Below are 71,387 nucleotides of genomic sequence, written 5' to 3'. Positions count from 1 at the left end.
GATCTGTTAGTAATTGTTTTATACATTTATGTGCTCCAACAGCCATTGATTTCATGCCCTGGGACTTAAGTTCCTCTATAAATTTATTCAATAAGGTTGTGGCTCCTTATGTGGGATTGTTTCTGAGGTCAGTGTTTGATCTTTGTTCTGACTCCCAGAGGGCACCTCTCAGTTGTCTTATTTCCTAGTTGGTACCTAAAAACTAGCCAGCCTAGAGTCTAGGCTGTATCTTCTTTAGATCCAAGAATTGCCTCCCAATTGCCTTTCACCACAACCTCTATTCTTCATGAGAGTGACATTCTGTAGTTGTTTTCAGGTACCAAAATGGCCAGGGACAGTGGAATAAAAATGAAATGTTTACTGACATTTATCATGTTCCAGGAATTGGTTAGCTGTTAACATGTAATTTGATCCCTTAATTTTAGAGAATTAGAAGAATTAGAAGCTCAAAAGAGTAAGCCATTGGACTAGGCTACATACAGATCAGGCCCCAGAATTCTGACCCCATGACAATAACCACTGATTTTTTCACCCTACAGTTCATGTATATTCACTAACTGAGCTCCAGAGTAACTCTGATCCAGGGCAATGTTGCTTTGTATTGGAGGAATATTAGAAGAGGAAATATTAAGTCAAAGTGTGTAAAATTCACAGAATGAAACTTCACACATTTTTTATTCCAGATACTCTTCTGATTTCAGAAAAACTAATATTTCATTTCCTGGGTTTTGGACTTGGGCAGAATTAGGTTTGGATACTGATAATTATGACCTTATATATTTTAAACTCACTAATTCTTCTTCTTCTTTTTTTTTCTTTTTAGGGCTGCACCCATGGCATATGGAAGTTCCCAGGTTAGGGGTCGAATCAGAGCTGCAGCTGCAGGCCTACACCACAGCCACAGCAACACCAGATCTGAGCCTGTCTTTGACCTATACCACAATGCCAGATCGTTAACCCACTGAGGGAGGCCAACCTGCATCCTCATGGATACTAGCCAGGTTCGTTACCACTGAGCCACAATGGGAACTCCTAAACTCACTAATTCCTAGTCTCCTATTCATTTATTAATTAATTGCCTAGCTGGTTATTGAGTGCTAAGAACTATTCTTGGTGCTGAAGAATCAGTGGTTAACAAAAAATGCAAGACAGTCATGGTGATTAATTGAGAAAGGATATAGCTGGAAGTGCTGCCTCTCTAGAGCAAAATCTAGAAAAATTTAGAGCAAAAAAATCTAGAGCAAAAGCATGTGATAACACAGCTTTCCCTCAGATTGTCCACTGACAATCAGCAGGTGGGCTTATGGACTTTTTCACAATTTCCATCACTTCCACCATAGGTACTCATGCATCAGTAGCAGGGAGAGTTCAGCGTCATAGCCATTTCCTTCTTTTCAGAAATTGAGCAGGGACTTCCCATAGATGCATGAAAAATATCAGCTTCCCTCTCTTTTTCCACCCAATGCTAAGTACTTAGATACCTTCTACTCTGCTTCACAACCACAGTGTGGTTTCTTGGCTCTCTAACACGGAATGTCATTTTTCTCCATGAAACTAGGCTGTCCTCTCACCACATATTGGTCCCCTGTCCTTTCTCCACCTTCTCCCCAAGACCTGGGATCAAGAGCAGACCTTCTTAAAAGATACATCTGCTTGGAGACGAGTGATGCTGCTTTGTTTCCTATCCCTATTGGTTGAAGAGAAAGGTCAAAGGAATGGGGATGTCCAGGAATGCTTTTCTTTTTTAAAATGCCTCAGTGTGAAAAGCTGGAATGCCTTCCTAAAGAGGAATTAATCTGGACCTGAATTGATGGATGAGGCAGATTCTTACTTTGATGGCTGAGCCTATAGGTGCTGCCTTTGAAAAGGGAGAAGATGTATTCCTTCTAAAAGGACCCATCCTTCCCTCTACATCAAATGATATTTCCTTACACATTATGAGAATATAAGTGCACAGTCAATTCAAGCCTTCCTTCCATTCTGTTACTTCGTAATCTTGTAACTGCCTTGGGATTACAGAAATGGCTTGGTTCAGTTCATTTCCCTTTCTATTTCGGCTATACACTTTTACTTATGGGGGTACTTTCTCTTTGTATATCCCTTTTTCTTCCTTAAGGAAGGGTTTTCTCTTACATCAGCCAGGGCACTTCTCCCTGCTTTCTGTTTTTAATCCTTTGTTTCCCCTGCATGTCATTCCATTCCATTTTATTTGCCCCTTCTTCTCCATAATTAATCTGAAACATACCCCCTTTCCTCTTTTCATGACTCTTACTATCTCACACAACAGAGAACTCCAATCTTAATGTTTATGGTTCTTATAGAATAGTACAACATTTTATCAATTTTTCCCACTTTTGAAAGCTCATGGCTCCACCATGTCATGCTCTCACCCTACATTATAAACAAATCTATTGCAGCTCTTGTTACAGTGTCTTACAGCAAGATTATGTAGGCTCTGAACTCCAAAGAAACAAGATCTACAGATCCCATTCATCCTGGCAATGTCAGCATGTTGAAGAATGCTTTGCACAATTTTCAGCAGTAATATGTTTTTTACCAAATTTATGGTCTCCAGAGAAAATGCTTTTTCTTTTTGAAGTCAGGATAGAATTCCTGTACTTCTATTCTCACCTCCAAAAATGGTATAAAATATTATCTGCAGTGTTGTAATAAAGATTAAATGAGATAATTGAAAAATGCTTCATCAGGACCTAGAACTATTGATTTCTTTTTCCACCATCATCCCTGCACTTTCTCATGATAACCAGCAGGTGGAGCGATGACCCTCAATACCTCTCAGTCTTCTCCACCATGGATATTAAATTTTTACTGGCAGTAAGATACTAGCATCATAGCAGTTTCCTTTCCATTTAATCCTGTCCAGGGAGTTTCCAAAGATGCTTGAAAAGGAATAAATGTCCTGATTACAGCACTCTATACCCATCTAAATCACACTTTAAACGAAAAGTGAAGACTTGGCAATCCACATAGCTATATCCTATTTCTTCTTGTTTCTTCTTGCAAATTCCAGGTATTAGAACTTCCTCTCACCACATAATGCATAACCTGTCCCTACTCCACTTTCTCACCAAGTTTTGAAACCAGACGAACCATAGGACCATGACAACAGCTTTATTTGGTGGAGACAAATGATGTTGCTATGCCCAGTGGTTATATAGGAAGGAAAGTGATAAGAAATGAGAATTTTCCAAAAGTATCTTTATTCAGCAGTTGATCTGCTTCATTGAACAAGAAAGAGCCTAGGACCTAGGCTGGAGAAGCCGCCTGAGCTTTAAGGACTGGATCTTTTGCTACTACTCCCGAGAGAAGAAGAGAGACCCTTCTAGATCTCTGCATTTACTTTCCCTGCTCATCCAATGGCAGCTGTGAGGACCCAAGACACTCAATAAGATCAGCCCTCCAGTCCCACGGCCACCTCTGTAGTCTTGAAGCTTTTCTTATGACCCATGTGCCACCTGGGTTACCAACAGTTGATTTTGCCGTTTTGCATTTGTACATCTCAGTCCATCACCTTCTGAAAGAAGTTACCACTCAGCTCAGCCTCTAAGGCCTTTCATACAGCAGGTCCTCTCTGCCCATCTGCTCTTCCTCCATGACCCTCTTAATCTCTGTAATGGGAACATTCACTCCCATCAATCAGGGCTTCTCCTTAGATTACTTCGCCCCCTCCCCCATCGACCCCCCACTTCCAACCCTAAGCGGTACTGTTCTTGCTCATGTGATTCATGATTGTTCCCCTTTCTCTGCTGTTCTTCTGAATCATATCTTCCTCTTTCTCTGATTCAAGGCTCACTTCTGGAAATGAACCGCGTTTTCAAGTGTCTTCTAAATACTCCAACCTGTATGAAGATACCCTTCTCTACTCTGTTTAAATTTGATTGCTTTAAAATTATACCCATGTGTATTTTCATTGTACTGATAAATGCTTGTACTTATTCTTTTTTTCCCTTTTTAAAATGGAAGTATGTTTGTGGTATATTATGATTTAAATTGCAGGTGTACAAAATAGCGCTTCACAATTTTAAAGGTTATACTACATTTATAATCATTATAAAATATTGGTGCTATATCCTCTGTGTTATATATCCTTACAGCTTATTTTATACCTAATACTTTGGACCTCTTAATTCCCTACCCTTATATTGTCTTCCCCCCTTCCCTGTATTTATTCTTTTTTTTTTTCATGGCTGTACCCATGGCATATGGAAGTTCCCAGGCCAGGGATTGACTCCAAGCTGCAGCTGCAAACTACGCCATCTGTAGCAATGTTGAATCCTTTAACTCACTGTTCTGGGCCGGTTTGGAACTCTTAATTCCCTACCCTTATATTGTCTTTCCCCCTTCCCTGTATTTATTCTTTTTTTTTTTTTTCATGGCTGTACCCATGGCATATGGAAGTTCCCAGGCCAGGGATTGACTCCAAGCTGCAGCTGCAAACTATGCCATCTGTAGCAATGCTGAATCCTTTAACTCACTGTTCCGTGCCTCTGCAGTTGGATTCTTAACCCACTGTGCCACAGCAGAAACTCCTCCTTGAGGTTATTCTTAGTGATTTGTTTATTAATTCAATAACTCAGTGACTAGCTACCCCGAACTAGTTATTTCTCCAGAAACTGAGAGAGAGTGGTGTACAAAGAAGAGAAAGTTTCTAACTCAAGGAGCTAATGTTCTATGTGTGTTTCTTTCTTTCCTGGTAGATATTGATCTGCCTGGCGTCTTTGGCTTGGTGTTGCTAGCCACTGGCACTCTCTTTTGGATGTAAGAGGCATCCAATATATGTTTGCTCTTTGAATTTCACCTGTTGTACTCCCTTCTGCGTCCACCTAGCACTTAGCATAGTGCTAGACATTCATATGTGGCAGGTAAAATCTGCTGTTTAATTGATATCATTGCATCAAGCAGAGCTTAAGATGGACACTAAGGAAGAATTTTTTTTTCTGACTTTGGAGGTGGTGATTAGGGAGGTAACTTCTGCCAGGTCACCCTTTCCACCTGTCTTTGCATTTTCACACTGTAGTTTATTACGGTTTCCCAGATTTAACTGCTGCTTTTCCTTTGGTGATTTCCAAAGTATCTGAGGATGTGTTCCCCTCTTATTCTTATTTCTTTTTTCCTAAGCAAATAATGGAGCCCAGATAATGAGCAGCTTCTAAAAACAGCATGATATTCTTGTTGAAGCTCATCAGGAGTTTTCCTAGTACCTCCCATGACACCTACTAGTTGTGCCCAATGATTTATTACTATCCCTGTTTAAATGGTACACCTTTTTATCCCCCCCTTTTTTTGGGCCGCACTGGCGACATACGGAATTTCCCAGGCTGGGGGGTTGAATTGGAGCTACAGTTGCTGGCCTATGCCATAGTCACAGCAATTCGGGATCTGAGCTGCGTCTGCAAACTACAGCTCAAGGCAACGCCAGATCTCCAACCTTGTGCCCTGTGAGCGAGGCCAGGGGTCAAACTCGCATCCTCATGGATACTAGTCAGATTCGTTTCCTCTGCGCCACAACAGGAACTCCTAAATGTTATACTTGTGACTGCCAGGTAATCTTTTTCTTTATGACTAGTGAAATTTGTGTCTTACTTTTAAAGCCTTTTTACACTTCAAGGTCATAAAGACATAGATATACAACTCAGCTGGAATTAATGTTATGTATAGTGTGAGATAGGTGTTGAATTTCATTCATTTTTTTTCCCCAGAAGGGTATCCAACTGACCAAGCAGATTTATTGACAAGACTTTCCTTTCCAGGCAGCTTAACTGAAAACAATCAGGTCACAAAAGAGGCACAAAAAGAGAACGTACTATATGATTCAATGCTACTAAGCATGTTTAGAGATAAATGTCAGGTTAGAAAGGTGCACTGAAGATCAAGGGAGTGATGGCTAGAGATGTCTGGATAATGAATTCTCCTGCTGGAGAGGGAGGAGTGTGGGTGGAAAGAGGCATATTATTCACTTACAGGGTGTTGGCCCCGTGTTCCCAATGTTCTATTTCTTTCCTGTTTTTCTTTCTTTCTTTTTCTTTCCTTCCGTCTCTCCCTCCCTCCTTCTTTCCTTCTCTCTCTCTTTCTCTCTCCCTCCCTCTCTTTCTCTCCGTCTTTCTGTCTTTCTATCTTTCTTGTCTTTTTAGGCCCTCACCTATAGCATTTGGAAGTTCCCAGCCTGGGGGTTGAATTGGAGCTGTCGCTGCTGGCCTACACCACGGCCACAGCAATGAGCCAAGTCTTCGACCTGCACTATAGCTCACCACAACATTGGATGCTCAACCCACTGATTGAGGCCAGGAATTGAACTCATGTCCTCATGGATACTAGTCGGGTTCATTACCACTGAGCCACGTTGGAAGCTCCCCTAGTGTTCTATTTCTTGATCTTGGCAGTGGTTCCATGAATGGTGGCGTTGTAATAATTAAGTTGTACATGTATATATTTTTCTATATGTGTTCTACTTCACTCTAAAGCATTAAAAATGCAAAATGTTTAGTTTCCTGATCAGATCCTAGTCATCAATATTATTGAGGACTACTAAGTGATCGGCATTTTTCAATGTGCTGGGGATGGAAGAGTTAACTGAAAATATAGTGTGATACAACACAGCCATTTCAAGGCTATGATGAGAACTAAATGAACTAAAGTGTCTGGAAGCACATAACTCAGTGTCCTGGAGAAAATAAACAATAATTCATTCTCTGATTTTTTTTTTTAAATTTGTCTGTGTAACCAAAGTTAAGAGAGTAGGTCTCATTCACAGTGCCCATCTCTTCTAGGTCAGGAATCTCAGGGAGATAGCAGCATCATAGATTTTTATCTGTGCTCTTTAATCATAAGCCATGTAGGCAGGAAAAATCAGGCATCATGTGTGTATCATTCTAAATGCCTATCTCCTCCAGACCTCATTCTGCGTTTGCTTTCACTTTGCAAATACTCTTTCTTTGATAACCACTCAGCCATGTCCTAGTTCATCCCACTAAAGGATGTTTTTAGCCTTTATTATCAACATCTAACTTAGCCTTTCTTCTCCTGATTTTCACTCAAGACTTCACAAGACCCTCTAGTCAGATGCATCTGCTGGAGATAAGTGATGTTTCTTCACTCTTTATTCTCATTGGTTATGGGGCGGGGGAAGTCGTCTGAGAAAGGATGTTGTGGTTTTCCCAGAAAATCTTCCTCTTTCTCTTTCTTATTTCTCCAAAGTATCTCACCCAGAAGGAAAGAACCAATACCCAGACTAATATGAGGAATGATCTTTTGGTTGCTATGTCCAAAAGGAAGGAAAAGATATTTCTTCTAAAAAAATCTTATGTCCCTCCATTTTCCATCGGATACAAATTTTTAATATATGTCTGGGAATCCAAAAATGCATAATATTCATCACACTAATCTCTATGCCCAGCCCTTCATAACTTATCTTGGATTACTAAGAGTTTTCCTAGTTAATACTTTTTCTAGTATCATCCCTATCTTTCTAAAAGATGTAATTTCTTTACATTTTTTTGAATAACTTACCTAGCATAGTTTAACTCTGCATTTCTACTCTGAGAAACTGACATTATTTGGGAAGGAATTTCAGGTCTGTCAAAAAGGACCCACTCACTGTTGTGCCTGCTCCCCAGATGTTTCTAAATAACCTGAAATATTACCTCTTCCTCTATGTTCTCTGTCTCACTTCTTCCCAAACTCACATCTACACAAATGCTTCCTTGTTGTTGTAAATTGTTTTTACTTAGTTTTAATTATTTTATGTTGAAAATTAATGTTACCAACTTGTGTTTGGAATGTTTTTTAATAAGTGTGACTAATGTAGGTCTTGCGACATTATTTTAGATTAATTTTATGTATCTATCTTTACTGTGCGTTCTAGTTTTCTTAAAAGTAGGATCTAAGTCATGTATATCTTTTTTTTTGTCTTTTTGTCTTTTTAGGGCCTCACCTGCGGCATATGGAGGTTCCCAGGCTAGGGGTCCAATTGGAACTGCAGCTGTAGGCCTACACTAGAGCCACAGTTGGATCTGAGCCACATCTTCAACCTACACCACAGCAACGACGGATCCTTAACCCACTGAGCAAGGCCAGGGATTGAACCCATGTCCTCACGGATGCTATTTGGGTTCACCAACCGCTGAGCCACAACGGGAACTCCTAAGTCATGTGTATCTTTTAATCCCTGGCATTAGAAGAATTTTATGCATATAGGAAGCACTTGATAAACTTCTTGTGAGTTGTTGCCCCCAACTAGATTGTATGTGGGTTCTCAGTTAAAATTTGCTGAATACTGGTGAAAGGTCAACTTCATGGTAGGAAAAGGATATGAGGGCTAGGCATCAAGAATATTTTTCTGACTTTGAGGGTATTAGCTTTGGAAATATGTGAAAGAGGGACAATCCCACAAAATTGTCTTATCACCAGACTACTACTCACTACTGCCAACCTGTGTGGCTCCAACAATTTCTCCTATGTAGAAATGAATAACTATTTCTTCCTAGAAAAAGAGAGGATGAAATGACTAGTGACCATGTCCCAGATGATATCCGTGCTCCTTAGTTCATAATTTACTCTTAATCACAAAAGATTTTTTGGATGCTAGATGCTTGGTCTTTTGGATGTCCTTTATTCTACTTTCCCTCATTCCTCAATATATACACATCTTTGATTTCTTTCATCAGCATCTCATAGTTTTCAGAATATAGGACTTTTGTATCTTTAGGTAGATTTACTCCTAGGCTTTTTATTCTTTTGGATGCAATGGTAAACGGGATAGCTTCCCTAATTTCTCTTTCTGCTCTTTCATTGTTAGTGTATAGAAATGCCATCAATTTCTGTGTATTGATTTTGTATCCTGCGACTTTGCCAAATTCATTGATGAGCTCTGTTTTCTGGTAGAGTCTTTAGGATTCTCTAGGTATAGTACCATGTCATCTGCAAATAGTGATAGTTTTACTTCTTCCTTTCCAATTTGGATTCCTTGTATCTCTTTTTCTTTTGTGATTGCTGTGGCTAGGACTTCCAAAACTGTTGAATAGTAGTGGCGAGAGCGGACATCTTTGTCTTGTTCCTGATCTCAGCGGGAATTCTTTCAGCTTTTCACGATTGCAAATGATGTTAGCTGTGGGTTTGTCATATATGGCCTTTATTATGTTGAGGTAGGTTCCCATTATGCCCACTTTCTGAAGGGTTTTTATCAGAAATGGGTGTTGGATTTTGTCAAAGGCTTTTTCTGCATCTATTGAGAGGATCATATGGTTTTTATTCTTCAGGTTGTTAATGTGGCGTATCACACTGATTGATTTGCAGATATTGAAGAATCCTTGCATCCCTGGGATAAATCCCACTTGATCATGACATACAATCCTTTTAATGTATTGTTGGATTTGGTATTCTAGTATTTTGTTGAGGATTTTTGCATCTATGTTCATCAGTGAAGTTGGCCTGTGGTTTTCTTTTTTTGTGATATCTTTGTCTGGTTTTGGTATCAGGGTGATGGTGGCCTCATAAAATGAGTTTGGGTATGTTCCTTCCTCTGCAATTTTTTTGGAATGGTTTCAGAAGGATGGGTGTTAACTCTTCTCTAAATGTTTGGTAGAATTCACCTGTGATGCCATTTGGTCCTGGATTTTTGTTTGTTGGAAGTTTTTTAATCACAATTTCAATTTCAGTTCTTGTGGTTGGTTCATTCATCTTTTCTATTTCATCTTGGTTTATTCTTGGAAGATTGTATCTTTGTAAGAATTTGTCCATTTCTTCTAGGTTTTCCATTTTATGGGTGTATAGTTGCATATAGTAGTCTCTTATGATCCTTTGTATTCCTGTGGTGTCCATTGTTACTTCTGTTTCATTTCTAATTTTATTGATTTGAGTCCTCTCTCTTTTTTTCTTGATAAGTCTGGCTAAGAGTTTATCGATTTTGTTGATCTTTTCAAAGAACCAGCTTTTCGTTTCATTGATCTTTTCTATGGTTTTCTTTGTTTCTATTTCATTGATTTCTGCTCTGATTTTTATGATTTCTTTCCTTCTACTAACTTTAGGTCTTGTTGGTTCTCTCTTGATCTGCTTTAGATGTAACGTTAGCTTGTTTATTTGAGCTTTTTCTTGTTTCCTGAGGTGGGCTTGTATTGCTATAAACTTTCCTCTTAGAGTGGCTTTTGCTGCATCCCACAGGTTTTGGAGTGTTGTATCTTTGTTATCATTTGCTTCTAGGTATTTTTTAATTTCCTCTTTGATTTCTTCTGTGATCCATTTGTTGTTTAGTAGCCTGTTGTTTAGTCTCCATGTGTTTGTGTTTTTTGCAGTTTTTTTCTTGCTGTTGATTTCCAGTCGTATAGTGTTGTGGTCAGAGAAGATGCTTGATATGATTTCAATTTTCTTAAAGTTACCAAGGTTGGATTTGTAGCCCAGGATGTGATCAATTTTAGAGAATGTTCCATGTGCACTTGAGAAGAATGCGTATTCTGTTGCTTTTGGATGGAATGTCCTATAAATACCTATTAAGTCCATCTGGTCTAATGCTTCATTCAGGGCCTGTTTTTCCTTATTGATTTTCTGTCTGGATGATCTGTCCATGCTGTAAGTGGGGTGTTAAAGTCCCCCACTATTATTGTGTTATTATTGATTTGTCCTTTTAATGTTGTTAGCAGTTGCCTTATATATTGTGGTGAACCTATGTTAGGTGCATAGATGTTTAAAATTGTTATATCTTCTTCTTGGATTGATCCTTTGATCATTAGGTAGTGACCTTCCTTGTCTCTTAAAATATTCTTCATTTTAATGTCTATTTTGTCTGATATGAGTATTGCTACTCCAGCTTTCTTTTCATCCCTGTTTGCATGAAATATTTTCTTCCATCCTCTCACTTTCGATTTGTTTGTGTCCCTAGAAGTGAAATGGGTCTCTTGAAGACAGCATATATATGGGTCTTGTTTTTGTATCCATTCAGCCAGTCTATGTCTTTTGGTTGTGGTGTTTAGTCCATTTACATTTAAGGTAATTATTGATATGTATGTTCTAATTGCCATTTTCTTGATTGCTTTGGATTTGTTTTTGTTGCTCTTTTTTCTTCCCTTCTTCCCTTGTTCTCTCCTCTTCTGGTTTGATACTATCTTTAGTGTTGTATTTGCATTGATTTTTCTTATTTGTTTGTGTAGCAATTGTAGATTTTTGGTTTGCAGTTACTCTGAAGTTTTGGTATAAGAGTCTATATACATATATACAAGATTGTTTTAAGTTATTGGTTTCTTAATTGCAAGTGCATCTGCAGTGTCCTGCATTTGTACCCTCCTCATGATTTCTGATTTTGGTGGCATAATTATGCATGGATGATTTTGTATCTTTACTGTATGTATACCTTTACTGGTGAGCCTTGTCATTTGTGGTATTTTTGTTTCTGGTTGTGGCCTTTTCTTTTCTGTCTAAAGAAGTTCCATTAGTATTTGTTGTAAAGCTGGTTTAGTGTTGCTGAATTCTCTCAGCTTTTGTTGATCTGTGAAACTTTTGATTTCTCCTTCAAATCTGAATGAGAGTCTTGCTGGGTAAAGTAATTTGGTTGGAGGTTTTTTCCTTTCATCATGTTAAGTATATTATGCCACTCCCTTCTGGCCTGCAGAGTTTCAGCTGAAAAATCTGCCAATAACCTTATTGGGGCTCCCTTATATGTTATGTGTTTCTTTCCCCTAGCTGTTTTCAATATTTCCTTTTTGTTTTTAATTTTAGTCAGTTTGATTAATATGTGTCTTGGTGTATTCTTCCTTGGGTGTATTTTATATGGTATTAGTTGCACTTCCTGGATTTGAGTGAGTGGTTCCTTTCCCATGTTAGAGAAATTTTTGGCTATTATCTCTTTGAATATTTTTTCTGTCCTTTCTCTCTCTCTTCTCATTCTGGCACCCCTATAATACAGATGTTGGTGTGTTTCACATTGTCCCAGAGTTCTCTAAGACTCTCTTCTTTTGTTTTCAATCTTTTGTCTCTTTTCTGTTCTGCATCCATAATTTCAACTAATCTGTCCTCCACTGAGCTTATTTGTTCTTCTGCCTCCTGTATTCTGCTGTTGGTTGCTTCTAATGAATTTTTTATTTCAGTTATTGTATTTTGCGTCTCTTCTTGTTTAATTTTTATATCTCGTATCTCTTTGCTCAGTGTTTCCTGTAAATTATCCATCTTTACCTCCAGTTTATTTCCAATTTCTTGCATCATCTTTAACATCAACAATCTAAAGTCTTTTTCCTGGAGGCTGAGAATCTCCTGATCAGTTAGCTGTTTTTTGGTGTTTTTTCTTTCTCCCTTATCTGAGTTATAGTTCTCTGTCTTTTCATTTTTATAGGTTTTTTGTGTGGTGACCTTTTTACAGATAATAGAGTTGTAGCCTCTCTTACTTCTGGTGGCTGCCCCCCTTGTGGCTGAAGTTGATATGGGGGCTTGCTGTAGGCTTCCTAATGGGAGGGACTGATGACTGCCTACTGGTAGGTGGAGCTGATTCCTATCCTTCTGTTGGGTAGGGCTTTGTCTCTGGGTGAGATTAGAGGTGGCTTGTGCCTGGGGGGTCTTTAGGCAGCCTGTTTACTAATGGGTGGGGATGTGATCCCACCTGGATTGTTGTTTGGCCCAGGGCTTCACAGAGCTGATGGGTGGGGCCAGATTTTCCCAAAATGGCCACCTCCAGAGAAATGCATGTTGATGGATATTCCCAAAAGCTTTGCCTCCAATGTCCTTCCCTCACAACAAGCCACATTCACCCCTGTTTTCCCAGGATGTCCTCCAAGAACTGCAGTCAGGTCTGACCCAGATTCCCATGGAGACCCTGGTTTGACCTGGGACCCAGTGTATGTGAAAGTCTGTGTGCACCTTCCAAGAATGGGGTCTCTGCTTCCCCTCATCCTGTGGAGCTCCTGCACACAAGCCCCACTGGCCTTCAATGCCAGATGCTCCAGGGGCTCTTTCTCCCAGTGCCAGATACCCACTCCTAGTGGCTTGATGTGGGGCTCAGAGCTGTCACTCCTGTAGGTGAGTCTCTGTGATACAGTTACTTTCCAGTCTGTGGGGCTTCCCACCCAGGAGGTATGTGGTTGCTTATATCATGTAATCACCCCTCCTACCTCTTGATGTGGCCTCCTCTGTCTTCTGGATTAGGATAACTTTTTGAAAGTTCTGGTCCATTTGGTTGAAGATTGCTCAGCATTTGATTGTAAATTTTGTTGTTTTTAGGAGAGAAGTTGAGCTCCAGTCCTTCTATTCCACCATTTTAATCCCATCTCTGAGAGTTGACTTTTAAAGTCCATTCTAAATTTGAGATATTACACTGATGTTAAATTAATGTGTAATAATTAAATAGAAATAGAATTACATATTTTAAAATATATTATTATATCAAAGGATTTACATAGTTTTCCCATAGTATTTTGTTTCATGAACATCCTGTAATGCATTTATTAGCAAAGTCTTCTCATATCTTCTACTACGGTAAAGCAAAAGAAGGTGACTAATAAGGACACACAGTCCCAGTAAAATACGGAAATCAAATGGAAACCAGGAGTAAGGGAGTGAACACTTTTTCATATAAAATATTGCTTATTCTATTTTTTTTGTCTTTTTACCTTTTCTAGGGCTACTTCCTGCGGCATTTCGAGGTTCCCAGACTCAGCGTCTAATCGGAGCTGTAGCCACCTGCCTACACCAGAGTCACAGCAACGCAGGATCCGAGCCGTATCTGCAACCTACACCACAGCTCACAGTGACGCCAGATCCTTAACCCACTCAGAAAGGCCAGGGATTTAACCTGCAACCTCATGGTTCCTAGTCGGATTCGTTAACCACCGCACCACCATGGGAACTCCAAATATTGCTTATTCTAAAGCAGAGCTGCTGTGCCAAAGGTTGATTTTGAATCCTTTATTGAACTCTCAGCCCCCTGCATACTTTGATTTGGACAGTTGGCTCTTCACATTGTTAGATTACATGCTCTACAAGGTACCCTCGAGACTCTCCACTCCACATAGATCACTTCCAGTAAGCCAAGCCCCTTTATCTATGGGTAGTCTGGAAGTGCCACTAATATTACTGACTGCATTAGGAACAAACCTGAAAACTCTTTTTACTCAGGAAAAATCTTTCACTCAGAAATTCCCTTTGTTTATCAGAGACACCCCTATCTGTTAGGAGGTACAGACTATACTCTCCAATCAACAGCTATGCCTCTGCCACATCATCAGTTACCATAGGGTGCTGTTTTTTGAGGTGTCCATAGAACCACAGCACTTCTCAGTATGGAAATACTTGAAAGATCACAGTGCCTTCATTTCAACTGTACAGATTAAGTCATTCCCCACCCCCCCACCAATTTTCCCAAACACTGTGTGATGGTGCAAGTAGGACCAGATTAAAGATCTTGTAACTTGCAATCATTTTCTTTCCATTCCCTCGTCTCCTAACACACTCACATATGTTTGTCAAACAGCTCTGTCTCAAAGTGAGAGAAAAGCATGCTTGTAAAAGAGTTAAGTTTGTATATACATCACTGATCGGCAAAAAGCTGGCTCACAATAGGGGCCCATTTAAAATATTTTGGAAGCAACTGGGTCAAACCTTTGAAATATTTAATTAAAAAAATCTCTTCACTGGAGGAAATTCTAGGTTTCAGAAGAGGACCTTCATAGTGAATCTCTGACCAGCAACAAATGATGCTGTTTACCACTGATGTTGATTGGTTGGCTAATGCTGGTTTCACCCAATCCAGGAGCAAATACAGAGGTCCTTGGGTGGTATTATTCGGTATGTGGGTGGAGGAGGGCCACAGTACCCATTTGAGTGGTTCTTGCCTGCTCCCCTCACACACTGTCCTCTCCTGTTCTCCAGCATGTTGCATCTGTGTTTCTCCAGAGGCTTCTGGATGGCGGCTCTAACCGTGATGCTGGTGGTGCTGAGCCCTCCCTTGGCTTTGGCCAGGGACACCCCAAGTAAGTACCTCTCTTGAGAGTTGATCTATCACGGGGTGGGGAAGGAGGGGAGTTGCCATTTCACTCTGTCTAGGCCATGTCACTGAAAAAAATTGTGACATATTCTTCAGTGACCACTGATCTTTAATCATATGGATCCTCAATTCTTTCCACAATTCAGAAGGCTCAGTGCTTGCCTTCTTTATGAGAGTTGTATAAGTTGCCTCCATATAGTTAACCATTTTTTCAACTCTCCTCCAATAAAATCTTGCCAGCCTTGCATCTCATTCCCTTGGGGTCTTAAGTAGATTTATAAATAAGGATGTCAAATTAACTTCTTGTCTAGCAATTTCCTTTATTATGTTGTGTTACGCCAAAAAGGGAAGATTTCAGCCAAAATTTTCTGGGGAATCAAAAGGAATTAGAAAGATCTTGCCTAGAAGATCCTGTGTTATGCCCCAACAGATTTATGATGTTGGTGTCTCTCCCAAGTATCTGAGAATGTATCACAGGGCCGCTCCCCATTAAATCTTTTCCTTTTACCTGAACTCCTGTGTTTGCAAGAATCATAGCCCTGTACTGGAAGTTCTGACAGGAGTTGCGGTTAGTTTTCTCTCTATTTCTCCTGTGGGAAGCACCCTAAAGCTTAAGCAGAGATCCTTAGTACTTGGTATGACCCTGTAGATAAGGACCATCCATGGGGTGTTCTTTGATGCTTTAAAGAACTGAAGGCATTTCTGAAAACCAGACCCAGGTTAATGTTCACTATGAATCTATTTTAAATCTTTCTACACAGTTTCTCCTGCATCTCCCCATTCTCTGCCTTGAGCCCATGATAAGGGATTCAACTAGTATAGGAAAAATTATATAAAATTCTGTAAGTCAAGGGTAGTCAAATATCAATAATTTCATATGGTTCAAGCCACAAACTCTGAGAAGGGTACACAGAATGTAAAGCTTGTGTCCATCCCATGGGGCTGAAAGTCCATAGGCAAATGAAGGAATCTCATTAGCCTCTTTGATTCTTGGCCCCAATTCATAAGTTCATTCATCAGGCCTTCTGTGTTCCTAAGTTAGCCATGTTTGGTTACCTCTCTTTCTAGTTCTTCCCTAGTCTCTCTCCAAGTACATCATCACTATTGCTGAAAATCCCACCACTATTACAATCTGTTAGATGAGATGGAACTTAGTGAAAAATTTCCCCTTTCTTAAAATCACCCCTCCCTTCCTTCCCTTCTTTCTTTTGCTTTTTAAGGCCACACCTGTGGGGCAAATGGAAGTTCCCAGGCTAGGGGTTAAATTGGAGCTATATGCTGCCAGTCATAGCCACACACACAGCAATGCAGGATCTGAGCCATGTCTGTGACCTACACCACAGCTCACGGCCACAGCAGATCCCCAACCCACTGAGTGAGGCCAGGGATTGAATCTGCATCTTCATGGTACTAGTCGGATTCCTTTCCACTGCACCACAATGGGAACTCCCCAAATCACCTTTTTCTTAACTATGAATATTTCTTGCAACTAGTAGGAGGAGAAAAAGGAAGTTTGTCTGACGTTGTCACAGCAAGTAAAAGGGATTTGATGCATTACAAGAATTAAAGAATGTTGGAGATGGAGCCCCTTCTTGCTTTCCAGGATCCCTACAGAAATCAATTTCTGGAAACATGGGTTTATTTGCTTACACCATTTTTTTTTTGAATGGCTGTTAAATGTTGGCTCTGTTTTAGGCTCAGAGAATTCTATTTGAAAAAAATAGAAAAGTCTCCAACTGTCAAGGAACTAATAGGAGAGAAAGACAATAAACCAATAAACATTTAACAAAGAAAAACATTTCAGAGACCAAGAAGAGCTCTGAAAATAATAAATCAGAGTTACAGAACAATGAGAACTGTATTCAGCTGCTTCACTTCAGGTGGCTAGTAAAAGCAACATTTAGTTGAAATAACAAATGATGGGAAGCCAGTCATGGGAAGGATGTAAGGGAACAGGGCGAGGATGAAGTGGGGAAGATATTTGATTTTCTTAAGGGACAGAAATGAGGCTAGAGAGTGGCTGAAGCATAGCAAGCAAGTTGGTACATGGAACAAGATGAGGTTGAAGATGAAGTCAGGCAACAAGTGATACTAGGCCCTAATAGCCGTGGTAAATTTTTTTTTTTTTTTTTTGCTTTTTAGGGCAGCGCCTGTCTCACATGGAAGTTCTCAGGTGAGGGGTCTAATCAGAGCTCTAGCTGCTGGTCTACGCCATAGTCACAGAAGTGCAGGATCCCAGGGTCTGAGCCATGTCTGTGATCTACATCACAGCTTCCAGCAACACTGCATCCTTCATCCATTTAGCAAGGCCAGGGGTTGAACACGCATCCTCATGATACTAGTTGGGCTCATTTTCTGCTGAGCCACAACAGGAACTCCTAAAAAAATTGTATTTTATTTAAAAAGATATGTGAAGCTACTGAGGGTTTACAAGGAGAGTCACTTATGTTTATAAAAAAATAATTCTAGCTACCATGCGGAAACTGGATTGAAGGATTTGCCAGTGGTCAGGGAGATCATTTAGGGTCATGGCAGAATTCTCCATGGAGGACGTGCTTGTGGTTTCAGTTGGTGTGGTGGTGACAAAGACAGCAGTCGTGATAAAGAGAACAGATTTGGGCAAGATTGTTGAGTAACTTGTTAACGAAGCATAAGGGGAAGAGGGAGAACAATCAAGCTTACTCCTCAGGGCTTCGTCTCGAGTAACGCCTATAAACTTGGTGGTGCTGTTTATTGAGACAGGAAAAGCTGTGGAAGGAAATAATTTGAAGTGGGCGTTTAGGAGTAATAGTTTTATTTATATTTAGTTTGAAGTCATGTATTTGCATGTATGGGGAGCTGTCAAGCAGTCAGTTGAATGTGTGAAACTGGAATTCAGGGAGAGGCCAGGGCTGGAGGTGTATATGGTGGGGTGATTGGCACATGTCCTGTGTTAACATCCAGGAAAGTAGAGGAGGTTGCACAGGGAGAGAGTGTGTGTAGACAACAAAAAGCAGGCCAGGGCCAAGCCCAGAGGACCAAGGGCCAATGAACCAGCAAAGGGGACTGGGAAAGGGGTCCAGTGATGAGGAGGAAAATCAAGAGCATGTGATGCATGGACGTGAAGGAAAGCAGGTTTGTCGAGGAGGGAGGCAGTGACTAGTTGTGTGCATCACTACGAGGCTCATGAGGTGAGAACACGAGGGAGAAGAGAGCACTGGGTTTGGTGGACTTGACATGTACAGTAGGTGAAGTTTCCAAGACAGGGACTGGATTGGCTTGTTTGAAGAGAGAAAGGGAGCTGAGGAAGTGGAGTAGAGATGCCACATGTGGGTAGCTGAAATCAGGGGAAGCCTGTGCCCTGGAATCAGAGAGTTAGCTGGACCCGGAGTGTAAGAATCCAAGAGACCGAAGACAGGCTGGGAGATCTTGAGACCCAGAGACGTTCATTTATCAGTAAGGAAGCACTAGGGTGCCCTTGTGTGGGGTGGTGATGGGCTGTGCAAAAGCCGTTCATTCATACGGTCAGTATTTACTCGTGACCTAGTTGATGAAGATGGAGTGAGGAACAATTTGGTTTCCATGAGCATGGAGCATCCAGACATTTTGCAGTTCCCCTCTACCAGGCCTATAAATTTTAGCCTGTAAATCTCAAAACCATCCTCTCATATCTACAACAATTAAAAACATATATATCCATGGGGTCGAAATTCAAAAGGTTTCAGTGACTTTGTGTCACACAGTTGGTGCTAGAACCCAGATGATGTCGCATAAATCTGAGTTGACGGAAATTCCCCTTCTCCTTTGTCAGCATACCCCTGTTGTACTGGATTCAAATATGCTGCCTTATTACATAGTAAGTAGTGGTTCTACTCTTATGTGTTCAAAAGGGTAACTGGTGATAGAAGTCGTTGATGACTCTTGCCAAATGATGATGAAGTTATCATGTGCTTTAGAAAGTTAAGGAATAGAAAGATTCTGTGATCTTGCATTCCTAGGGGTTATGAAAATTAAAATAAAAATATGTGTATTGAGTACTTATTATGAGATCTGCACTAGGAAGAGTGCTGGAGTCAACAGCTAAGAGAAAGTTTCATCATTTTGCACTTATCTGTCAGGTTCCATATGGGTTCACGCTGTGCCCAGGCTGTCATGGGCATGTGAGGAAGAACAAACAGAAGTATGAAATGCATTCCTTCTTCTCAAACTGCATTAGCAAGCTGGGCTAGGGTTGCTGAATAAAACATAGGATCCAGTTAAATCTGAATTTCAGCTGAACAACAGTAACTTACCTGAAATCTAAATTTAGCTGGGAAGGCTATCTTTTCACTTACTAAATTGGCAACCTTAAATTGTGTATGAGCCAGAGGAACAGTGTTGACCATACAAGGCAGGGAGTTCCCTTTGTGGCTCAGTGGAAACAAATCTGACTAGGAACCATGAGGTTTCGGGTTCTATCCCTGGCCTTGCTCAGTGGGTTAAGGATCTGTAAGGATCTGGCATTGCCATGAGCTGTGGTGTAGGTCGAAGATGCAGTCTGGATCCTGTGTTGCTGTGGCTGTGGTGCAGGCCTGCAGCTATAGCTCTGACGTGACCCCTAGCCTGGCAACCTCCATATGCCGCAAATGCGGTCCTAATAAGAAACTAAACAAAACAAAACAATACCATACACACTACGGTGAAAAATAACTTCACATATTTTAATTTTTTTTTAACTTTGACAGGTGTGAAAACAGTATTAGAGAATTTCTGAATAGTAAGATGGATCTGGATTGATCCAGAGTACCCTCCTCTCTGCCGTCATTTCTAAGAGGCAAAGTCTGGGGACCTGTTCTTTTTTTGTAAACTGTCTCTATGAGAATGTCATCTTTTTCTTACTTTCATTTCTTCTGAGGGAATTGACTTGAGAAATAAGAGTTCTACATCGGGCCAAGTCTGGTAATTTAATGCCTAGTGCAATTATTGGGAGCAGAAGAAATGAATTTGTGGGAGCATTGAAGAAGAATAAAAAATCCATGGCTCTGGTTCACTAATATGGGATGAGTGGCCGAGAAATTAAGAAAGAAGGCAATGTGTCTGTCGATAAGTTACATGTCTTTGTAATGGGTTAGCAAAGCAAAGAATTAGGTCAGTTTGGTCCCGAACAAAGTAATTTTGCTGGGAAAATAGCTCTCTACTGAGGCTGGATTCTTCTTTTTATTTTATTTTTTTAATTTCATCTTTTTAGGGCCACACACAGCGCACGTGGGTGCTCCCAGGGTAAGGGTCCATACCTCAGCCACAGCAACGCCGTATTCGAGCCCAGTCTTGGACCTATACCACAGCTCATGGCAACACTGGATCTTTAAGCCACTGGACGAGGCCAGGGATTGACCCTGCGTCCTCACGGATGCCAGTCAGGTTTGTTTCCTCTGAGCCACGGTGGGAAATCTGAGGCTGGATTCTTAAAGGACTTAAATTTCATGTAGGACAAAGATTTCCAACAGTTAGTACCTTGACAAAACTTTCAATGTAATTCTCAGCTGCTCCATAACAAACAATGGCTTTTGCACCCCATGATCAGTGGTTTACACCAGAGGAGCCCCCCCAGTGAATGATCACCATCCTTCTTTACCCAATCTTTGATGTCGTCATATTTGGAAATATCTGGAGCCATTTTTAGTTGTCACACGGAAGGTTTTCCTCTGACATCTAGGGGTAGAGGCCAGGGAGGCTGGCGGACAGCCTGTGATGTGCAGAACAGACGCCCTCACCCTGAGAGCCATAATGACCTCTGACCTCATGAGGTCTGATATGCCAAGAGAGTTTTGGCACCCACGTCTTAAAAAATCAGGATTTCTGGCATTCCTGTTGTGGCTCAGTGGGTTAAGGACCTGACATTGTCTCTGTGAGGATGTGGGTTGATCCCTGGCCTCACTCCGTGGGTTAAGGATCTGGTGTTGCCATGGCTGTGGTGTAGGCTGGCAGCTGTAGCTTGGAGTTGATGCTCAGCCTGAAGACTTCCACATGCTTCAGGTGTGGCTGTAAAAGAAAATAATTTTTTTTTGTTTTTTGTTTTTTTTTGTTTTCTGAGCTTTCTTGATTTGGAAATGCAGAAAAGGAATTGTGTCCCCGCATTGAGATTATGGCTTTAATTTCCTTAAAACTCTTTAACACTTCTCTTTAAACTAAGTATAAATTCAAAGTCCTAACATCATCTCTCAGGGTTTTCAGTACCTGGCTTCACTTGATTTCACTAGTCTGGGCTTTCCCCTTCCTCCCTCTCACTCCCTGCACTTGAGGAAGTTTTTTGAAGAAGCTCATCAACTCTTTTCAGGCTTTGTCCATGGCAGTCCCTTTACCTGAAACGTGCCTCTTTCCCCTCAAGCATATACACACACACACTCCTAAGTTTCCCCTCAGCTCATATCACTTTCCCTAAAGTTCAAGCTCCAAGAGTGGAGGGAAATCTGTTTTCTCCTTTTATGTATGTATGTATGTATGTATGTATGTTTGTATGTATGTATGTATGTATGTATTTATGCCATTTCTTGGGCCGCTCCCGCAGCTTATGGAGGTTCCCAGGCTAGGAGTCCAATTGGAACTGCAGCCACCGGCCTACACCAGAGCCACAGCAACGTGGGATCCGAGCTGCGTCTGCGACCTACACCACAGCTCATGGCAACGCCGGATCCTTAACCCACTGAGCAAGGCCAGGGATTGAACCCTCAACCTCATGGTTCCTAGTTGGATTCGTTAACCACTGCACCACGACGGGAACTCCTGATTTCTCCTTTTTAGATTCGAAGGGGCCCAGGTGGGTCAGGCACAAGGTCAGCCCCCACCAGGTGTTCAGGGACTGAGGTGAACACGGTTAAGGAAGAGCTGTGGGAGAGGAGCGCCTGCCTTTCTGGTGGGGGCTTCTAGAAGGAGGCGGTGATGGGGCGAATCCTTGTGGAGCCTTAGCTTGGAGGTTTCCGGCCACGCATGGAAGCAGTGGGTCCCCAAAGGCTCTGGACCAGCGGAGTGTCCTCTGTCCTGCCCTCCCCTCCACAGCCTCCCTCTGCAGCAGGCAGATGAAGAAGAGCCCGTGGGTGCCGGGGGTGTGGAGGTGCCCGTGGAGCCTGTGAGGGGGTCCTGGGGCCTCCCCCCGGGCCAGGTGCCCCTCTGCTGGGGGGCAGTGCCTCAGTCTTTTCAGGAGCCCGCCTGGTGACTGGATCATTGCTGTCCACGCAGCGCATTTCTTGTTTCTGGGGAAGTCTGAGTGTCGTTTCTTCAACGGGACGGAGCGGGTGAGGTTTCTGGACAGATATTTCTATAACGGAGAGGAGTACGTGCGCTTCGACAGCGACGTGGGCGAGTTCCGGGAAGTGACCGAATTTGGGCGGCCAGACGCCAAGTACTGGAATAGCCTGAAGGACTTCTTGGAGGAGAAGCGGACTGCAGTGGACAGGTACTGCAGACACAACTACAGGATCTTGGATACATTCCTGGTGCCGCGGCGAGGTGAGCGCGGGGAGTGGGCGGCCGGGGGGCAGGGGCAGAGGTGTGTGTGTGAGAGACAGACAGAGACAGAAAGACAGACGTACTGGACTCAGTCTTGAGTTGTTGTGTGTACAGACTAGGAGTGAGAACCAGGTAGGAGGGTTCCTGTGAGAGGGTGTTGTCTGGGAGACCCTGTGTGGTTTTGACAGTGTGTGCCTGAGAGGGGAGTGTGTGTGTGTGTGTGTGTGTGTGTGTGTGTGTGTGTGTGTGGTGGTGGTGGTGGTGGTGGTGGGCGCCCTGGGGTCTGAGAGGACCAGGAGGGAGGGGACGGGGTGGGGGCAGCTGCAGGCATCCTTGGTGTCCCTGTGGGAGGCGAGGTGGGGGGGGAGGGAGGACCGCTGAGGGGGGAGGGAGGGCAGAGATGAGGGAAGGGGCTTCCAGCCTCTGTGGTTGGGGGCGGGTCTAGGGGAGGAGAGGGGAGGAATGTGAGGGGCTTGGGAGCCTGGGAGGACAAGAGCCACCACCTGCTCTTGGCCACGCCCTCCTCTCCTGAACCCCCAGAAATCTGGGTGCAGGAGTTTGTAGTGGAGAAAAGGTGTCAGGCTGATTTTTGAGAGGTGGGGGAGGGGACCCCCTGAGGCACCTGTGACCTCTCAGAGGCTCCTTTGAGGTCTAAATTGCTTGGTTTTCTGTTTATTGAGTGTATATATTTTTACATCGTTGACATGATTGTGAGACCAGCTTTTTGAATTATACTTTTGCCTTGAAAATGCTGATGGTGCTATTTTTATAATGCTAATCCTATTAGAGGGGTGACATATTGTTTCTTTTTATAGTGTAACCATTTGCCTCACTTTCCCTTTGGTTAGATCTTTTTTTTATGTAACAAATATGGCCAAATACTAAGTTTAAAATTTATGTTTTTTTAATTTTAATTTATATTTCTTTGATTTCTAAGGTTCATGAACATTTTTTTTTTCACATATGTATTGGTTAATTGTTGTTGCTGGGCTCAAAACTGTTGTTTATTCCTCTGGGGTTCTGGTGTTTTTCTCATGAATTTATGAGCTCTCTGTACAATAAAATCAACAATTTGCTGACATCTGATTCAGCAATTTATCAGTTTGTGGTTCATATTTTGATTCAGTTCATTATTTTGGAATTTAGAAAATTAAACTTTTTCCAGGTTTCTCCTTTAAAAATATGTATTTATTGTGGCTGCTAGTGTCAAGGATTATCTCAAGTATTAAGCACATATTAGTGAGTCCTAAATTCTGCCTTGAACTCAAAGGTTAGCTTAAAAACAAATATAAAATGATACTAATTCCAATAGGAGATATGCTCGTTTTACAAAAGAGACAGATTGATCAAAGGAGCATAATTATACGAACTTTTAACAATTACTTTCCTTCTTCATTTCCCTCTCCTTTAGGGCAGCGCCCATGCTTTTCTTGGGATTCAACTCAGGGAGTTTCAGAAGCACCAGTGTCTCTTTCCTTTCCAGGGTAGAACCATTTCTCAGGTGCTCTGAGTGTGTGGAGACAGCATTCCCAGGACTTTGTCCTCTGTCCCCACAGCTCCCCACTGCCCTTCCCCCATCTGCACACACAGCTTTGAGTCCTATTTCCTCTCCAGTCAAATGAGGATAATAAATAGCCGACATATGTGGAAGGCTAATTGCCTCTTATTATTTATATACTTTCTGTCCTTCATTCCTCACATAAGACTAAGAGGTAAATTCGCATTTTATCTCCTCTCATGGGTGAGAAAACTGAGGCACAGAGGAATGTGAGTATCTTCCCAGGATCAATCAGTAAGAGGCAGTAGTTAGATTTGACCCCAGGCAGCCTGGCTTTAGAAATGATGCTTGTAATGAATACCTTATGTGTCTTGCAAAGATCTGTAAATACTTCAATGATAAATAACTGTTTTACACTATGAAAAGGGAAACACATGCACATTTCCCCAAGAGCTCTGAAATCTAGGAGGTGAATTGTGTGAGGAGGAAATGCAAGGCTCATGGCACTAACTCCCTGGGGCCACATGGCCTGCTGTGAGGGAGGCCTGCCTGGGACTGCAGGCTGGCCCAGGAGACTGGATTCAGAGAGGCAGCCAACCAAGGAGACGTGCTCTGTCCTCCTCACTACTCCTGTCTGTTGTTTGTCTCCTAGCTGAGCCCAGAGTGACGGTGTACCCTGCAAAGACCCAGCCCCTGCAGCACCACAACCTCCTGGTCTGCTCTGTGACCGGGTTCTACCCAGGCCACGTGGAGGTCAGGTGGTTCCGGAACGGCCAGGAAGAGGCGGCCGGGGTGGTCTCCACAGGCCTGATCCCTAATGGAGACTGGACCTTCCAGACCATGGTGATGCTTGAAACGGTTCCTCAGAGTGGAGAGGTCTACACCTGCCGAGTGGAGCACCCCAGCCTGACGAGCCCCGTCACAGTGGAATGGAGTGAGAGGCTTTCTGACTCTCTAGTCCCTCAGGCACCAAGGAGGGGACGTGCTTGCCCCTGAGTGTCAGGTGTCTCCTCTCCTCTCAGCTTGTGTCCACTTGCTGCCTGTTCTCCTGTCCTTCAGCTGAGGTGACGGGGGAGCCCGGTGACATCCTGTGCTAGAAATGCTCTGATGGGTTACAGACACCCTGTGATAGTGTCTCCAAACACCGATGCCCCCTGGGGAGGTAATTCTACCTGACAGGCAGCATGGAGGATGTCCCTGTTTTCAGCCGTGTCTCAAGTCATGGTCGCCCTGTGGCCCCTGGCAGCGGTCCCCTGTGTCTGACTGGGCTCGTGCTTCTGACACTGCTGCTCTGGGTTGGTCCCTGTGATCTGAGAAGAGGCACATCCTCTACCATGTGGGGACCTGTCTGACATGAGGAGAATCCAACCCAGCTCTGCGTCTGATGAGCTCTGTCACCCTAGACCAGCTACTCAACACCACTGAGGTCCTGGCCTCTCATCCCTCGGATGTTGAAGTCATGTGGCTTTATGTCAGGGCTGTGGTGTTCAATTGAGTTGAATGCCTTAGCCTTGTAGCTACTGAGTGTGCATTTAATTTACTTAATCAATTAATTTATTTTGTCGTTTTAGAGGCGCACTGGTGGCATATGGGAGGTCCCAGACTAGGGGTGGAATCAAGGCTGTAGCTGCCGGCCTGCACAACAGACATAGCAACAAGGGTTCAGAGCCACGTCTGCTACCTATACCACAGGTCGTGGCACTGCTGGATGCTTAACCCACTGAGCGAGGGCAGGGATTGAACCCACATCCTCATGGATGCTAGTCGGGTTAGGTAACCACTGAGCTAGGACGGGAACCCCCTGAGTTTGCGTGTCAATCCATTTTGCACAAATGGACAATTATGCTCCTTTTTTCAGGGCAGCTTTCTCCCCCATGTCACAAAGCTGTCAGTCTCAAATCGTGTATTTGGCTTTGGGGTAAAAATGACTACAACTGGCTTCTTTTGTCAGGGGCACGGTCTGAATCTGCTCAGGGCAAGATGATGAGTGGGATCGGGGGCTTCGTCCTGGGTCTGCTCTTTGTTGCTGTGGGGCTGTTCATCTACTTCAAGAATCAGAAAGGTGAGGAGCCTATTGTCAGCCGAGATGCCCCACGGCCTTTTTGGAGGAAGAAATACGGCTTTGCTGGATTCGTTCTCTCTCTGTCACTCTTCTGGCGTAAGACCTTTATTTCCCCAGTTTACTTTGGTTTCTTGGAAATCCAGAAATCGATGGTCATGGTGGCTTGTGGGTGAAGCATAGAGGGGATGCCGGCCTGTAGAGATAAGACACATGTTCACCTGAGTGGCGATTTTGGGTGGAGATTCTGGGGAAGTGCAGGAAGAGGGAGTTCGGCTGATGAAATTACCCTGGATTTGTGTGAGAAAACCTTCATAGGTCCCATGCTCTTAGTGTCTGCCGTCCTGTCTATCCTGACATCAGTTGCTGTGGGTTGTGGTTTAGAGAAATCTCAGTGGTGTGTCAGGGGCTGGGGACATTGTGTTTTGAGGACAGATTTACCTCCTTAGCTTCTAAGTGTATGTCTTCTCTGTTCTTTCCCAGGACGCCCTGCCCTTCAGCCAACAGGTAATGCTCTTTACCTCTCTTTTGGGGTTATTTTGTTTCCCTGGAACAGCTGGCAGAGGTGACGAGACAGAGGCAGAAATAAGGAAAGACTTGGACCAGCCTTCTGACCAGGCATTTACACTACAGTTCTTCTCACCACTAAGCAAAAGGCCTGTGGGCTAAATTAGTCTTAAGAATTTTTCCCCTTCTTGCCTCAGTGCTTTCGCATGAGGTCCTGAGAGAGGGTGAAAAGGAGCCACTTTTAGGGTTACTTCTGGAAACAGTCCCCTCCTTTGTTCCCTGCAGGCCTCCTGAGCTGACGTGCAGATGGTGACACTCCAAGCAAGCATCCTCTGTGCCAGCGTCTTCACAGCATGAGAAGGCTCCTGCTATGCTCTACGTCCTCCCCCAGGAGAGCTCTTCCTCAGACTCTCCTTTGCTTCTGGTTCAGGGACCCTGAAGAAAAGGTCTTTTGATGGCTTTCTCAGCCTCCCACCTTTGACTTGGAAGTTCCTGGCATTGATTGCTGTGCCTATGTTCATTTTTCTTTTCTTTTTTTTTTTTTCTGGTTGGTCCCTGTTGTTTTCGACCACTGCCTCCTGTGCATCTGAACTCATCCACTGCCCATATTACCTTATTATGTTTTTCTCAAATAAATATGGAGTGACAATGGTCTGTTTCATACACCTTCAAAGAAAGAGGTCAAAAGAAAAGAGAAAGGGAGGATTGCATCAGAAAACAATAATGATTTTATTTATCTTCCTGAATTTGGTCACGTGAGGATCTAGAAAGTTTCCTTTTTTCCTTTCCAGTTTTTGTCTCGGGTTTTCTGCATTGTGTCCTTAGGCATGTTTTCCTGAGGTAGGAGAGAGCCCTCAGTGAATCCATTTCCTGATGGTTCCCTACATCTTTGCATTTTCAAAGACAATTCCTTCCCCCCATGGGACAGAGAATTGGGGCAACAGATGTAAGAAACACAGGTAACTTGAAAGGATGTGATGCCCTCAAAATGTTTGTAACCATTGTCTTTGGTATCTCTTTTTTTTTTGTTAGACTGATAGTGGGCCCTAACACTTCAATCTTTTTCTGTTCCTTAGATAAACATAACAGACATGCTGACTGTTTGGCTTGAGATGCATTTTTTTCTCATAAATAGATCTCAGAAGGCCATCAAGACACAGCCATAACTCAGGCTGATAAGATGTATTTCTGCCTTCTATTTTGCCACAATCTTACTGTCCCAGGAATAGCCTGTGTGGGTTTAGCAGAAATCAGCAGCAATGCTTGGAAACAAAAGAGGTTATATGAATCCAGTGATAGAAAACCAAACAATGAAATACTCTGCACTGCAAAAAAAAAAAAATGAGAATATCCAGTTATGAAAAAAATCTCTAAAATTCACTTTTAGTAGGTACAGGAGAGTGTATTCGGTACACAACATTTAGTTTAATAAGGCAGAGGAGGAGAATAGGAACATATAACTATCCTTACTAATTTATTATTTTATTATTTTTTTGCTATTAAATGCCTCATTTATTTATTTTTTATGATTATTATTTTTTAATAGTTATTTCCCCAATACAATTTGTTTTCTACTGTACAGCATGGTGACCCAGTTACACATACATGTACACATTCTATTTTCTCACATTATCGTGCTCCATCAAAAGTGACCAGACATTGTTCCCAGTGCTGCACAGCAGGGTCTCATTTCTAATCCATTCCAAAGGCAATAGTTTGTATCTATTAACCCCAAGCTCCCCAACCACCCCCTCCCTCCCTCCCTCTCCCCCTTGGCAACCACAAGTCTCTTCTCCAAGTCCATGATTTTCTTTTCTGTGGAAAGGTTCATTTGTGCCTTGTATTAGATTCCAGATATAAGTGATATCATATGGTATTTGTCTTTCTCTTTCTGACTTCACTCAGTATGAGAGTCTCTAGTCCCTCCATGTTGCTGCAAATGGCATTTTTCCTTACTAATTTAATCTATTTATGTATCATTTCCTTGCATTTGTAAATAGAAACAATGAAGGATTTTTTTTTTTATAAATAGGTTATAGAGGACAGAAATAAAAGCAGGGCTTTTCCAAATTATTAAATAATTTTTCCAAATTATTTAATAATTTTAGCTAGAGGCATATTCACGTACCAAAACATGTAACTCAATTAAACATGCAAAGTTTCAAAGGTGAGACACAAAAGCGAAAAACCAACTCTAATTATTGAAACAAACTTGAGAGAATTATAGGATGGGAAACAAGCTGGAAAAGTAAATGGAACTTTTCTTAGCCTTGCATAAAACTTTGTGGAACATTGTAAATCAGTGTTTAGTTCTAAATTCCATAGACTTCAGTAAGGTAAAGGAGTTGGGTAAGTTCAAAGAAAGGTCACTAAATTAGTTAAGGAGGTGGTGGGTCCTGCTACTGGATTCTATCTGAAGAGTCAGCTTTAAATGCAAATTAAATCTAAAAAGTTTATTTCAAAGTAATAGTAATTTGAACATAATTTCCCCAGAATCCGAAACAACTATTATTTTCTTTTCAACCAAATTCAAAGCTAATGCCATGCATATGTTAATTATAATATGCATTGTTTATGTGAAACAAGTTATCTTCTTATAGCAATTTGATAAGCTGATTGCCATATCTCTAATGGGCATACAGTTTGGATAAACCCTGTTTGATGCCAGTTTGTAACTTTACTCTCACTTTGTTCTCTGGGATGAAGAAAAGAGCTGTCTCCTTTTATTTGCGACCTGTGGTCTGACATTATAAAGTAGAATGAAATGAAGGGCATGCATATTTCAATTTAGGTGCTTCCTGTTATAGCAGCAGAAAAATCCAACCTAATTTGCTTTACTTTTTTTTTTAACTTATTATCTCACATAACAGATCCACCCAAGGTAGCGAACCTCCAGAGTTGGTTAGTTGATCAGGCCAGCGGCATCACCAATGATCATAAAGGCAGGGAGAGAGACCTGTCTCTTCTCCTGTGCTGTCAGAAGAGCAACTCGACTTTCCCAGAAAGTTCCTGTTGGACTCATTTCCTTCCCAAGTTAGGAGGACCCTGTTACTACATCGGTAGCTCAGACAGACCATGATTTCACTCTTTGTGAGGTGAACCTGCCTCCTCTGATGTACATGGGAAGAAAAGGAGCAAAATCATTTTTTTTTTTCTTTAGAAAGAATTGTTAGTATGGGAGAGAACAATTTCAAAATAAGGAAATTATAGTATCTGGTACTATTAGATTGTTTGCATTTTGAATAATTGCCTCATAAATTATGATAGATTCTTGATGAGAAGCATCTATTCAATGTTTAGTTTTTTTTTTTAACACGGAGTATTCAGTGCCAGCCATCACCACCCCCTCCCTAAAACAGACAAACATGCAAAGAAGCAGGAGGTTTAGTTTTTTGTTTTTAGAACTTAAAATGTTGATTCATAATTTTATGAGGAAAAATGTAATTTTCAGGGAAATATTTGAAAAGAAAGATATATAATGAGGAATGACTAGCCTTATACCATGTAAAAACTCTTATACATCTATTTTAATAAGTACTTTTTTGGGTGTTCATTGATTCATCGTAGTTCATAAACACCAGTAAAACAGAGTCCAGATTTCGGAAAAATTGAGGATTAGTTTAATGTAGAGTTTCAAGTTGTTAGTTTTTGCCCAAACTCATTCCTTTTAACAAAATGAATCACTGGTGAATAAACATTTAAACATTAAAAGAATGTGCAAATTAATTAATCAGGTTTATTATGATTTTCATTACTGTCATCATCACTGTTATAATTATGTTTGAGAATAAAAAGCCTTTCTAATCCCTGATGGATTAGTGATGGGAATGTACAATATTAAAACTATTTTGGGGAGTTCCTGTCATGGCTCAGCAGTAAAGGCGTAGGTCACAGGTGGGGCTCGGGTCTCACATTGCTGTGGCTGTCCTGTAGGCCGGCTGCTGCAGCTCTGATTCAACCCTGAGCCTGGGAACTTCTGTATGCTGCAGGTGTGGCCCTAAAAAGAAAGAAAAATAATGTAGCCATGGTTTAGATAACTTCTTATTGAGTGGCCTCTTCATTCTTATTTTAGCAACTGACTAGATTCCTCTGAAAGGTTTTTTCTTTAAGATCAGTTTCCAAATTCTGAACTCTAGAGTCTGACGGGTGTATTTTTCACACAGGTGATCTTTAGCGTCTCTAGATGGATGTTTAAAACATTTTGGTTTCACACATTTATATCGCTTGTGCAACCTATGGAATAAACATGTGACCAAATTATGGATGCTAGCAATGAATAGTGAGGGCTGTATGCTCCAACATTCTCAGGACGGCACTACAACATTGAAAGATGATTTGTTTGACAGGCACATCATGTAGGAAGCGATGTCATGACAAAGGGAGGAGCTCCTTCTCCCACTTGGGGAAAATGATTACTAGTAAGTTTATTTTCTGAAGGTAGAAACTTGTGTATATGTATGTATATACATACATATATGTGTATATATTAGTATATATATATGAGTGTGTGTGTGTGTGTGTGTGTATATATATATATATATATATATATATATATATATATACTTCCTTATTTATATACTTTTATAGCAAAGGTAATAAAAGATATTATTATTTTGCTTTTTAGGGCTGCTCCCGCGGCATATGGAGGTTCCCAGGCTAGGGGTTTAATTGGAGCTACAGCTGCTGGCCTACACCACAGCCACAGCAACGCCAGATCCGAGCTGTGTCTGCGACCTATACCACAGCTCGTGGCAACTCCAGGTCCTTAACCCACTGAGCGAGGCCAGGGATCGAACCTGAGTCCTCATGGATGCTAGTCAGATTTCTTAACTGCTGAGCCATGACAGGAACTCCTGATAAAAAATATTATTCCTAAAAGATATTATTCTTTATTTTGAATGAAATAGACAACATTCCAGACACATGCCTGGAATCACTAGGTAGTGGCTAGTGGAAAATCTAAGAATTTTGAAAAAGAATCTGGGAATTCCCTCTGTTGGGCAGGGGGATCGGCAGCGTCTCTGCAGCACCAGGATGAAGGTTTGGCTTCCCGCCTGGCACAGTGGGTTAAAGGATCCAGAGCTGTGGTGTAGGTTGCGACTGCAGCTTGGATCAGATCCTCAACCCAGGAACTCCATACGACACTGGATGGCTATAAAAGAAAAAAAGAAAAATAATCTGGCTAGTATCTGTGTTGTGTAAAGTGGTAGACACTTTGCCACGGCACTATTAACACAGGATTCGAAGCAAAGGGAAAGAAAATGAATACTCTTCCTACAACATATTAGTGGTCGGGCCTATGTGTAGGTGTCTTTCCACGACTACTCAATGGCAGACATTCTAGTTCTAAAAAAAGGTAGTGTGTTCAGCATTATAAAACCCAGGTAACTGGAATCAAAGAATGGCATTTGGAAGCTGAAGAAGCCCTGTCAGCTGACTCAGTGCCGTGGTGTAAAGACTGGCTCCATCCTCAAAAAAGGAACATCCCTGAGTTCTCCCTGAAAAGGGTCCTAACGGGTTTGCTGAGGGTGAACATGGCCTTTGAATGGCACAGTCTTTTGTTGAGGGTACATGTATTTCCCTGTAAGAAGAAATTGGACATGTTCATCCATTTCTTAGTATTAATATTTTTTTTCTTAGATAAAGGGACCACTGGTCTGTTTTTCACTTTAGGTTCTAGATTAGTGGTGGTAGCTTCTGAAAACTGCAGAGAATATTCTGAGACTAGTTGGAGAAGAGAGGGACAATCTGCGATAACTGTGGTTTGCTGATAACTAAGAGCTCTTTTTTACAGATGTGACCTTTCAGCCTTCGTAGAAGTGAGTCCTAGTCTGTGAGGATTGGAAGGACTTCAGACACCTTCTAGTGCTACAAACTTCAACCTACTTGCTGTTCAACAAAAGTCTGTGCATCGGATGTCGCTTGTTTGTTCTCGAGAACGTGATGATTTTTCCATAAAAACAAACTTGTGTCTCATGCATCAAGAGCAAAGACTAGAACTTCAGTAGTGATAACTACTTTCTTCCAGGAACAAAATTAACCACCTTTTCCTTGGGATAGAATCCCTTCTTGACGCTTCCCTGACACAGCAGGAGTTGAGCAGGATTGTTTCTTCTCCTGCTTTCAGTGAAGAAGTTCAGGCTTGGGATCACCTGCAGGATTGAGGGTTGGGTGACAGTTGCTACATTGTTGAACCTGAGCTTTCCTTCTATGGGATTAATATTGCAGAACATTTGAAACAGACAATATTTAGAGCAGCACATTTTGGTTATTCATAAATGTATAGACCATACAGCATTTAGGTCATAATTGGTTCATTCTCTTTAAAAATACATCGCACTATTAGAAAATTATCTATCAGATTTAGATGAACAGGTTTTGATACTGTTCTCTTTACCTCTGTTTCAGTATGGTCTTGATATAGAATTATTTTGTCATTCCTGTTATCCTATAATCTACGGTGAACCTTATTTTAGCTCTCCCAGATTAACACTTGTCACAACTAGTTAATTCTGAGTAAATTATGGTTTTTCTCTTTGTCAAATGTGATATTCTCCTGATTGCAATGGTACAACTTCCAATAGTACTGAACTATTGCTGGGTCAAGGGACTTATATTTTTCTCAAATTCAGGCCCTTAGTGACTTTTACCCCACCTCTCCAAGAAATTGTGATCTTTCCACATTAGTAGAAATATATTGTTCCAAAGTAAATGAGATGCTATTTCTATTCTATTCCTAAGTGTTCATAGTTGCACCACAGTGTGCTGGTAAATCTTAAATAATATTTGAGAATAAGATTAGATATAGGAATTTGAAGTGCCATCTTATCTTCAATAAGGAGACTCCTGGAGAGTTAAGGATGGGATCACCTAAGAGAAAGCAAATTTTGGCCATTTCCAGAGAAGAGTAACAATGCTGATCATGGGAATCTTTTTGAGGAAATTAGAATTGCTACCAATGAGCTTTCCCAATGTATAGAAAATATTGCATTTATTAAAAAGAGTAGTCTGATTGATACACGGATCCATGAATTAAAGTGACAAGAATAGTTTCAATCTATGGGACACTATTTTCCTCAGAAATTCACTTTGGGGTGGTATGATGTAATGGCTGAGCTTGTGGGGCCTGAGATCACTATAGCTTGGCTCAACCTGTGGTGTACCATTTACTAGCTTTGTATCCTTTTAAAGCTTTTTTTTTTTTTTCCTTTTTAGGGCCGCACCCACAGCATATGGAGGTTCCCAGGCTAAGGGTCCAATCGGAGCTACCCCTGCCAGCCTACACCACAGCCATAGCAACACTGGATCCTTAACCCACTGAGTGAGGTCAGGGATCGAACCCCCAACCTCATGGTTCCTAGTCAGATTCGTTTCTGCTGAACCACGCGACGGGAATTCCCTTGTAAAGCTCTTTAACCTCCATCCGTTATGTTATTCTTCTCATCTATAGGACTGAAAAGTGCACTGAGGCAATGTGAGAATTAAATTTTAAAAATGTATAAAATGTCCTTGTATAACTCTGCATACAAAATAAAATTCTCAAAAATTGCTCAGTAAACGTTACTTTTTAAAAATTTTTTATTGTCTTTTTGCCATTTCTAGGGCCACTCCAGCGAAATATGGAGGTTCCCAGGCTAGGGGTCTAATCGGAGCTGTAGCCACCGACCAACGCCAGAGCCACAGCAAATTGGGATTTGAGCCGCGTCTGCAACCTACACCACAGCTCATGGCAATGCCGGATCCTTAACCCACTGAGCAAGGCCAGGGATTGAACCTGCAACCTCATGGTTCCTAGTCGGATTCATTAACCACTGAGCCATGTCGGGAACTCCTAAACGTTAGTCTTTTTAATTGCAGCATGGAGAGTACTCTGTCACTAGACATGTTAAGGCACATAAAGAAGGATTGCTTACCAGAACCTTAGATAGATAGCTGTACTTTAAAGTTCATTCTGGGGAGTTTCCTTCGTGGGGCAGTGGAGACGAATCTGACTGGGAACTGAGGTTGCAGGTTCGATCCCTGGTCTTGCTCAGTGGGTTAAGGATCTGGCATTGCTGTGGAACTGTGGTATAGGTCACAGATGGGCTTGGATCCTGCATTGCTGTGGCTATGGTGTAGGCTGGCAGGTATAGCTCCAATTATACCCCTAGCCTGGCAACTTCCATGTGCCTCAGGTGCGGCCCTAAAAAGCAAAAAAAAAAAAAAAAAAAAAAATCACTCTGAATATGAGATAATATTTTTGTATTGATATAAGGTGTTAACAATCTAAGAGAAGAATTATGTGTTTAAAATTATATGACCCTGTCAAAGGATGTAACTCATAGTATTTTCCATCATGTTCTACTTCTTCCACTCTCTATAACGTATTCTTTTTTTTTTGTTTTGTCTTTTTTCATCTTTTTAGGGCCACATCCTTGGCATATGGAGGTTCCCAGGGTAGGGGTTGAATTGGAGCTGTAGCCTCTGGCCTACGCTACAGCCATAGCAATGCCAGATCCGAGCCCCGTCTGTGACCTACGCCACAGCTCACAGCCACGCTGGATCCTTAACCCACTGAGTGAAGCCAGGGATGTCGAACCCAAAACCTCTTGGTTCCTAGTCGGAGTTGTTTCCACTGCGCCACGATGGGAACTCCCTCTATAATGTATTCTTCACCAAAATATTTTCTATCTTCCCTCAGAATAAAACAAGAGAAGGGGACATATCCCCAATAAAATGAGGAAATCAGGCTGAACTCATTTTTCACATAACATGTTAATTATTTTAAAGGAGAAGTATTGTGTTAAAGGTTGACTTTCAGTTCTTTATCAACTCCTCAGCCTCGTACATATTGTTATTTGGACAGCTGGCATTCCCACATTGTTCTAAGCGCTCTACAAAAGTACCTTTGAGAAGCTCCATTCCACATAAAGCATAGCCTCTAAGCTCCTTTCTCTCTATGTGTGTTTTGGAGATGCCACTAAAGTCAGGGACAGCATCAGAAGACAGACCTGGAAAGAATTTTCACTCGGGTTAAATTATTGTTAACTTCAAATTTTCTTCAGTTTCTCAGAGACATTGCACCCTATCAGGGGGTACAAACTATTGTCCAATCAAGAGCTACAATTCTGTCACATCATCAGTTACCAGGGGAGGTTGTTCAGTGAGGTGTTCACAGAATCACAGTATTGAAATACTTGAAAGATCATAGTACTTCATTTAAGTGTACAGGTTAAGTAATTTCCCCAAATCTACCACATTAAGTTATACTGCAATAAGGACCAGGTTAAAGATCTCCTAACTTGCAATCATTTTCTTCCACCATCTCAACTCCTAAACACACTCACAAATACATTTGTCAAAATAGCCCTGTCTTCAAGTGAGAGAAGTGAATCCTTTTTAGGTTCAAATATGTGACTTGTCTCTGACCAGCACAGAGCTGGCTCACAATAGGGACCCACATAAAATATTTCAGATGCGACTGTATCCATCCTTTAAAGTACAAAATTAAAACAATTCGTTTAAAGGAGGAAATTCGAGGTTTCAGAAGAGGATCTTCGTACTGAATTTCTGACCAGCAACTGATGATGTCATTCATCTCTGATGCCGATTGGTTCTCCATAAGGCACTCACTCAATCCAGGAACAAAGACGCGGATGATGTCATGATGTCGTGTAAATCTGAGTTGATGGAAATTCCCCTTTTCCTATGTCAGCATACCCCTTTTGTACTGGATTCAAATATGCTGCCTTATTACATAGAAAGCAGTGGTTCTACTCTTATGTGTTCAAAAGGGTAACTGGTGATAAAAGTCGTTGATGACTCTGGCCAAATGATGATGAAGTTATTATGTGCTTTGGAAAGTTAAGGAATAGAAAGATTCTGTGATCTTGCATTCCTAGGAGTTATGAAAATTAAAAATATGCATATTGAGTACTTATTATGTGATCTGCACTAGGAAGAGTGCTGGAGTCAACAACTAAGAGAAAGTTTCATCATTTTGCACTTATCTGTCAGGTTCCATATGGGTTCATGCTGTGCCCAGGCTGTTATGGGCATGTGAGGAAGAACAAACAGAAGTATGAAATGCATTCCTTCTTCTCAAACTGTATCAGCAAGCTGGGTTAGAGTTGCCGAATAAAACATAGGATCCAGTTAAATTTGAATTTCAGCTGAACAACAATAACTTACCTGAAATCTAAATTTAGCTGGAAAGGCTATCTTTTCACTTACTAAATTGGCAACCTTAAATTGTGTGTATGAGCCAGAGGAACAATGTTGACCATACAAGCCAGAGAGTTCCCTTTGGTTTTCTGAGCTTTCTTGATTTGGAAATACAGAAAAGGAATTGTGTCCCTGTATTGAGATTATGGTTTTCATCTCCTTAAAACCCTGTAATAGTTCTCTTCAAGCTAAGTATAAAGTCAAAATCCTAACATCATCTCTCAGGACCTGGCTTCACTTGATTTCACTAGTCTGGGCTTTCCCCCTCCTCCCTCTCACTCCCTGCGCTTGAGTGAACTCTTTTCTCTGGTTTCTTGAAGAAGCTCATCAGCTCTTTTCAGGCTTTGTCCAAGGCAGTCCCTTTACCTGAAATGTGCCTCTCTTTTCCCCCAAACATAAATACACACACACCCTACTTTTCCCCTCAGTTCCTGTCACTTTCCATAAAGTTCAAGCTCCAAGAGTGGAGGGTAGTCTGTTTTCTCCTTTTTAGGTTCGAAGGGGCCCAGGTGGGTCAGGCACAAGGTCAGCCCCGACCAGGTGTTCAGGGACTGAGGTGAACACGGTTAAGGAAGAGTTAAGAGCTGTGGGAGAGGAGAGCCTGCCTTTCTGGTGGAGGCTTCTAGAAGGAGGCAGTGATGAGGCCTTGGCCTGGAGGTCTCTGGCGGAGCATGGAAGCAGTGTGTCCCCAAAGGCTCTGGACCAGCGGAGTGTCCTCTGTCCTCCGTCCTGCCCTCCCCTCCGCAGCCTCCCCCTGCAGCAGGCAGATGAAGGAGAGCCCGAGGGTGCCGGGGGTGGGGAGGTGTCCGTGGAGCCTCTGAGGGGGGCCTGCTGCCTCCCCCGGGGCCAGGTGCCCCTCTGCTGGCGGGCGGTGCCTTCAGCCTTGTCAGGAGCCCGCCTGGTGACTGGATCATTGCTGTCCACGCAGCGCATTTCTTGTTTCTGGGGAAGCTCAAGTATCACTAGTGCAACCGGACGGAGCGGGTACTGTTGCTGGACAGATTCTTCTATAACGGAGAGGAGTACGTGCGCTTCGACAGCGACTTGGGCGAGTACTGGGCGGTGACTGAGTCTGTGAGGCTTGAACGACCAGAAGGATTTCCTGGAGCAGAAGCGGGCGGAGGTGGACAGGGTGTGTAGACACAACTATGGGGTCTTGGATACATTCCTGGTGCCGAGGCAAAGTGAGCGCGGGGAGTGCGCGGCCGGGGGGGGCGGGGGGCAGAGCGTGTGCGAGACAGAGACACAGACATATTGGACTCAGTCTTGAGTTAGTGCGTGTGCAGACCAGGAGTGAGAACCAGGTAGGAGGGTTCCTGTGAGAGGGTGTTGTCTGGGAGACCCTGTGTGATTCTGTCAGTGGGTGCCTGAGAGGGGAGTGTGTGTGTGGGTGGGTGGTGGTGGTGGTGGTGGTGGGCGCCCTGGGGTCTGAGAGGACCAGGAGGGAGGGGACGGGGTGGGGGCAGCTCCAGGCATCCTTGGTGTCCCTGTGGGAGGCGAGGTGGTGGTGGGGGAGAGGGAGGACCGCTGAGGGGGAGGGAGGGCAGAGATGAGAAGGGGCTTCCAGCCTCTGTGGTTGGGGGCGGGTCTAGGGGAGGAGAGGGGAGGATTGTGAGAGGCTTGGGAGCCTGGGAGGACAAGAGCCACCACCTGCTCTTGGCCTCGCCCTCTTCTCCTGAACCCCCAGAAATCTGGGTGCAGGAGTTTGTAGTGAAGTAAATGTGTCAGGCTGATTTTTGAGAGGTGGGGGAGGGGACCCCCTGAGGCACCTGTGACCTCTCAGAGGCTCCTTTGAGGTCTAAATTACTTGTTTTTCTGTTTATTGAGTGTATATATTTTTACATCGTTGACCTGATTGTGAGACCAGCTTTCTGAATTATAATTTTGTCCTTGAAAATGCTGATGGTGCTATTTTTATAATGCTAATCCTATTAGAGGAGTGACATATTGTTTCTTTTTATAGTGTAACCATTTGCCTCACTTTCCCTTTGGTTAGATCTTTTTTTTGTGTAACAAATATGGTCAAATACTAAGTTTAAAATTTATGTTTTTTTAATTTTAATTTATATTTCTTTGATTTCTAAGGTTCATGAACTTTTTTTTTTTCTCACATATGTATTGGTTAATTGTTGTTGCTGGGCTCAAAACTGTTGTTTATTCCTCTGAGGTTCTGGTGTTTTTCTCATGAATTTATGAGCTCTCTGTACAATAAAATCAACAATTTGCTGACATCTGATTCAGCAATTTATCAGCTTGTGGTTCATATTTTGATTCAGTTCATTATTTTGGAATTTAGAAAATTAAACTTTTTCCAGGTTTCTCCTTTAAAAATATGTATTTATTGTGGCTGCTAGTGTCAAGGATTATCTCAAGTATTAAGCACATATTAGTGAGTCCTAAATTCTGCCTTGAACTCAAAGGTTAGCTTAAAAACAAATATAAAATGATACTAATTCCAATAGGAGATATGCTCGTTTTACAAAAGAGACAGATTGATCAAAGGAGCATAATTATACGAACTTTTAACAATTACTTTCCTTCTTCATTTCCCTCTCCTTTAGGGCAGCGCCCATGCTTTTCTTGGGATTCAACTCAGGGAGTTTCAGAAGCACCAGTGTCTCTTTCCTTTCCAGGGTAGAACCATTTCTCAGGTGTTCTGAGTGTGTGGAGACAGCATTCCCAGGACTTTGTCCTCTGTCCCCACAGCTCCCCACTGCCCTTCCCCCATCTGCACACACAGCTTTGAGTCCTATTTCCTCTCCAGTCAAATGAGGATAATAAATAGCCGACATATGTTGAAGGCTAATTGCCTCTTATTATTTATATACTTTCTGTCCTTCATTCCTCACATAAGACTAGGAGATAAATCACATTTTATCCCCTCTTATGGGTGAGAAAACTGAGGCACAGAGGAATGTGAGTATCTTCCCAGGATCAATCAGTAAGAGGCAGTAGTTAGATTTGACCCCAGGCAGCCTGGCTTTAGAAATGATGCTTGTAATGAATACCTTATGTGTCTTGCAAAGATCTGTAAACACTTCAACAATAAATAACTGTTTTACACTATGAAAAGGGAAACACATGCACATTTCCCCAAGAGCTCTGAAATATAGGAGGTGAATTGTGTGAGGAGGAAATGCAAGGCTCATGGCACTAACTCCTCTGGGGCCACATGGCCTGCTGTGAGGGAGGCCTGCCTGGGACTGCAGGCTGGCCCAGGAGACTGGATTCAGAGAGACAGCCAACCAAGGAGACCTGCTCTGTCCTCCTCACTACTCCTGTCTGTTGTTTGTCTCCTAGTCAAGCCCACAGTGACGGTGTACCCTGCAAAGACCCAGCCCCTGCAGCACCACAACCTCCTGGTCTGCTCTGTGACCGGGTTCTACCCAGGCCACGTGGAGGTCAGGTGGTTCCGGAATGGCCAGGAAGAGGCGGCGGGGGTGGTCTCCACAGGCCTGATCCCTAATGGAGACTGGACCTTCCAGACCATGGTGATGCTTGAAACGGTTCCTCAGAGTGGAGAGGTCTACACCTGCCGAGTGGAACACCCCAGCCTGACGAGCCCCGTCACAGTGGAATGGAGTGAGAGGCTTTCTGACTCTCTAGTCCCTCAGGCACCAAGGAGGGGACATACTTGCCCCTGAGTATCAGGTGTCACTTCTTCCCACACCATATTTTTATTTGCTCCATGTTTTTCTTTTTTTTTCAGCACAAGTTCCTGAGGTGATATTCTATGTCTTCTCTCTAGTCCTCTAGCAGTTTATAAATACCCTTTGATAATTTGTATAAATACCTATACCTGCTGGTGAGACAATTCTGTCTGGCAGGCAGAGGTGTCCCTGCTTTGACCTCCATGGGATCACAGTTCATGGAGGTCACAGTTCACCACATGGCCCTGGGCTCCAGGTCCCTTTGTTGGGCTGGGCTTGTACTTCTGACATTGTGGCTCTGAGTTCATTGTGACCTGAGAAGAGGCACATCCTCCACAATGTAGGGACCTTCCAGCCATGACGGGAGTCCAACCTCAGCTCTGCCTTTGAGTGGCTCTGTCACCCTAGACCAGCTACTTACATCATTGAGACCCTAGCTTCTCATCCATCAGATGTTGAAGTTGAGGCCTTATGTCAGGGTTGTGATATTTAAATGAGTTCAATGCCTTAACCTTATAGCTTCTCAATGTGATTCTTGAATCTCTTTTTTCTACCAAGTCACCAATTTTTCCAGTTCTTTCAGGGCATTCTCAGGGCATTTTCTTCCCTCATTCTCAAAGCTCTCAATCTCAGAATCTCAATTAGGGAAATTAGATTTGGGTTAAAAAAACCACTAAAACTAGCCTGTTTTCTCAGGGGTATGGTCTGAAAATGCACAGAACAAGATGCTGAGTGGACTTGGGGGTTCGTCCTGGGAATCCGCTTCCTGGCGGTGGGGCTGTTCATGTACTTCAGAAGTCAGAAAGGTGAGGGACCTGTTGGCAGCTGAGATGCCCCACAGACTTTTTGGAGGAAGAAATACAGTTCTCTGAATATCCATGGCCCCATCTAAAGCTGTTTCTTTCCCCGATTGACCTCAATTTCCTGAAAATCTAAGACTTAAGAGTCTTTGGAAAGTTGGAAACTTATGTCTGTAACATGAGAGGTGATGGCTTTTACAGATAAGGAAAAGGTTTACATGCGTGGGGATTTGGGCTGGAGGTTCTGAGATAAATGGACACTAAGGCTGATGAATTTAGGCTGGATTTGTGTCACAGAAATTTCATGGGTCACATGCTCTCAAAATCTGCTCTTATGTCTACTTGCTATGATGCTGTGTGGGTTGCAGTATTAGAGAAATCCTGGAAGGGTGGTCTGGGCCAGGGGGCCTGGGGATTTACCTTCATATATTTTAAGTATATATCTTCCCTTCTCCTTCCAGGACACTCTGGACTTCAGCCAACAGGTAAAGCTCTTTAATCCTCTTTTAGAGACATATCTAGTTTGCTTAGAACAGACAGTAGAAATGAGCTTGGGACACACATTGCCAACAAATTCTTGATGGGCAGCATCAATTCAAAGGTTTTTTTTTTGTTTATTTTATTTTATTTTATTTTATTTTATTTTATTTTATTTTTGTCTTTTTGCCTTTTTTAGGGCTGCTCCCACGGCATATAGAGATTCCCAGGCTAGGGGTCTAATCGAAGCTGTAGCCGCTGGCCTACGCCAGAGCCACAGCAAAGCGGGATCCGAGCTGCGTCTGCAAGGTACACCACAGCTCACGGCAACGCCGGATCTTTAACCCACTGAGCAAGGCCAGGGATCGAACCCGCAACCTCATGGTTCCTAGTCGGATTCGTTAACCACTGAGCCACTACGGGAACTCCTATTTTTTAATATTGAGTATTAAATTCTAGCCATATCCCCATCCCAAAAGCAAGAAGATCATTTGTTGGTTTTAGAACTTAAGGTGCTGATTCCTTTCTTTATGAGGAAAAAAATTTTTCTAGAGAAATTTTTGAAAAAAGGCACAATGAGAAATGAGTGGCTTTAGCTTTATGAGATGGTAAAACTTGTCATACATCTATTTTAAGACATATTTTCTTTTGCATTGTTTCATTATTGGTTATGTATACCAGTAATACAGAGTCCAGAATGACATCCCTGACCAGCTGAGGTTTAGTTTAGAACAGGGAGTTTCAAGTTTTTGGTAACGTGTGTCCCAAGCTCATTCATCTCATTTCTTTCAACACAATGGATCCCTGATGAATAAAATTTGAAACTTAATAAGAAAATAAAAATTAATAAAATGTTATTATCATTTCCATTACTATCATCATGATTGTAATTTTGTTTAAGAATACAAAGTCTTTATAATCCTTGATGCCTAGCTGCTGGGAATGTATAATCTTGCAGCTACTTTGAAAGACACTTGGGTAGTTTCTTAAAAAGTTAAACTTACATTTGCCATATGATAAGCATTTCCTGTCCTCGGATTCTCGCCAAGAGAAATAAAATATATATGTCCTGACAAATAGATATATGTAAAAGTTCATAGCAATATTATTCAAAATAGTCAAAACTGTAAACTGTCCAAATATCCATCAGTTAGTGAAAGGATAGACAAATTGTGTTATATCCATGCAATGGAATAATTTAGCCATAAAATAGAATAAATTATGTGAAATGAAAACATTTAAAGGAAATGATGATACCTACTACAAAATGGATAAACTTCAAAAATATTGCACTAAGTGAAAGAAGTAAGACACAAAAATCTACAGGTCATATGATTCCACTTATATAAAATATCTAGAAAAAATTATGGAAATCAGATCCATGAATGTCTAGGGTTTAAAATATTTACTTTTACCATTCCCAACTGCGTATTCTAATCACTTATGCAAGTCTAATCACTTATACAAGTCCTTTGATTTTTCTCAATAATGTATCCTAGTTTTCAATATAGAAGTCTTGTTTATGTTTTGTTAAATTTATTCCTAGATACTGGCTACTTTTGGATGCTACTGTGAATGGTGTCATTATTTTGACTTTGATTCTAATTTGTTTCTAGTAAAGCAGAATATAATTGGTTTTATGTATCCAGAAATATTGTTAAGGTTAATTGTTAAAGTTAGTTATTAATCTGTGAGTTTATCTGTTATTTTTCTTGTCATGTTAAGATAGTAATAATTTTAATTCCTTTGCCATATCCTTATGCTGTAGAATCAGCACATTGGCATGTTGGTACACCAAGGTGCTGAGTAGTAAGCAGGCCACTTCTATGGGAATTTGCATTTAATGAGGTACTTCCTAGGTTCCTCAGATGTTTTAGTTTTCATTAGGACCAGGTGCTCAGATAATTTATATCAGGCTATTAGACCTTGCGCCACCACATGCCAAGGGTAGAGCCCAAGAAATCCCATATGGTCAGAGGTTGAGTTGCAGTACCAGAAAAGTGTGTATTGACAGAGGTATGAGGTGCCAGGCCCTGGATCCACTTGACTTTGTGAAGAGCCATGCCTCCCCAATCATGCTGGTTAGGTTTTGGAAGTCTGGTGCCATCCACAAGAAAGAAACCAGATAAGGAGAATCTTTATGTCCTCCTTCTAAGGGCATGTTCTGGCTCCTTTATCTGGTAGTACACACTTGGGCACCGTTTGCCATTTCCATGTCCTGTCCTTTAACTAATGCAATGGGACTTTGCAAAAATCTTAGCCAATTCATCTAACATTCAGCCCCTGGGTTCATGTTTAGTTGGAAAATACACTTGAAATCTAACACCGGCTAGGAGATCTCAACCTTCTGTGGGGAATTAACAAATGGAAAATAGCTAAACTCTTAGAAAAACAGAAAAAAAAGATATGATTGGGTGCATTCAGAGTGGTATGGCCATATACTGAAAAAAAAAATTAAATAGAGGTCAGTAACAAAAATTTAACATTTGTGTTATTGGAGTTCTAAGAGAAAACAATGATGGAACTGGTAAATGTATTCAGTGAAATGTTGGATGAAAATATCCCAAATTTGTCAAATGACATAAAACTGTAGATTCAAGAAGTTGAGAAAAACCAAACAACACACACAAGGATGTGTCATAATCAAACTCTGATAACTACAGGAAAAAAATCTTGAAAGCAGCCAAAGGGAAATGACACCTTACTTAAAGGAAAAATAGCTCAAATGACAACATATTTCTCATCAGAAACCATGGAGTCTAGAAGGAAGCAGAATATTTTTCAAGTTCAAACAAAACAAAACAAAAAAATGAAACAAACCTGTCAAACCAGAACTCAACATCCAGAGAAACTATTGTTCAGAAGTGAAGGGGAAAAGCCACACATTTTCAGATGAAGGAAAACTAGGAGAATTTGTCAATAGCACACCTACCCCTCAAGAACAACTAAAGAATTATCTTAAAATGGTAAGGAAATGATAAAAGAAAGAATCTTAAATATCTCAGGAAAAAAAGAAAAAAACAATAAACAGAGAAAAACTCGCATAAATATAAAAAAGATGTTTTTCAATTCTAGTGATCAGTCTGCTCAGTTGGTCTATTTCTTCTTGATTCAGTTTTGGCAGGCTGTAAGATTCTATAAAGTTGTCCATTTCTTTCAGATTGTCAAATTTGTTGGCGTGTAATTGTTCATAGTATTCTCTTACGGTTTTTTGTATTTCTGCAGTATCTGTTGTGATTTCTCCTTTTTCATTTCTAATTTTGTTTATTGGGTTCTTTTTCTCCTCTTCTTAGTGAGTATAGCTGGAGGTTTGCCAATTTTATTTACCTTTTCAAAGAACCAGCTCTTGGTTTTATTAATTTTCTCTATTGCTTTTTGAATCTCTATTTTATTGATTTCCTCTTTGATCTTTATGATTTCCTTCCTTCTGCTGACTTTAGGTTTCTTTTTGTTCTTCTTTTTCTAATTCATTTAGGTGGTGGGTTAAGTTGTAAATTTGAGATTTTTCTTCTATGTTGAGGAAGGCCTGTCATCAACCTCATGAATATTTTCTCAGGTCTGTCTCCCAAGGCAACAGAAATAAGAGCAAAAATAAACCAATGGGACCTAATCAAACTGACAAAGGAAACCAAAAAGAAAACAAAAAGGAAACCAAAAAGAAAACAAAAAGACAACTTACAGAATGGGAGAAAATAGTTTCAAATAATGCAACGGACAAGGGCTTAATCTCTGGAATATACAAGCAATTTATACAACTCAGTAGCAAAAAAGGCAACCACCCAATGGAAAAATGGGCAAAAGACCTGAATAGACCATTCTCCAAGGAAGATATACAGATGGCCAACAAGCACATGAAAAAATGCTCAACATCCCTGATTATAAGAGAAATGTAAATCAAAACTACCATGAGATACCACCTCACACCAGTAAGAATGGCCATCATTAATAAGTCCACAAATAAGTGCTGGGGGGGGGGTGTAGAGAAAAAAGGGAAACTTCCTGCACTTTTGGTGGGAATGTAAGCTGGTACGGCCACTATGAAGAACAGTATGGAGGTACCTTAGATCGCTATACATAGAACTACCATATGACCCAATGGTCCCATTCTTGGGCATATATCCAGACAAAACTTTCCTTAAAAAAGGCACATGCACCTGCATGTTCATTGCAGCTCTGTTCACAATAGCCAAGAGCTGGAAACAACCCAAATGTCCATCAACAGATGATTGGATCAGGAAGATTTGGTATATATACACAATGGAATACTACTCAGCCATCAAAAAGAATGACATAATGCCATTTGCAGCAACATGGATGGAACTAGATACTCTCATACTGGGTGAAATAAGTCAGAAAGAGAAAGACAAATACCATATGATATCACTTATAACTGGAATCCAATATCCAGCACAAATGAACATCTCCTCAGAAAAGAAAATCATGGACTTGGAGAATAGACTTGTGGCTGCCTGGCGGGGAGAGGGAGGGAGTAGGAGGGATTGGGAGCTTGGGGTTAATGGCTGCAAACTCTTGCTCTTGGAATGGATTTACAGTGAGATCCTGCTGTGTAGCATTGAGAACTATGTCTAGATTCTTACATCACAACACAACAATGGGAGGAAAAATTATGTACACATGTATGTGTAACTTGGTCCCCATGCTGTACAGTGGGAAAAAAAATAAAAAAGATGTTCTTTCTTTTCTTGAGTTTTATAAGTTGTGTGTGACAGTTGCAAAAATCAAAACATTGATCTGATTCTCAAAGTTTACAAGGTATATATTTAAGAAAACTGTATTATAAATATGGGAAGGTAAAGGGACATAAAGGGAGATGAATTAAAAAAAAAAGTTCCCTTGTGACAAAGCAGGTTAAGGATCTGGTATTGTCACTGCAGTGGCTTGGGTGGGTTGCTGCTGTGGCACAGGTTTGACCCTTGGCCCGGGAATTTCCAGTGCTGTGGGTGAGGCCAATAAAAATAAATAAATAAATAAATTTTCTTCAGTAAAATTGGTAGTATGCTGACATTAGTAGACTGTAATAAGTAATGAATGTAAAACATAATGCCTAGAGCAGACAATTAAAAAAATTACACAAAGAGAGACCCTCAAAAGCACTATAAATAAATCAAATGCTAATTCTAAAAAAATGTAAGTAATTTATAGGAGGCAGAAAAAAGAAAAAACATACAAAATATAGAAGGAAAAAACAGAAAAAAATAAAATGGCAGATTTAAACCTTAACACAATAATAATTACATTAAGTACAAATGTCAGAGTTCCCGTCGTGGCGCAGTAGTTAACAAATCCGACTAGGAACCATGAGGTTGCAGGTTCAATCCCTGGCCTTGCTCAGTGGGTTAGGGATCCGGTGTTGCTGTGAGCTGTGGTGTAGGTTGCAGACGCAGCTCGGATCCCAAGTTGCTGTGGCTCTGGTGTAGGCCGATGGCTACAGCTCTGATTGGACCCCTAGCCTGGGAACCTCCATATGCCGTGGGAGCTGCTCAAGAAAAGGCAAAAAGACCAAAAAAAAAAAAAGTACAAATGTCTAACACATGAGAGATGGTTTTTGACTTACTATGGTTCAACTTATGATTTTTTTGACTTTACAATGGTGTGAAAGTGACTAACATTCCTAGAAACCATACATTGAATTTTGATCTTTTTCTGGGTTAGCAATATGCAATGTGATACTCTTTTAAGATGCTGGGCAGTGGCAGTGAGCTCCAGCTCCCAATCAACCACCCAAACATGAGGGTAAACAAACATTTACATCCATTCTATACCATACAGTCATTCTGTTTTCCACTTTCAGTATAGTGCTCAATATATTACAAAAGATATTCAACTTTTTTTATAACATAGACTGTGTGTTAGATGATTTTGCCCAACTGTAGGGTAATCTGAGTGTTCTGAGCACGTTTAAGGTAGGCTAGGCTAAGCTATGATGTTCAATAAGTTAGATGTTTTAAATACATTTTTGATGTACAATATTTTCAATTTCTTATGCACTTGTCAGAACATAACCCCATCTAAAGTCAAGGAAGATCTGTGATTAAACTGCTGGGTGGGTAAAGTAATGACCCACTGTTTAACATCCAAAAGAAGTTCATTTCAATTATAGCAATATAAGTAGGTTGAATGTAAAAAAGGAAAAAGCTATAACGCAAAAATTCATGGGGAAAAAATGTGCACCTCCTACTTGAGAATAATTAGTAGTAAGTTTACTTTCTGAGGTTAGAAACTTATCTCTCTATAAGGATGGACTAGAGCAAAAGAACTGCTAAGAGATTTGATTATTTATTTTGAGGAAAACAGACAACATGCCCGACATATACCTGGAATCTCCGAAGATATTATTACCTGACATATAGTCTGGCCAGTATTTGTACTGGATAAAAAGGTGGATACTTTGCTACAGCACAATTAACACAAGATTCAGATCAAAGGGAAAGAAAACTAATACTCTTCCTACATATAATATTAATGGACAGGTCTATGCAAATTGTAGCTGTCTTTCTGTGACTACCCAAACATTCTGGTTCTTAAAATGGAAAACATTCCGGCTCTTTAAAAAAGTCGTGTGTTAACTATTATGAAATACAGGTAAGTTGAATCAGAGAATGACACTGTGAAGTGGGAGAGACCCTGTCAACTGACTTAGGTGGCACCATGGCATAAATACTGGCTCCATCCAAAGTTCCTAATGGAGGACATCACTGGAAAGAGGTTTATCAAGTCTGCTGACGGCTAACGTGGCCTGTAAATGATGGCTGTCTGCCCAGGATACATGTCTTTCATGATAAGAAATTGTACTGTGTATCAATTTCTTATTAATAATATTTAAAAAAATAAGGTACCACTGAGTTCCTCCTCACTAAGTTCCAGGTGAGTGGTGGTGTCTTTCCGAAACTATGAAAAATATTCTGAGACTGCTTGGGCAAGAGATAGACATTCTATGCTAACTGGCTGGCTGGTAACTAAAAACTCATTTTTTTCCAATTTATTGCAAACTTTATTTATGCATTTACTTATTTGCTTTTTAGGGCCACACCCATGGCATATGGAGGTTCCTAGTCTAGGAGTCTAATTGGAGCTATAGCTGCCAGCTTACACTACAGCCACTGCAACACAGGATCTGAACCACATCTGCGACCTACCCCCCAGCTCGCAGCAATGCTGGATCTTTAACCCACTGAGCGAGGCCAGGAATTGAACTTGCGTCCTCATGGATGCTAGTCAGTTTTGTTAACTGCTGAGTCAAGACGAGAGCTCCTCAAGTGCAAACTTTCAAGCTTCCTCCAAGTCCTATTCTGTGATGATTGATAAGACTCAAGAGATTTTGGAATACTATAAATTTCTTTTTTTTAATTTTAACTTTAATTTTTAAATGATTTTTTATTTTTTCTGTTATAGCTAGTTTACAGTGTTCTGTCAATTTACTACAGTACAGCAAAGAGACCCAGTTGTACATATATACATTTTTTTTTCTCACATGATCATGCTCCATCATAAGTGACTAGATATAGTTCCCAGTGCTACACAGCAGGATCTCATTGCTAATCCATTCCAAAGGCAATAGTTTGCAGAATGTTATAAATTTCAATCTGCCTCTTGTTCAAAAGAAAACAAGACTGTGTACCTTTGATGTCACTTGCTTGTTCTCAAGCATGTTGTGATTTATTTTCCATAAAAACAAACCATTTGTCTCATGCATCAAGAGAAAAGACTAGAACTTCTGTACTGATAACCACCTTCTTCCAGAAACGAAATTAGCTGCCTTTTCTTCAGGAAATAAGCTGTTGTTGACACTTGTGTTACACAGCAGGAGTCGAGCAGGACTTCTTCTCCTGCTTTTAGTGAAGAAGCTCAGGCATGGGCTCACCTGTAGGATTGATGATTTGCTCACAGTTGCTACATTGTTTTACCTAAGCTTTCCTTATACTAAATTAGTACTGAAGAAAAGGTGAAGAAAAACAACAGTTTTTTTTTTCTCATAAATTTATACAATATAACAGAATTTAGGTAATAGCTATTGGTTAATTCTTTATAAAAAGCAATTTGTATAATCTGAAGATAGTACATCAAGTTTATATGAACAAATGTTCTCTCTCACTCTATTTCAGTACTTTCTTGATATAGAATTACTTTTTTTGGAAGTTCTCATTGTGACTCAGTGGGTTGTGGCACTGCAGCTGCAGCCCCAACTGGGAACTTGTATGTGTCTGAGATGTGGTCCTAAAAAATAAAATAAAATAAAATAAAATAGGTTCACTTAAAAAAAAAAGGAATTACTTTTTCGCCATTCCATTTATTCTATGATCTAAGGTGAAACTTGGCTTTCTCAGATGATCACATGTCAAAACTAATTAATTGCAAACATTGTAAAACTTAAAAAAAAAAGAAAAACTAGTTAACATCACAACTTTCAGTAGGACTGAACTATCACTGTGGCCTAGGGACATAACTTCTTCTCAAATCCAGGAACAATAGTGGCTTCAACCCAACCACTTGAAGAAATTTTGAAATTTCCATATTAGTAGAAACAAATTTTTCCAAAGGAAGTGGTATTATCTCTGTTCTATTCCAAGAAATCCAAAATAATAACTGAGAACAAGATTGAATATAAGAATTTGGAGGTCACCGTTATCTTCAGTTGAAGGAAACTGGTGAGGAGTGATGGGTATGATTACATAAGACAAACACAATTTTTTTTCTTTTTTTTGGCTTTTTAGGGCCGCACCTGTGGCATATGGAAGTTCTCAGGCTAGGGGTCGAATCAGGGCTGTAGCTGCTGGCCTATACCACAGCCATAGCAATGCTAGATCAGAGCCATGTCTTTGAACTACACCACAGCTCAAAGCCAGATCCTTAACCCACTGGGCAAGGCCAGGGATTGAACTCATAGCCTCATCGATACTAGTTGGGTTCATTAGCACTGAGCCATGACAGGAACTCCCAAACGCAAACTTTGTCATTTCCAGAGGAAAGTCACAATGCATAGTGGGAATCTTTTGAAGAAACTAGAATTGCTACACAGTAGCTGTATTGATGTGTATAAATATTATCATTAATTGAAAGGAATAGTCTTATTGATCAGTTTATCCATAAATTAAAATGTCAAGAATAGTTTCCATCCAAGGGACATTATTTTCTTCAGAAATTGAGTGTGATGTGGTGTGATGCAGTGTTCAAGCTGTGTGGTTTGGGGTCATATATATCTTGGTTCTATCTGGGATGTACCATTTTCTAGCCCTGTATCCTTGTAAAAGTTTTTTAACCTCCACCCATCATCTTATTCTTTCCATTTGTTGGACTGAAAAAGAGTACTAAGATCACGGAGATAATATGAGCATTGAAATTTTAAAAAGATGTATAAAACTCCTTGTATATATCTGAATATAAGGTAAAAAGCACAAAAACTTCTCAATTAATTATTGTCGTTTTTATTGCAGCATGGTGAGTACTGTCACTAGAACTGCTAATCCATATAAAAATGAATGCTTATCAGAACTGGGGTGAAGTGTGAATTAATGCTGAATTTTAGACAGATAGTTTGGCCTTTAAAGGCCATTCTAAGTCTGAGATATTACATTTATACTAATATAATGTGCAATAATTATCTAAAATATATTTATATGTGTAAAATTACATGATTACATCAAAATATGTAATTTGCAGGTTTTTCTGTAGTGTTCCACTTCCTGAACACTTTTAATGTATTCATAGCAAAGTCTTCTGATATCTTTTCTTAGTATAAAGCAAGATAAGCTGAACAAAAAGGGGACATATCCCCAATAAAATGAGGGAATCAATGGGAAATAGGAATAAGGAATAGAACACTTTTTTACATAAAATATTACATTCTGAAGTTGAGTTATTGTACCAAAGCCTGACTTTGAGTTCAATATCTAACTCTCAGTCCCCTGCATACTGTGATTTGAGCAGTTGCTTTATTACATTGTTAGGTTAAGTGCTACAAAGGTACCTTCAAGACCATCCACTCCAAATAGGTAGCCACCTATTAAGCCTCCTTCTCTCTGTGTTTTCTGAAGATAACAGTAAACTCAGTGTTGGCATCAGGAGACAAACCTGAAAAACACTTTCATTCAGGTAAAATTATTGACTAATTTTAAATTTTCTTTAGTTTATCAGGACTTCTCTACCTGTCAGAAGGTACAGACTATACTCTCTAATCAACAGCTACAATTCTGTCACATCACCAGTTACCAAGGATGCTGTTCCGTTATGTGTCCATGGAATCATAGCATTTTTCAGTATTGAAACATATGAAAAAAACAAAGTGCCTTCTTTTCAACTGTACAGGTTCAGTAATTTCCCCAAATCTACAACACTAAGTTATGGGGCAATATGGACCAGATTAAAGGTCTCCTAAATTGTGATCATTTTTCTCCCCACTTCCTCAATGCTTCCCACACTCACTCATGCATTTGTCAAAGTATTTCTGTCTTCAAGTAAGAGGAATGAATGCTCTTAAAAGGCTCAAACATGTGACACATCACTGACATGTGACACATCACTGGCTCACAGTAGGGGTCCAATGAAAATGTTTCAGATACAACTGGATCAAACCTTTAAAGTGCAAAATTAAAACCATCCTTTTAATGGAGGAGATTCTAGGTTTCAGAAGAGGAGCTTCATGCTGAATCTCTGACCAGCAAACGATGATGCTTTTCATCTCTGATGCTGATTGGTTTTTCCAATACTGAGACCACCCAGTCCAGGAACCAAGAGTTCATTGGTGCGTACTGTTTGGCACGTGAGTGGAGGAAGGTCTTGGACCTCACCAAGTGGCATTTACCTGCTCCCCTCACACTCTGTCTTCTCCTATTCCCCTGCCTGATATGTCTATGGTTCACTGGATGGCAGCTCTGACAGTGACCCTGATGTTGCGGAGCCCTCCACTGGCTTGTGCCAGGGACATCCCACGTAAGTGCACACCTTGGGGCGTGAGCTATTGTGGGTGGGAGAAGAAAGGCAGTTACCTTTGTTGCAGTGCCCAGACCACTTCCCCTAAAACTTGCAACATTTTCTTCAGTCATCACCTATCTTTACCATAAGCATCCTCCATTCCTTCTAAAAACAAAAGGGCCCTGGATGCTTGCCCTCTGAATGCTGCTTAAGGAGCCTCTGTATGTTGGGGATATTTCTTCTCAACTCATCTCCAATAAAACCTCTCCAGGCTCACACCCCACTCGCTTGGGCTCTTAAGGAGATTTAGAAGTAAGGGTGTCAGAATAATTCCACTTCAGGCAATTTTATTTACTACGTTTTAATGTCAGAAAAAGGAAAAGTTTCTCTGAAAATTTTATGGGGAAGCTCAAGGAACCAGAAAGATCTCTCCTACAAGATCCTGTGTGGAGTTCCTGTCGTGGCACAGAGGAAATGAATCTGACCAGGAACCATGAGGTTGTGTGTTTGATCCCTGGCCTAGTTCACCGGGTTAAGGATCTAGCCTTGCCATGAGCTGTGGTGTAGGTCACCGATGCGGCTCGGATCTGATGTGGCTGTAGCTGTGGTGTAGGCTGGCAGTTGTAGCTCCGATTGGACCCCTAGCCTGGGATCCTCCATATGCTGCAAGTGTGGCCCTAAAAAGCAAAATCAATCTATCTATCTATCTATCTATCTATCTATCTATCTATCTATCTATCTATCTATCTATCTATATCTCCTGTGTTATGTCCTTAACAGGGTCTATGATGTTTCTATCTCTCTCTAATATATGAAAATATTTCAAAGGGCCTCTCCCATTATATCTTTTCCTATGTTCCTGAACCATAATGTTTAAAAGTCCTATGTCCCTGACATGGAGGTTCTTTGATAGGAAACTGGCATTAGTTTTCTCTTTATTTCTCCTGGTAAAACACCCTGGAGCTGAATCAGTGATCCTTAGTACTTGTAATGGCCCTGTAAATAGGAAGGACCCATGGGATGTTCCTTGATGCTTTAAAGAACGGAAGGGATCTTCTGAAAACCCGAGCAGGTGAATGTTCACTATGAATCTATTTGAATCTTCCTCTATGATTAGTTTCTTCTGTATCTCCCCACTCTCTGGCCCGAGCACATGAGATGGGATTCAACTAGTAGAGGATAAATTACATAAAATTAAGTCAAAGTAGCCAAGCATCAGCATTTTCATGAGTCAAACCATAAACCCTGAGCAGGGTACAGAGGATGTAAAGGTTGTTTCCATCCCATTGGACTGAAAGCCAATAAGCAAGTCAAGGGAGCTCATTGGTCTCCTGAAGTCCTGGCCCCAAACTTCATAGATTCATTCATCATGCCCTTTGATTTCCTTTAGCCACTTCTGGTGTCCTCTCCTTGCCCCTCCCTGTTCTCTCATCAATGTCATCACCATTACTGAAACTCCCCAAATTCACACGGACCTTCAACACTATAACAGATCAATTGGATGAGGGGAAAATTAAGGACAATTTCCCTGTTTCTTAAACTCACCTTTCCTGTGAATGTTTCTTTCAATGAGTAGGAGGAGCAAAAGGAAATTTACCTCAGTTTCTCACAGAAAATGGAAAGAACACCATGTGTCATCAAAATAAAAGAGTTGTGGAGCTGAGCCCTTTCTTGCTTTTCAAGATCCCCACAAACATTGATTTCCAGAACCCCGAGTTTCCTCATTTTGACCACAGTTTTTTTTTTCTGAGTAACTATTATATACTGTGCTTGGGCTCTCTTCCAGATGCAGAAAACTCTATCTGAGTAACATAGGAAAGTCCCTTACTCTCATGGAACTTACCTAATGACACGGGAGGAAGACAACAACCCAGTGAACATTTAACAAAGAAAATCAGTTCAATATATGCTCTGAAAAAATACTTCAGGGCTATGGAACAGAGCGAATTGGATTCACCTGACCTCAGTGCAAGTTTCTGGGGCGCTCTCCCTGAGAAGGTGGCATTTAATAGAGAGGTAAATGATGAGAGGAAGCCAGACATGTGAGGAATCTAAGGGACAAGAGCTCCAGGAGGAGGCGACAGGCTGAAGTATGGGAAGATGTTTCCTGCTTAAGGGTCAGAAAGAAGCCTGGAGCGGCTGAAGCGGGAGCAAGCAGTGTGGGGAGGGGAATAAGATGAGATCTGAGAGGAAGTCGGGAGCCAAATCATGTTAGGTCTTGATGGCCTTGGCAAGAACTTTGAATTTTATTTGTAGATATATGTGAGGCTACTAAGAGGTTATAAGCAGAGTCAGCTTATTTTATTTTTTTAAATTTTATAATGATTTTTATTTTTTCCATTATACCTGGTTTACAGTGTTCTGTCAATTTTCTACTGTACAGCAAGGTGACCCAGTCGCACACATGTGTATAGATTCTTTTTTCTTTCATTATCATGCTCCATCATAAGTGACTAGATATAGTTCCCAGTGCAATACAGCAGGATCTCATTGCTTATCCATTCCAAAGGCAATAGTTTGCATCTATTAACCTCAAACTCCCAGTCCATCCTACTCCCTCCCCCTCGGTTTAAAAAAATAATTCTAGCTACCACCTGGAGAATGGATTCCAGAGGTTCACAAATGGAATTAAGAACACAGTAGAATTCTCTAGGGCAGTTGTGCTGGTGGCTTCATTTAGTGTGACAAAGACTGTAGTAAAAATCAAGTGAACAGATTTGGGGTAGATGGTTGGGTGACTTGTTTGTTATTTTTAAATTTTGTCATGTGACAAAAAGCTCTCAGAGAATTCCTGAATGGTGAGATAGAGCTGGTTTCATCCAGGGCACTCCTCTCTGCCATCATTTCTAAGCGAAGGCCTCAAAGTCTCGGGACCTATTCTTTTTTTGTAAACTGTCTACATGAGAATGTCATTTTTTCTTACTTTCTCCTTTTCTGAGGGTGCTTGGCTACATAAATGAGAGTTCTACATCTGGCCAAGGCTGGTAATGTGATGCCTACTGGTACTATCCTGGAAGCTGCCTTACAGGACACAAGCTAACCTCCAACTGACCAATGCGTGGCCTCTCATGTCAGCCAATCAGAACCTCCATGTTTCAATCCTTATTTGCATGGTGGGAACTGGGAGGTGGCATTCTGGGAGCAGACAGCTCTGATTATGCCCCCTGCCTGCTCTCCCTGAAGTATACTCAGTAAATCTGCCTTCCTTTACTCTGACCTGACTTGGGTGAGTTCTTTCACCTCCTATGACCTTGGTACCTGACTGGTTGCTGCCTGAGACTCCACTGGGTACAGGAGACAAAGTTAGAAAATAAATTATTTAGGGCTTTGAATGTCTGTGGCAGTAGTTCACTGCTATGGATACTTAGTGGAGCAGTGGCAGAGAAAATAAGAAGCAAGATGATGTGAAGGATAAATTTTCTGTCTTTTAAATTGGTTGATAAGGCAAATAAATAAGTAAGGCCTAGTTCTGAACAAATTTATTTTGCTGGGAAAATAACCCTCCATGAGGGCTGGCTTCTGAAAGCCTATAAATTTCATGTGGGAATACGATTTTTCAATAGATATACTGTTGGCAAAACTTTTAATATAAATCTCAGGGCTCCGTAATTAACAGTGGCCTTTGCATCACAGATTTTCGGATGGTTTACACCAGTGGCGCTCACCCAGTGACAGATCACCAATCCTTCCCTCCCACCCATTCTTTGACCCCTTAATACTTGGCAATACCTGGCACCGTTCTCTTTGCTACATTGAGAGATTTCTCCTGAGGTCAAGTAGAGGCCAGCGATACTGGTAGACAGCCTGCAAGGTACAGAACAGACCCCTTGCTCCCAGAAACTTATTTGACATTTTACCTCTTCTGGTCAGATTTGTCAAGTGAACGCAAACATCAAATTTGTAAAAACTGGTTTTCTGAGCCATCTGTATTTAGAAGTGCAGAAAAGGAATTGTAGAAGCGTTATCGACATCATGATTTTAATATCCTTAAAATTCCTCAAAAGTTACTGGTTATAGTTAGCATAAATGTAAAATTCTAACATTACCTATAAGGTTTTTAAGTCCTCAGCTCCCCTGATTTCCCTCTGGAATCTTTCTCTCTTTCCTCCCTTTCCGTGTTTCAGTGAACTCTTTTCTTGTAGCTTCTTCTTTTTCTTTTTTCTTTCTTTTTTTTGTTTTTTTGACTTTTTGCCTTTTCTAGGGCCACTCCTGTGGCATATGGAGGTTCCCAGGCTAGGGGTCCAATCCGAGCTGTAGCCACCAGCCTACGCTAGAGCCACAGCAACGCAGGATCTGAGCCGCATCTGCCACCTACACTACAGCTCACAAGCAACGTGGGATCCTCAACCTACTGAGCGAGGCCAGGGATCAAACCCGCAACCTCATGGTCCCTAGTCGGATTTGTTAACCACTGAGCCACGGCGGGAACTCCTCTTGTAGCTTCTTGCAGAGGTTCACCATCTCTTTCACGCTTCTACACGTGCTATTACCTTTACCTAAAATGTGTCTCCTTTTTCTCCCAAACATCCACATGCATCTTCTCTTCCTCTAGCTCACATCAACTTAAACTGTCATGTCATATCTTCAGTGTCACTTGGAGACCACCTCTCTGACGCCCTAATGTAATTATCCTCGGTTCTAGAACGCCACATTTTTCTTCTGCCGTTTCTGATCCCTGTAGAATTAATTCTTCGGTGATTAGGTTTTATCCATCACTTTCACTGAATGTTTGCTCCTAGAAGGTAGGGAAGATTCTGTTTTTCCTTCTTTGGGTTCCCAGGGGGCAGCATAGGCCTGGCACAAGGTCAGCGCTTGGTCTGTAAGTGTTTCAGAGACAGCTAAAAGGGGGCAAGAGGAGAGGAGGGAGCAGTGAGTGTGTTTCTGGTGCAGGACTTCAGGAGGAGGAGGTGGTGATGGGGCAAATCCTGGTCCGGCCCAGGCTTAGAGGTCTCCAGCCAGAGCTGACCACACCCCAAATGGCCTGGGAACAGAGGGGTCGCCTCTGTCCAGCATGGCCTCTCTTGACCTTGCAGATGAAACCTGAGGCCTTGGGTTGTTCAAAGTTGGAGATAACGGTGGAGCCAGTGCGGGTGGTCCTAGTGCTCCACCCCCCTCGGTGCCCGGCATTGGTGGGCATCGCAGGCAGTCTTTTCCCAGGAGCCCACCAGTAACCAGATCTTTCATGTCCTCACAGCTGTTTTCATGCATCAGTTTAAGTGCGAGTGTCAATTCTCCAACGGGACAGAGCGGGTGAGGTTCTTGGCCAGATACATCTACAACACGGAGGAGGATGTGCACTTTGACAGCGACTTGGGGGAGTTCAGGGCCCTGACTGAGCTGGGGCGGCCAGATGCTGAGTACTGGAACCAGCAGAAGGGCTTCTTGGAGCAGATGCGGACCAAGGTGGACACGATGTGCAGATCCAACTACTTGGGTATTGGCAGCCTCATGATGCAGCGGCGAGGTGAGCAAGGCAGGTGGGCGGCCCGGGGGGGAAGTTGTGTGTGGGAGCCTGACAGAGACAGGGACAGACAGACAGATAGACAGAGATAGAGACAGAGACAGTCTGGGTGACCGTGTTAGATTCTGAGCCATTCCAAGTTAGCAGGCTTCCTGTGACAGCTTGTAATTGGAAAACTAGTGTGTGATTTTGTGAGTGTGTGACTATGAGAGGGGAAAGAGAGAGAGAGTGTGTGTGTGTGTGTGTGTGTGTGTGGTGGTGGTGGTGGCGGGGGGGTGTCCTGGGGTCTGAGGGAACCAGGAGGAGTGGGGAGCAGGGCTGCAGAAGGGCAGCTCCAGGCATCCTTGTGTGTGTCCCTGTGGGAGGTGGGGGGAGGGGAGAGGGAGGACCGCTGAGCGGGGAGGGAGGTTAGAGATGCTGGGAGAGGCTTCCAGGCCTCTGTGGTTGGGGGGCAGGTCTAGGGGAGGAGAGGGGAGGAATGTGGAAGGATTGGGAGACTGTGAGGAGAAATATCACCACCCTCTTACCCCGAACCCCCTGAAATAAGTGGCCTGTGTCTGAGTGCAGGAACTTTTTATTGAGAATAAAATATCACACCACTTTTTGAGAGGTGGGAAACCTCTGAAGCACATCTAATCTTTCTGAGGCTTCTTTTAGATCTAAATTCCCCGTTTTCTTTTTTTTCCTTAATGTATATATTTTTGCACAATTTTGAAGAGTTTTTTGAATTATAATATTGTTACCTAATATGCTGATGTTACTATTTTTATAATACTAATAGAGTATTTGAGTAGTTACATTTTTTCTTTTGATAGTTGTAACAATTTACCTACCATTCCCCTTTGTTAGACCTTTTTTTGTCAAATGCTGTCAAATACTCAGTTGAAAATTTACACTTTTTATATTTTTAATTCTTTAATTTTCAAGGTTCATGAACGTTTTCACACATTTAATGGTCTATTGTTATTGCTGTCAGAATTACCTATTGTCTATTATATCTTGGGTCCTCATGTTTTTCTCAGTGAATTTATGAGTTCTCCTTACAGTACAATGAACAGTCTGCTGATATTTCAGTCAACATTTTCTCCAGTTTGTAGTTTATATCTTGAATTCAGTTCCTCACTTTCCACTTTAGAAATTTAAATGCTTTTACTTAATGAAATGTATGGCAAAATTATGAGGAATAATTTATTTTCTCTTAAACCTGTCATTTTACGATATTATAAAACATTTTCCCCCAGGTTTCTCCTTCTAAAGAAAGAGGATCGGTTGAGGCTGGTAGTGTCAGGGTTTCTCTCAGGCACTAAGCACATGTGCTGAGTCCCAGACCCTGCCCTGAACTCAAATGCCAGCTGAAAAAGAGACAGTTGCAAAATAACAATTCCAAGAGTAGATGTGTGTGTTTTACAAAGGAGAGGGATTAATCAGCAGAGTGTAATTTTAAGGAATTTTTAAAATTAGTTTTCCTTCTTGCTGTCACTCTCCTTCAGGACTCAAGCTTTTCTTGAGATTAAACTCATAGAGTCAGAGAATTTCCTGCGTTTTTCATTATTCCAGGGGCTGCACTATTTCTGAGGGGACATAAGATACGAGTGCCTGGAGACAGCTTTCCCAGGGTTTCATCCTCTGCCTCTATACCTGTCCCACTGCAGTTCCCCAGTTTTCCCACATGGCTCAGAATCATATTTTTCTTTCGAGTTAAATAAGGGTAATAAAGAGTTAACAAGTGTTAAAGGCTAAATTCCAGTTATTGTTTTACATATATTAGGTGATTTAATCCTCACGTCACGCACTGAGGTAAGTTAGTATCAGCATCCTCCGCTTTAGGTGAGAGAGCTGAAGCACAGAGGAATATAAAAATTCTCCCAGGACCAGGGGTTCCCGTCATGGCCCAGCAGAAACGAATCTGACTCATATCCATGAGGACTCAGGTTTGATCCCTGGCCTTGCTCAGTGGGTTATGGATCTGGCATTGCTGTGGCTGTGGTGTATGCTGGCAGCTGTAGCTCTGATTGGACCCTTAGCCTGGGAATCTCCATATGTTGCAGGTGCAGCCCTTAAAAAAAAAGACAAAAAAAAGAAAATTCTCCCGGGATCAATCACTAAGAGGCAGAGCCTGGATTTGAAGCCAGGCAGTCTGGCTTCAGGTATCATGCTTTTAATTAATTAATATATGACTTGCAAAAATTTATAAACATTTCAAAAAATGAATAGCTGTTTCATACTATGGAAACATACACACACATGTACATTTTCTCAATATCTCTCAAATCTAATGGACCCATGCTGGAAGGGTTAAGTCAAGGCTCATGGCACCAATTCCCAAAGTTAAGCCTGGCAAGGACTGTAGTTAGGATGGAGACAAGGGAGAGAAAGACAGCCAACCAAGGAGACATGCTCTGTCCTCCTCACTACTCCTGTCTGTTGTTTGTCTCCTAGTCAAGCCCAGAGTGACGATGTATCCTGCAAAGACCCAGCCCCTGCAGCACCACAACCTCCTGGTCTGCTCTGTGACCGGGTTCTACCCAGGCCACGTGGAGGTCAGGTGGTTCCGGAACGGCCAGGAAGAGGCGGCGGGGGTGGTCTCCACAGGCCTGATCCCTAATGGAGACTGGACCTTCCAGACCATGGTGATGCTTGAAACGGTTCCTCAGAGTGGAGAGGTCTACACCTGCCGAGTGGAGCAGACGAGCCCCGTCACAGTGGAATGGAGTGAGAGGCTTTCTGACTCTCTAGTCCCTCAGGCACCAAGGAGGGGACGTGCTTGCCCCTGAGTGTCAGGTGTCTCCTCTCTTCTCAGCTTGTGTCCACTTGCTGCCTGTTCTCCTGTCCTTTAGCTGAGGTGATGGGGGAGCCCTGTGACGCCCTGTGCTAGAAATGCTCTGATGGGTTACAGACACCCTGTGATAGTGTCTCCAAACACCGATGCCCCCTGGGGAGGCAGTTATTCCTGACAAGCAGAAAAGATATGTCTTTGTTTTGACCTCCATCATATCATAGGTCAGGATCACTACACGGCCTTGGGCACTAGTTCCCTGCTTCAGGCTGGGCTTGTGCTTCTGACACTGTTTTTTTTTTTTTCTTTCTTTTTTTGGTCTTTTCTAGGGCCGCACCTTCGGCACATGGAGGTTCCCAGGCTACGGGTCTGAACGGATCTATAGCTGCCAGCCTACAACACAGCCACAGCAAAGCCAGATCTGAGCTGCATCTGCGACCTACATCACAGATTATGGCAATGCCAGATCCTTAACCCACTGAGTGAGGCCAGGGATTGAACCCTCAACCTCATGGTTCCTAGTTGGATTCACTAACCACTGAGTCACAGTGGGAACTCCGCTTCTGACACCGTTGCTCTGAGCTGGTCTTTGTGATCTGAGAAGAGGGACAACCTCTACAATGTAGGGACCTTCCTGCCAGGGACGGGAGTCCAATCTCAGCTCTGCGTCTGATTAGCTCTGTCACCCTAGACAAGCTACTTAACATCATTGAGGTCCTGGTTCCTCCATCCATCAGATATTGAAGTCGTGCGGCCTTATGTCAGGGCTGTAATATTTGAACGGGTTCAATACTTCAGCATAATTCTTAAGTCTCTTTTCCAAAAAACACCAACTTTTCTAGTTCTTCCGGGGCAGCCATCTTCCCCCATTCTCAAAGCTCTCAATCTCAGAATCTCAGATTGGGGATTAAAATCACTAAAACTAGCTTCTTTTCTCAGGGGCATGGTCTGAATCTGCTCAGGGCAAAATGCTGAGTGGAATCGGGGGCTGTGTCCTGGGTCTGCTCTTCCTGGCCGTGGGGCTGTTCATCTCCTGCCGGTGTCAGAAAGGTAAGGAACCTGTTGGCAGCTGAGACGCCCCACAGACTTCGTTAAAAAAAGAAATATGGTTTTTCTCAATTTAGTTCTCTTTATATCAATGGCCCTATATAAAAAAATTGCAACATGGAACTAGAGAATCTCATACTGAGTGAAATGAGCCAGAAAGACAAAGACAAATACCATATGATATCACTTATAACTGGAATCTAATATCCAGCACAAATGAACATCTCCTCAGAAAAGAAACTCATGGACTTGGAGAAGAGACTTGTGGCTGCCTGATGGGAGGGGGAGGGAGTGGGAGGGATCGGCAGCTTGGGCTTATCAGACACAACTTAGAATAGATTTACAAGGAGATCCTGCTGAATAGCATTGAGAACTTTGTCTAGATACTCATGTTGCAACAGAAGAAAGGGTGGGGGAAAATGTAATTGTAATGTATACATGTAAGGATAACTTGACCCCCTTGCTGTACAGTGGGAAAAAAAAAAATTGACCTCTATTTCCTGGAAATCCAGAAATCGAAGTCCATGGCTTCGGTTACTTATGGCTGAAACAAAAGGTAATGGTCTGTAGAGATAAGAAGAAGGATTACATGCTTGGAGATTTGGGGTTGAGATCCAGAGGCAAATGCAGAAAGGCTGATGAATTACGCTGGATGTGTGTGACAGAAGCTTCATGCTCCCAGTGTCTGCTCTCTTGTCTACCCTGGCAGCATGTGATGTATGCTGTGGTGTAGAGACGTCTTAGAAGAGAGATCTGGGCCTGGGGACACTGGGTTTGGGGACACATTTACCTCTGTATCTTTTAAGTGTATGTCTTCCCTTGTCTTTCCCAGAACACTCTGGACTTCAGCCAACAGGTAATGAATTTTCTTTAACTATCTTTTAGAAGCATATTCAGTTTCCCTAGAACTGGTGACAAGACAGAGAATGAAATGGAAAGACTCTGGATTGACTTACAGTTTACACTAAAGGTTCTTCTCTCCACCCAACAGAAGGCCTGAAATCTAAAGTGGCTTTGGCTCGGGGAAACGTCAGGATGTTTCCTCCTTCTTACTGCAGTGCTATAACATGAGCCCTGAGAGACTGAGTGAAGGGGATGGGGTGGGGGTGGGGGGAAGCTGCTTGTAAAGTTAAGCCTGGAAACAACCTTCTCCTCTGTCTCCTGCAGGACTCCTGAGCTGACGTGAAGGTGATGATATTCAAGGAAGAGCCTTCTGTCCCGGCCTCTTCACAACCTGAAAGGGTTCTCTGCTTCCCTCTAATTCTTCCATAATGAGAGTATGTCTCAGAATCTGGTCTGCTCATGGTTCAGTGACCCTGCAGAAAATATTCTTCTGATGACTTTCTCAGCCCCCAACCCTGACCTGGGAGTCCCCAACATTGATTGCGGTGCTTTATCTTCCTGCTTTCCTGGTCCCCTTTGTGTTCAACCTTTACAGCCTTCCCTGCATCCGATCTCATCCTCTGTCCATATTATTTTATAACCTTTTTTTCTCAAATAAACACGAAGTGGCAACCACCTACTTCATACAGCTTCAAGGAAAGAAGTAGAAAGAAAAGAGAAAGGAAGAATTTCATCGCAGAACAATAATGGCTATTATTTATATTCTTGAATTTTGGTCATTTATGGAACTGGAGATTTCTTTGCTTTCTTTCCTGCTTTTTTCCTTGGGTTTTCTGCATTCTGTCATTAGGCATGATTTCCTGAGCTAGGAAAAAGCCCTCAATTCACCATATCATGGTGGTGTAGCCACCCCAAATGGAAGATGTGACGACTTGATGATCATGTGACCACGGGCACATAGTCCCCAGCCCTCTCGGTGCCTAAGGACTGATAATGTTAACTAACCCCTGTGACACTGCCCTTTTACCTCACCATTCACCAATCAGAATTGTGTAAGCTGATCACTTACCCTGTGATTCCCCACTCCCTCGCCTGGTTTTTAAAAATTCTTTATGGGAGTTCCCATAGTGGTGCAGAGGTAATGAACCCTGGCTTAAGGATATGGGGTTGCTCATTGGCTTAAGGATATGGGGTTGCCGTGAGCTGTGGTGTAGGTTGCAGACTGCTGGGATCTGGCATTGCTGTGATTGTGGTGTAGGCCAGTAGCCTCAGCTCCGATTCGCCCCCTAGCCTGTGAACTTCCATATGCTGCAGGTATGGCCCTAAAAAGGCAAAAAAGACCAAAAAAAAAAAAAAGTCTTTACAATTTTGGTTTGGGGAGTTTGGGCTTTTAGGGGGACATAAGCCACCCAGTTCCTTTCATGCCCCTGCAATAGGCCTTATTCTGCTGCAAACTCCAATGTTTTGGTTTGTTTGGCCTCACTGTGTATTGGGCACACGAACTTGCCCTAAAGTGGTTTCCTGCATCTCTGCAGTCTCAAAGGTAAACACACTTTATCATAGACTTTTGTTATCAAAAAATTACCAAATTTATAATCATGTCCTTTTTCTCCTTTTCTGTGGTTTTTTTTTTAAAGAAGGTACCTAATCTGGGCTAGTTCACCACTTGAACTCTTTTATTTGTGAGCTGGAGATGGGCATTTGCCACCTGCCTCTACAGGGATTGAATCCTGAGCTGCTGTGGCTGCTGACCCTCAACACCCCCTAAACACAGAGACCAGGAGGGAGGCACTCTGTGCTCTGGGAAAACTAGCAGAATAGGTCTTTCGATAGTTAGATACTTTCAGGAGATTTTATGAGCCCACTTCTTGCATCTCCTCATATCTAGAAGAGCACTAAAATCCTTCATGGTGACATCTGCGCCTCGTGACTAGCAGTGACCTTCATGAGACCAGCAGCGACCTGCTGCAAAATGTGTGCTTGATTGCATGCCCCTCCCTCTTTTACCAAAATCACATATGTACTGACATTTCTACCTGCCTCTTTGGAGCAGTTTTTCAGAGCTCTCTGAAATGCTGCCTCCTGTGCTATAGTCCTCATTTTGCCCCCAATAAAACTTAACTCTCAAATTTTAGGTTGTGCATCTTTTTTAAGACAACTAATGGTGGGATTCAGCATTTGAATATTTGTTTTTGTCCCTCAGATTAACATAAATGACATGCTGACTCTTTGTCTGGGGTGCATTATTCCCCCTAAATAGGGTTTAGAAGGCCTAAGATCAAGGGCACAGCTCTAGTTGATAAGAGGCATTTCTGAACCCCTCCAGATTGTGTGACAAATTACTGTCTACTGTTGGAAAATCCCTTATGGATCTTATCTTAGCAGAAATCAGAAACCATGTTGGGAAACAAAGGAAAATATATGAATACATAACATTCATGCAAAAAATCAGATGCTCTGTAGCTGGAAGAAAAATGATAACCACTGCTATGGAATAATCCCCAAAATATACTTTTAGTAGCTATAGGAGATTTGTATAGCACAACAATATTTGTTTAATAAGATAGAGGAGGAGAATAGGAATATATAGCTATTGCTGTTCACTCTATCATCTATCTACCTACCTATCTAATTTTCTTACACTTGTAAATAGAAATTCTGGCAAGCTTTGAAAAAAAAAGTTGCCTTGGTGTTCCTGTCGTGGTGCAGCAGAAACGAATCCGACTAGGAACCATGAGGTTGTGGGTTCGATCCCTGCCCTTGCTCAGTGGGTTAAGGATCCGGCATTGCTGTGAGCTGTGGGGTAGGTCACAGACTTGGCTCAGATCTGGCGTTGCTGTGGCTCTGGTGTAGGCCGGCAGCTGTAGCTCTGATTCGACCCCTAGCCTGGGAACCTCCATATGCCGCAGGTGCTACTCTTAAAAAAAATAAAAGGCAAAAGACAAAAAGTTGCATTTAGGGTCAAATGAGAGAATAGGCTGAAGGGAACAAATATGAAAGCTAGATTTTTTTGAATATACTTTTTTTGGGGCAATGCCTATGGCATATATAAGTTCCAGGGCCAGGTGTCAAATCCACACCACAGCAGCAACCCGAGCTGCTGCAGTGACAATGCTGGATCCTTAATCCGTTGAGCCACAGAGGAACTCCTTGAATATATCTTATTTAATAGTTTTAACTTGAGGAACATTCAAATATATTATGAAATAAAAATTTAAATCCAAAGTTTAACAAGGCAATACATAAAAACTAAAACTAAAACTTTTTGTCAAGCTTGAAACAAGCGTGACAAAAAGTATGTAATAGGAAACAAGCTAGAAAAGAAAATCAAACTTTTTTTGACCTTGGCATAAAAGATTGTGAAATTGTAATTGTAAATAAGTATATAGTTCTAAATTCCAAAGACTTTAATAATATAAAGGAGTTGGATAGGCTCAGAGAAAGGTAATTAAATTAGTTAAGAATATGATGAGGGAGTTCTGAACCTTCATGGCACAGCAGAAACGAGTCCAACTAGGAACCATGAAGTTGCGGGTTTGATCCCTGGCCTTGCTCAGAGGGTTAAGGATCTGGCATTGCCATGAGCTGTGTAGTAGTTTGCAGTCACGGCGTGGATCTGGCATTGCTGTGGCTGTGGTGTAGGCTGGCAGCTGTAGTTCCGATAAGACCCCTAGCCTGGGAACCTATGTACGCCTGAGTGCTGGGGGGGGGCTCCCCCCCAAAAGAATATGATGAGTTCTGCTATTGCATTCCTTCTGAAGAGTCAGTTTCAAATGTAAATCAAATCTAAAAGGTAGATAGTGGATTCTGAAGTCTATTTTTAAATAATAGTGAAATTCTGAACACCTCTACTGTTTTATTTTCAAGCAAATTCAAAGCTTGCTTTTACATGTGTTAATTTACCATATGTTATTTGCGTGAAACAGGTTATCATCCTGTAGGAATTTGATAAGCCAATAGTCATGTGCATACAGTGGGCAAAGTTTGAGCCCAGGGTTGCAACTTTACTGTCACTTTGTTCTGAAATAAAGAAATAAGGTGTCTCATTTTACTTGAGACCCTATAATGTGAGCTGTAGTGTAAGGCAGAATTAAAGAATATGGTATGAACATAACTATGAAAATACTTTCTGCTACTAGTAGCAGAAAATCCAATCTAATCGGCTTCATTTTTCTTTAACTTATTATCTCATGAGACAAAGAGACCCAAGGTAGGGATTCTCCAGATTTGGTCAATTCATCAGGCCAATGGCATCACCGATGAGCTTAAAGGCAGGAAAAGAGAACTGTTACTTCTCATGTGGTTTCATAAGGAGCAACTAAACTTCCAGAGTATTCTTAGTAGACTCATTTCCTCCTACTTTAGGAGGACCATGGATTATAGAAGTCAGTTCAGGCCAAACTCTGAGATTCGTATAGCATAACAATATTAAACAATATTTTATATGTTGTATAGCACATACAGTATATGGGCCTGCCTCTTCCTGGTGCATAATGGAAGAAAAAGTGTAAAATCATCTTTTTTAATTTTTACTTTTTTATTTTGCTTTTTAGGGCCAAACCCACAGTATATGGAAGTTCCCAGGCTCGGGGTCGAATTGGAGCTACAGCTGCTGGCCTACACCACAGCCACAGCAATGCCAGATCCGAGCCGCATTTGTGACCTACCCCACAGCTCACGGCAACGCTGGATCCTTAACCCACTGAGTGAGGCCAGGGATCAAACCTGCATCCTCATGGATCTTAGTTGGGTTCATTAACCACTGAGCCACGAAGGGAACTCCCCAAATCATCTTTTTTAGAGAGAGAGAAATGGGCAGTGGGGTAAAGAGAAGGATTTTCAGGTACAGTACTATTTTTTTTTAGCATTGAGGCTTAAACATCAGCCATAAATGACCCCTTCCCTTTCAAAAAGCAAGCAACAGGAGGATTATTTATTTGATTTTAGAACATTGGCTGGCTCTTAATTTTATGAAGAAAAATATATTTTCCAGGGGAAATTTTCAAAAAGGCACATAATTAGGAATTGCTCACTTTAAAAAGTGCTGAAAACTATTATACATCTATTTTATTAAGCACTTTTCTGGCATTGATTCATTGTTTGTTATATACATTCACAAAACAGAATCCAGAATCAGATCCCTGAACTTTTGAGGTTTAGATGAATACAGAGAGTTTCACGTTGTTTGTAAGATATATCCTGAACTCTTTCCTTTGAACAAAATAGATACCTCACAAATATATATGTGCAAATATTCATAGCAATATTAGTTATTATAACACAAAGCTGGAAACCATCGAGTTAGTGAATGGAAAGAGTATTGTACTGTGTGTGTACAATGGAATACTATTTAGCAACCCCCAAAGAACATGATGCAAAATGGATGAACTTCAAAAATATTATACTATGTGAAATAAGCCAGACACAAAATAACTACTTCTCATATGATTCTATTTGCATGAAATATCAGAAAAGGCCAATTTAGACACTGAAAATTTGGTCTCTAGAGTTTGGGATAAGGGTGGGTATTAACTGTTAACAGAGGACTTTTGGAGGATGGAAATATTCTAAAATTGAACTGTGTTGGAGTTTCCATTGTGGCGCAGCAGAAACAAGCCAATGAGGTTGTGGGTTTGATCCCTGGACTCAATCAGTGGGTTAAGGATCCAGTGTTGCTTTGAACTGTGGTGTAGGTCACAGACATGGTTCAGATCCCTTGTTGCTGTGGCTGTGGTGTAGGCCAGTGGCTACAGCTCAGACTTGACCCCTAGCCTGGGAACCTCCATACGCTGTGGGTGTAGCCCTAAAAAGCAAAAAAAAAAAAAAAAAAAATTGGAGTGGGTTGATAGATGCACACATCTATAAAATTGCTAGAAATTTTCCTGTTGAATATGATGTAAACTGTGGGTTTGCCGTACATAGGCTTTATTATATTCAGCTCTCTTCCTGCTATATCCATTTTACTGAGAATTTTAATCATAAATAGGTGTTGCATCTTCTCAAATGCTTTTTCTTCATTTATTGAAATAATCGTGTAATTTTTACCCTTCAGTTTTTAATGTGATGTGTCATGTTGATTGATCTGCAGATGTTGAAACATCTGTGCGTCCCTCTACTAAATTCCATATCACGGGGTATGATCCTTTTAACGTATTGTTGCATTTGGTTGGTTAATATTTTGTGGAGGATTTTTACATGTATATTCATCACAGACATTGGCCTGTCATTTTTTTGTGTGTACTGTCTTATCTGGTTTTAGCATTAGGGTAATGTTGAATCGTGAAATGAGTTAGGAAGCATTCTTTCCTCTTCAGTTTATTGGAATAATTTGAAAAGAATAGGTTTAAATCATCGAATGTTTGAAGTCATCTGTGAAGCCATCTGGTCCTGGATTTTTTGTTTTTTTGGGAGATTTTGGATTATTCTTTCTTTTTTAATGTAAATTTTATTGGCGTGCCGGTGATTTTCAATGTTGTGTTAGTTTCAGGTGTACAGCAAAGTGAATCAGCCATACATATACATATACATCCATTCTTTTTCAGAGTCTTTCCCCATGTAGGCTACTCCAAGGTGTTGAATAGATTTCCCCAAGCTATGTAGTAGGTCACTGTTACTGATTAATTTGACTATATTAGTGTGTATATACCAATCCCAATCTCCCAGTGCATCCCTCCCCCGCAAAATTTCCCCTTTGGTAACCATAAGTTTGGTTTTATTTTATTTTTTATTTTCTTATTTTTTAGGGCCACAGGTGCGGTGGCATATGTAAAATCCCAGGCTAGGGATCAAATCAGAACTACAGCTGCTGGCTTTCATCACAGACACAGCAATGTCACAACAATTTCGCTTCTGTGAAATACACCACAGCTCACAGCAATGCCAGATCCTTAACCCACTAAGCTAGGCCAGGGATTGAACCCGCATTCTTAAGGATTTCAGTCAGTTTTGTTTCCGCTGAGCCACAAGGGGAACTCCTAAATTTGGTTTTAAAATCTTTGTGTCTTTCTGTTTTGTGAAGAAGTCTTTTGTATTATTTTTATTAGATTCCACATATTAGTGATCTCATATGATATTTGTCTTTTTCTGTCTTACTTCACTCAGTTTGATAATCTTTAGGTCCATCCATGTTGCTACAAATGGCATTATGATGTTCTTTTTAATGGCTGAGTAATATTCCATTGTACATATATGTACCACATCTTTATGCAGTCCTCTGTGGATGGACATTTAGGTTGCTTTCATGTCTTGGGTATTGTAAAGAGTGCTGCAGTGAATATTGGGGTGCATGTATCTCTTTTGAATTATGGTTTTTTGTGGGTATATGCCAAGGAGTGGGATTGCTGGATCGTATAGTAGTTCTATATTCAGTTTTTTTTTTTTTTTGATGGCTGCACCTGCTGCATATGGAAGTTTCTGGGACAGAGACTGAATCCAAGCTGCAGCTGTGACCTATGCCACAGCTGTAGCAATGCCAAATCCTTTAACCCACTGCGCCTGACCCAGGATCAAACATACACCTCCTCAGTGACCCAAGCTACTGCAGTTGGATTCTGAACCTGCTGTGCCACAGCAGGAACTCTCATATTTAGTTTTTTAAAGTATCTCCACACTGCTCTTAGCAGTTGCACCAACCTACATTCCCACCTGCAGTGTAGGAGTGTTCCCTTTTCTCTACAGCCTCTCCTGCATTTGTTTTTTGTAGACTTTTTGATGATGGCCATTCTGACTGGTGTGAGGTGATATCTCATTGTCGGTTTGATTGGCATTTCTCTAATAATTAGTGATGTTTGGATTACTCTTTCAATCTATGTACTAGTGGCTGGCCTATAAAAAATAGAGAGTTTCTATTTCTTCATGATTCAGTTTTGAAAGGTCATATGGTTCTAGGAATTTATCTATTCTTCTGGGTTGTGCAATTTGTTGGTATATAGTGTTCATAATCCATTATGGTCCTTTGTATTTCTGTGGTATCCATTGTTATTTCTCCTCTTTCATTTCAGATTTTATCTATCAGATCTTTTCCTTTTTTTCTTAGTGAGTCTGGCTAAGTCTTTATCAATTAAAAAAAAGATTCAATTTGCATTTCTCTAATAATCAGTGACGTTGAGCATTTTTTTCATGTGTTGCTTGGCCATCTGTATATCTTCCTTGGAGAAATGTCTATTCAGGTCTTTTGTCCATTTTTCAATTGAAAAAAAAGAAAAGAAGTGTTAGTGAAAATGTGGAGGAATTGGAACTTTTGTACATTGATGGTTGGAATGCAAGATATTGCAGCTATTTTAAAAAACAGCTTGGTCATTTCTAAAAAATGTTAAACATGGGATTATCATGTGACTGGGTAATTCTACTTCTAGTCATGTACTCAAAAGAAATAAAAACTTGTACATGAAAAAAAAGATTTGTTAATTTTATTTATCATTTCAGTAAACTAGCTCTTAGTTTCTTTGACCTTTTCTGTTGTATTTTTTGTCTCTATTTCATTTATTTCCACTCATATCTTTAAACTTTGCTCTCTTCTATTGTCTTTGGGATTCATTTATTCTTTTTATGCTTCCTTTATGTGTAAGGTTAGATTGTTTATTTGAGGTTTTTCTTGTCTCTCGAGGTAGGCTTGTATTACTACAAATGTCCCTCAGTATTTCTTTTGCTGCATCCAAAGGTTTTGATATTTCGTATTTCTATTTTCACTTATATTC

At 41.4% G+C, this 71,387-nt stretch overlaps 3 protein-coding genes across 5 annotated transcripts; all 3 read left to right on the top strand.

Annotated features, from left to right (window-relative positions):
• The first annotated feature begins 14,779 nt into the window (after positions 1-14,779).
• LOC125135180 (H-2 class II histocompatibility antigen, E-S beta chain-like) lies at positions 14,780-27,154 on the top strand. The gene is made up of 6 exons (XM_047794983.1): positions 14,780-14,963; positions 22,172-22,441; positions 24,592-24,873; positions 25,891-26,001; positions 26,482-26,505; positions 26,791-27,154. The coding sequence occupies exons 1-6, from the start codon at positions 14,864-14,866 to the stop codon at positions 26,802-26,804; spliced, it is 801 nt and encodes a 266-aa protein (XP_047650939.1). The 5' UTR covers positions 14,780-14,863; the 3' UTR covers positions 26,805-27,154.
• Positions 27,155-39,594: 12,440 nt separating this feature from the next.
• Positions 39,595-41,657, top strand: LOC125136592 (DLA class II histocompatibility antigen, DR-1 beta chain-like). The gene is given in 5 exon segments (XM_047797448.1): positions 39,595-39,624; positions 39,822-40,290; positions 41,055-41,102; positions 41,105-41,164; positions 41,620-41,657. Coding segments are annotated over 5 exon segments (645 nt in total).
• Positions 41,658-52,431: 10,774 nt separating this feature from the next.
• LOC125135181 (HLA class II histocompatibility antigen, DRB1 beta chain-like) lies at positions 52,432-63,370 on the top strand. 3 transcript variants are annotated; one of them, XM_047794986.1, is made up of 6 exons: positions 52,432-52,582; positions 57,759-58,028; positions 60,465-60,737; positions 61,741-61,851; positions 62,681-62,704; positions 63,016-63,370. In XM_047794986.1, exons 1-6 carry the CDS (start codon positions 52,498-52,500, stop codon positions 63,027-63,029), a joined length of 777 nt encoding a protein of 258 aa, XP_047650942.1. In that variant the 5' UTR covers positions 52,432-52,497; the 3' UTR covers positions 63,030-63,370. The 3 variants fall into 3 exon arrangements, with proteins under 3 accessions (XP_047650942.1, XP_047650940.1, XP_047650943.1); XM_047794984.1 differs by having other exon boundaries at positions 62,681-63,370; XM_047794987.1 differs by lacking the exon at positions 52,432-52,582 and adding an exon at positions 54,562-54,580 and having other exon boundaries at positions 62,681-63,370.
• The last annotated feature ends 8,017 nt before the right edge of the window (positions 63,371-71,387 follow it).

This window comes from Phacochoerus africanus, chromosome 9, assembly GCF_016906955.1.
Source record: "Phacochoerus africanus isolate WHEZ1 chromosome 9, ROS_Pafr_v1, whole genome shotgun sequence".
Lineage (NCBI taxonomy): Eukaryota > Metazoa > Chordata > Mammalia > Artiodactyla > Suidae > Phacochoerus > Phacochoerus africanus.
Note: the sequence above shows the minus strand (reverse complement) of the source record. Positions and strands in the feature narration are given on the sequence as shown.

Excerpts from the sequence above, each read along its gene's own strand:
- LOC125135180 (XM_047794983.1), top strand. The coding sequence starts at position 14,864 with ATGTTGCATCTGTGTTTCTCCAGAGGCTTCTGGATGGCGGCTCTAACC. Across the intron at positions 24,874-25,890 it reads CCCCGTCACAGTGGAATGGA|GGGCACGGTCTGAATCTGCT; the intron begins GTGAGAGGCTTT and ends TTCTTTTGTCAG. Across the intron at positions 26,002-26,481 it reads CTACTTCAAGAATCAGAAAG|GACGCCCTGCCCTTCAGCCA; the intron begins GTGAGGAGCCTA and ends GTTCTTTCCCAG.
- LOC125135181 (XM_047794984.1), top strand. The coding sequence starts at position 52,498 with ATGTCTATGGTTCACTGGATGGCAGCTCTGACAGTGACCCTGATGTTG. Across the intron at positions 58,029-60,464 it reads CCTCATGATGCAGCGGCGAG|TCAAGCCCAGAGTGACGATG; the intron begins GTGAGCAAGGCA and ends TTTGTCTCCTAG. Across the intron at positions 60,738-61,740 it reads CCCCGTCACAGTGGAATGGA|GGGCATGGTCTGAATCTGCT; the intron begins GTGAGAGGCTTT and ends TTCTTTTCTCAG.